This window comes from Hyla sarda, chromosome 2, assembly GCF_029499605.1.
Source record: "Hyla sarda isolate aHylSar1 chromosome 2, aHylSar1.hap1, whole genome shotgun sequence".
NCBI classification, from domain to species: domain Eukaryota; kingdom Metazoa; phylum Chordata; class Amphibia; order Anura; family Hylidae; genus Hyla; species Hyla sarda.
Window position 1 is genome coordinate 498653370 of NC_079190.1, and position 62260 is coordinate 498715629.

At 41.1% G+C, this 62260-nt stretch overlaps 1 protein-coding gene across 1 annotated transcript; it reads right to left on the reverse strand.

The window, feature by feature from the left end:
- Window positions 1–20334: 20334 nt before the first annotated feature.
- LOC130358106 (nectin-3-like) lies at window positions 20335–60130 on the reverse strand. Its single transcript, XM_056560923.1, has 6 exons — window positions 60061–60130; window positions 49199–49256; window positions 37158–37481; window positions 25463–25783; window positions 24404–24655; window positions 20335–21863 (listed from the first exon to the last, which is right to left on the reverse strand). The coding sequence occupies exons 1-6, from the start codon at window positions 60082–60084 to the stop codon at window positions 21799–21801; spliced, it is 1044 nt and encodes a 347-aa protein (XP_056416898.1). The 5' UTR covers window positions 60085–60130; the 3' UTR covers window positions 20335–21798.
- Window positions 60131–62260: the final 2130 nt, after the last annotated feature.

Here is a 62260-nt window from a genome sequence, read left to right on the forward strand (position 1 = left end):
GCTGTCAAAATGTTACTCAATACCTCATCCTGGTTATGCACGTGCAAGTTTTATGTCTCTATCACCGATATTTCACTAACAAATTGCATATTACAGCTGCTCAATGTCTTTTCCATTTTGTCAAAGAGAGGGGGTGTGTCCCTCTCTTGCCTGCACTGTCATGACTCCTCCCCCTCCTTCACTCTGCTGACTCACTGTCCTCGTGAGCCTGGCAGCCATGCTCTTTAGCGCTTTCCTCTCTGGATTTATGTTATATACACACACAGACACACAATAATTATTGCAGATTGCCTCTACTCTACCATTAACCCCTTAAGGACTCAGGGTTTTTCTGTTTTTGCACTTTCATTTTTTCCTCCTCGCCTTTGAAAAATCATAACCCTTTTAATTTTGCACCTACAGACTATTCTACTTTGCAATAGAGATGAGCGAACTTACAGTAAATTCGATTCGTCACAAACTTCTCGGCTCGGCAGTTGATTACCTATCTTGCATAAATTAGTTCAGCTTTCCGGTGCTCCTGTGGGCCGGAAAAGTTGGACACAGTCCTAGGAGACTCTTTCCTAGGTCTGTATCCACCTTTTCCAGCCCACCGGAGCACCTGAAAGCTGAACTAATTTATGCAGGAAAAGTCATCAACTGCCGAGCCGAGAAGTTCGTGACGAATCGAATTTACTGTAAGTTCGCTCATCTCTACTTTGCAATGACATCAGTCATTTTACCCCAAAATCTACGGCGAAACAAGAAAAAATTAAATTAAAATTATTATGCAACAAAATTGAAAAAAAAACAACACAATTTTGTAATTTTGGGGGCTTCCGTTTCTACGTAGTACATTTTTCAGTAAAAATAACACCTTAACTTTAGTCTGTAGGTCCATACGGTTAAAATGATCCCCTACTTATATAGGTTTGATTTTGTGTTTCTTCTGGAAAAAATCATAACTACATGCACAAATATTAATACGTTTAAAAATGTCCTCTTCTGACCCCTATAACTTTTTAATTTTTCTGCATACGGAGATGTTTGGGGGCTAATTTTTTGCGCCGTGATCTGAAGTTTTTATCGGTACCATTTTTGTGTTGATCGGCTTTTTAATAATTTTTTTATAGTATAAAAAGTAACAAAAAAAACCACGCTATTTTGGTCTTTGGAATTTTTACGTGTACGCCATTGAACGTGCGGTTTAATTAACAATATATTTTTATAGTTCGGACATTTACGCATTTATATTTATTTTTACTTTACTGTTTTTTTTTTAAATGGGAAAAGGAGGGTGATTCAAACTTTTATTAGGAAAGGGGTTAAATGATCTTTATTAACTTTTTTTTTTCACTTTGTTTTTGCAATGTTTTAGGGGACTATAACATGCAATAGACTGATTGCCAGCACTGATCAATGGTAAGCCATAGCATAGCATTGATTAGTGTTTTCGGCGCTCGACTCCTCCTGCCTGGATCTAAGACACGGAGCAGTCATTCGTCGATCGGACAACGAGAGGTTTCACCATGGTGGTCCTGATCGGCCTGACTGAGCTGCCGGGAACGCTTTTACTTTCACTTTAGACGAGGCGATCAACTTTGATTGCCGCGTCTAAAGGGTTAATACCGGACATCACCGCGATTGGTGATGTTCGGTGTTAGCCACAGGTCCCGGCTACCATTAGCTGCCGGGACCGACCCGATATGACGCAGGGTCACCGCGTGACCCTACGTTATATTGTGGGAGCCAACGCAGGACGTAAATATGTACTGCGTCGTTAAGGGGTTAAACTGCGTCGTTAAGGGGTTAAACAATATGATATGTGTATAACTTACATCTTCCTATGTCATTAAAGGGGTACTCTGGCCCTAAGACATCTTATCCCCTATCCAAAGGATAGGGGATAAGATGTCTGATCATGGGGGTCCCGCCGCCGGGGACCCCCGCAATCTAGCATGCAGCACCCACCTGTAAGTACTGCCGGAAGCGCTGGAGGTTCGCAGTCTTTTGCCTCCTGACCATGGGGCCGGAGTATCATGTTACATGTTACTTTACGCCCCGCCCCCTCAATGCAAGTCTATGGGAGGGGGCGTGACGGCAGTCACGCCCCATCCCATAGACTTACATTGAGGGGTCGGGGCGTGATGTCAGACTCGGGCGGAGTCGTGACGTCATGATACTCCCTCCCCGTGATTGGGAGGCAAAAGACTGCGAACCTCCAGCGCTTCCGGCAGTACTTACAGGTGGGTGCTGCATGCTAGATTGCGGGGGTCCCCAGCGGCGGGACCCCTGCGATCAGACATCTTATCCCCTATCCTTTGGATAAGGGATAAGATGTCTTAGGGCCAGAGTACCCCTTTAATTTGTGTCATCCTTAGGCAGTCCTGTACTGCTGGGACTTGTAGTTTTGGAATAATTGGAGGTACACTGTTTGGATAACTCTTTTTGGCATCAGTGTTGTCTTCAGCTGTGAGCCTACAAAACATCAACTCCCAGCATGCCCAGACATCCTTTGACTGTCCAGGCCTGCTTGGAGTTGTAGTTTTGCAACAGCTGGAGGCACATGTTTGGTAAAACTCTGTGTTACACTAGTGTTGCTGCAGGCTGTGTTCCTCTTGCAGCCTTGTCAATCAGCCATCTCGTGTCCATGACCCTTGGACACACTCATGCTGCTGTCGGACTCATCAGTGTCCCAGAAGGTATGGGGACCCCTAGTGGTGGGATTTTCAAAGGCAGTTTTCGTTAATAAAATTTGAATTTTTTTTTTTAAAGAAGTATATTAGAAAAGGTGTTGTTTTGCCCAGATGTACCACATATAAAAGTTTTCATATCAGACAGTGACCATTTAAATTAAATAGAAGTTGATTAAAAAAAATAATCAATTGATAGACAATAGATATTAACTTTAATTTTTAAGGACAAACACATCTCTGTTCTACAAGCCTTAGGAGTGTAAAACATGTTCTTCAGTGTGAAATAATATGGGATAATTATGACTGTTTATATTGAAGCCGCCAGAGGAAATGGGGTTAGCCAAGGGTTAAATCCCAATGAGCAGGATGAGAGATGTAAGGGCCGTGAAGACTGATTTATAGGCGTTCGGTAGCCATCGTTGTGTTGTTTCTATGGGGAGGATTAATGGTTAATAACATTGTTAGAAAAAGGAAATAGAGAGAGGCCTGGGCAATGGTTCTACGCCTACAAGGGAAGTCTGGATCCTGCCGAGGAAATCCTGTGTGGGGGCCACAGGGATATCAGCTGGTGGACTGCAGACCGATATTGGAGCAGATTCACTATTCTTGAGTAGCTTCCTTATTAAAGGGGTACTCCAGAGGGAAATTTTTTTTGTAAACCAACTGGTCGAAGAAAATAGCAAATTTGTCCTGGCCCCGTATAACAGGCCTGGAGTTGTAATTTGCCCAACCAGGCAGATTCTTGGTGGTGCGCCCTCTACTGGCAGATTTAGACATTGCTTATTTTTTCCTTGATTGATTTATTACCTATTGGAATTATCACATAAATAATGATCAAGGGACGTGACCAAAGAAGCCGCATTATGCACCACGATTATTCCGCAATATAATAGAATATATTGTTTGTTGGTTTGGGGAGTTTGTGTGACAGGGCTGGTTTTTATTTCCAGTTCGGTCATGAAAATGTACTGTATATGTCCCTGTATTTATTTAGGAGGTTTGGTCTGGGCTCTGTATTTATTCAGAGGGTCTGGTCTGGGGGATTATTGATTAAGCTTATTTAGTCTGGGGTCTGTATTTAGTCATGGCATCTGGTCTGGGATCTGTATTTATCCAGGGGTCTAGCCTGGGATCAGTATATATTTAAAGTGTACCTGTCAGATCCAACAAAAAAATATCACTCAGTACCTAATCCTGACCATGTACATCTAATTTTTATGTGTCTAACACCTTTATTTATTTTTTATTACACTTTTAATTGAGCTCACTAGTCTGAATTCCTCTCAAAGGGAGGGGGCGTGGCCTCACTGTTCAGGTCTCCGCCCCTCCCTCAGTATGCTGTCTGCTCACATCTCCCCTAGCATTAGCAAAACTACAACTCCCAGCTTGTCCTCACTGACAGTAGCAGGACACAAGCTGACAGTGACCCCTGCACTCACAGCTGTCAATCAAGGAAGTGTGTCCATGACATAGGTGATGACTCATGGACACAGCAGGACTAGTATGTGTCCAAGCAGGCAGGGGGGGGGGGCAGTTGTTTGACTGGCTTTTTAAGTATGAAATACTGAAAATTTTCTAATGAAAGCAATTACAAAACCTATTGGTTATACATGCTTTACAACATATCAAAAGTTTTTGTATCTGACAGTGCCCATTTAAGGATGCTGGAGTTTCTATTTTTTCAGTGGGTCTAGTCTGGGATTTGTATTTTTTCAGAGGATTTGTCCTGGGGGGTCTGTTTTTAATCAAATGATCTAATCTAGGGTCTGTGTTTATTCAGGGGGTCTAGGCTAGGGTCTGTATTAATTTAGGGATGTTGGGGTTTCTATTTATTTAGTGGGTCTAGTATGAGGTCTGTATTTATTCGGGGCATCAGGTCTGTGGTCTATACTAATTCAGAGGATCTGGTCTGGGTGTCTATATGTAATCAAAGGATCTGGTCTGGGTCTTTATTTATTCAGGGCCTCTGGTCTGGGGTCTGTATTTATTCAGGGACTCTGGTCTGGGGTCTGTATTTATTCAGGGCCTCTAGTCTGGGGTCTGTATTTATTCAGGGACTCTGGTCTGGGGTCTGTATTTATTCAGGGCCTCTAGTCTGGGGTCTGTATTTATTCAGGGTGTCTGGTCTGGGATCAGGTTTTTTTGAGGGTTAAAGGGGTATTCCAGGAAAAAACTTTTTATTTTTTATTTTTATTTTTAATATCAACTGGCTCCAGAAAGTTAAACAGAATTGTAAATTACTTCTATTAAAACATCTTAATCCTTTCAATAATTATCAGCTGCTGAAGTTGAGTTGTTGTTTTCTATCTGGCAACAGTGCTCTCTGCTGACATCTCTGCTTGTCTCAGGAACTGCACAGAGTAGGAGAGGTTTGCTATGGGGATTTGCTTCTACTCTGGGCAGTTCCCGAGACACGTGTCATCAGAGAGCACTTAGACAGAAAAGAACAACTCAACTTCAGCAGCACATAAGTACTGAAAGGATTAAGATTTTTTAATAGAAGTAATTTACAAATCTGTTTAACTTTCAGGAGCCAGTTGATATATATATAAAAAAGTTTTTTTTCCTGGATAACCCCTTTAATATTTCTTTTTGGGCAGTGTTCCCCTACTTGTGGCTCTAAAGTTGTTGAAAGGCTACAGAGAGTATCAGAGAATGATTGTAGTTGTAGTTTTACAATAGCTGAAAAATCACAGGTTGGGGAATGCTGATTTAGGGGGGTCTGGGGCAGGATCTGTATTTATTTGGGGGTCTGCTCTCAGTGGGGTAATATGCCGCTTCTTGGGATTTCTTAAAAGTCACTTCTTAAATGTTGGCAAGCATGTAACGTACCCAAAAGCATGTGTACAAGCTGAAGGGAAACGTCCATGAAGATGTTTATTTATTACGGTAGAATATTTAGGAACATATTAGAAATGTAAACATTTCCTAGACCTCCGCCTCTCTCTATACATCCTGTATGGCTGCTCTATTCAATGTCATTTATGTGGAAAGTCCCAAAGCAGATCTAGTGATAGAACAATTTCCTGTGTAACAGGAAGAAATCCTGGAGGCCCAAAGTACAGATACAAGTGTCTAGAGTTGAGTGAACTTTTCTTTTCAATAGGATTTTATTGAGTATTTTCAGGAAATAGAATACATGTAAGCGAAACAGTTACATCATTATAAGTTACATCACTATATGTGGTACATATGAATGAGTACAATAAAACTGATAGTCAGCATATGGAATCGTAGACTAAGTTAGTGTTTGACTCTAAGGAGAATAATGATGTAGTACTATATAAAGCAATACTGAACCAAACAGAACTAAAAAAGGAGCATTTCTTTTAAGAGGCATATATATCGCCAATGACACCTAGTATGAAACATCAGCATGAAGACAACCACAACTCTAGAAGTGTGCGCATTATGGCATTAATAAACAAGTAAGAAGGTATCTTACCCAATTTAGTCTAGAACTGCGGACCTCCTCGGACCCCACCTTGCTCCGTTTATGAATGAATAGATGTGGTCAAATATTAAGGAGAAAATAGACCATCATAAACCTGCGTTTATGGATAAGAGAAGCAACCCAACAATAAGAAAATGTTTATGGACTGTTAAATTGGTTGATCCACAAATCCCAATGTTTCCGAAAAGCATCTGTTTTATGTTCTTGTCTAGCGATCACCTCTTCAAAAAGTAAATTATAGTTCACCATGTGAATAATTTCTGCAATAGTTGGAATTTCAGATGACCTCCATTTTCTGGCGATCGATAACCTGAAATTGTGCAGAATGTGGCAAATCGGGAACTGGATACTATTGGGAAAACCATCAATGCCCAACATGAGAAGGGCCAGTTCGTTAGGGATAATTTGTATCGTCGGGGAAAGGGTTTGTAAAAGAGATAATAAATCGCTTTTTATCTTAGTCAGTTTTGGGCATTTCCAGAAGATATGGGACAAGGACCCGATCATCCCACATCTCCTCCAACAGACAGGGTCTTGCTCCAAATATATAGTAGCCAATCTTTTTGGGGTGAAATACCATCGATAATATAGTTTCTCCAGTTGTTCACCGTGGTTGGAACACCTGGAAAAATGTCTGCCTACATGGAGGGCTTTCAACCACATTGAGATAGGGAATATTCTGCCCAATTCTTCCTCCCATTTCAGCATATATTTGGTTTTCGATGGGGATGTATCATTATTAAAAAATGGATATAATAAGCCCAGTCCCGGTTTATTTCTTAAGGACGATGAACCTATTAAGTCTGATAGGCATTGTGGGGTTTTACATATGGAATTGTTATATTTTTTCAAATATAGGGCAATTCTATCATAAGTGTGATTTTCAGATTCTGGTATACCAAAGATGTCCTGTAATTGGCGGAAAGTTTTAATGGAAGGACCCTCAAGCACATCCCCTATGTATTTCACACCTAGATTAGTCCATAGGTCTATAGAGATATCTTTTATATAATAGGATAAAGACTTAAAGGGAATTTTTTGTTGCACAAGTAACAGATTCGTGCCTTTTGTATTTAGCGCACTATACCAAATTTGTAAGGAGAATTTTGTAGTTGGTAGGAGGGGTTTTATCAAGGAGTTAACTTTGTCGGGGTTGAGCCAAAGGTCGCCCCAGTCATTGATAGCTGAATAGGAAGACTCAATATCTACCCATATGGGTCTAGTTGAGGTTTCTTCAATCCATTTCAGAGATTGTTTGACAGCGATAGCTGATCTATATGCCGCTAGGTTGGGGACTCCCGAACCTCCATTAGCTACCGATTTTTGGAGAACGCCAGCAGCCACTCTTGGGCGGTTCCCTCCCCATATGAACTTAGAGAGTAATGATTGTAGTTTGATGATTGATTTATTCGGGATGTTCAATGGGATGGTTCTGAATAAGTATAGAATTTTGGGTAAGTAAAGCATTTTAAACAACACTCTGCGTCCCAACCAGCTCCAATATTTTTGAGACATTGTGTTCAATTCTAAATGTAATGAATGGGTAAACGAAGGGACATTAGCCTCGATTAAGGTGGAGTGGGAGTTAGTGATATTTATACCCAAATAAAGGATGTGAGACTTAGCCCATTTATATGGGAACAAAGAGGAGATGTGGGTAACAGTTTGAGTGGGAAGGTTTATGTTTAAGATATTAGATTTCGATTAATTGATTTTGTAATATGTAAGGCTGCCGAAAACCTTAATAAGGGATCTAACTGCAGTTAAAGATTTCAAGGGGTTCGATAATAAAAGTAAAACATCATCTGCATATAGACTGATTTTATGTTGAATATCCCCCACGGTGATACCCTCTATGCATGGGTCTGCCCTGATTTTAGATGCCAAAGTCTCCATGACCATGATGAAAATCAGCGGAGATAGAGGGCATCCCTGTCTAGTTCCATTGGTGATCTTAAATGGAGACGACAGTATGCCATTGACATACACAGAAGCCGAAGGGTCTCCATACAGGGCCCAAACAGCATGTATGAACGTATCAGGAAGGTTAAATCTACGGAGGGTCTCCCTGGCAAAGAGCCAATGTACTCGATCGAACGCCTTCTCCGCGTCCAAAGAGAGGAGCAGAGAAGGCGTCCGATATTTATCTGCAACTGCTATCAAATCTATCACTCTCCTAATGCCATCCTCAGCCAAGCGTCCCCTTACAAATCCCACTTGATCTTTACTAATCACATCTGGGAGATTATGAGAGAGCCTATTGGCCAAGATTTTTGCATATAGTTTGATGTCCACATTCAACAATGATATGGGCCTCAGGTTAGTAGGCCAATCTGGGACTTTCCCTGCTTTAGGTAGGGTAACGATTGTGGCCCTCACCATTTCAGGAGGAAAGCATTTACCTTGTAAAACACTATTGAACGCGGAGACCAAATGAGGAAGTAAGACTGGGCACATCAATTTGTAATATTCGGCGTTGAAGCCGTCTGGGCCGGGAGATTTTCTTTTTTTAAGTGAGTCTATGGCTTTATGAATTTCGTCTATAGTGAACGGTTGGGAGATGACATTGGCGACTTCAGGTGAGAAAGTTTTTATGTTGCAGGATTTTAGGTAGTCGCGGATTTGTGTTATGTCCGGCTGGGGTATGTTATGATCGTTACCTAAATTATAGAGGTTACTATAATATTCGCTTATTTTATCAGCTATTTTTTGTGGATGAAATATTTTAGGGGAACCATCCGGGGGATTCAGGAAAGGGAGTCTATTTTTCGATTGTCTGTGTTTAGCTAGTTTAGCCATTAAACTAGTCGGTTTATTAAGGTTTTGATAGAGATTCGTTCTTGAGTGTCTAGTGTATTTGTCAAATTTTTCTTGCAGCAGTTTAGCTAGTTTTAAACGTTGTGACCTAAGGGATAGTAGGGTATCAAGTTTAGAATTGTCTAATTTATGTTCGGCTTCCAATAATTTAATGTTATCTAACGTTAATGAGATATCTTTGTTGTATAGTTTCCTTGCCTTGGCCGTGTGTTTAAGAATGATACCTCTAGCATACGCCTTATGAGAGCACCATAAAGTAGTCGGATCAGGGACAGAATTTGCATTGATCTCAAAAAATTCAGTCAATTCACCTCTTAGTATCTCAATAGTATTAGGATTGTTTAAGACAAATTAATTAACTTTCCACTGATATACATTGGAAGGGAAGTTGGGTATGTCAATGAGCAAGTATAGAGGCGCATGGTCCGACCACGATATTGATCCAATATCACATTTAATGACATCTCTGATGGACCAAATGTTGGTAATAAAATAATCTATCCTCGTATATACATTGTGTGGAGTTGAATAGTAGGTATAATCTCTCTCATTGTCATGCATGCACCTCCATACGTCTAGTAACTCATTGTCATTAAGCCAACCATTTAGTTGAACTGACGGAGAGGTAGAAACTGAGGTGGAATCTAGAGAGGCAGTATTGATTGCATTTAGATCTCCGCATAAAATTATTTTGCCTTGCGAATTCTTACGAGTTTTTTTCAGTAAGGAGTTGAGGAAATGTATCTGTCTAGAATTCGGAGCATAGGCGTTAATTATAGTGAAGAGTACGTTATTAATAGTACATATTAATATTATATATCTACCACCTTTATCAGTAATTAAGGTGTGTTCTATAAAGGTTACAGAATCCCTAATTGCTATCAACACCCCGGCTTTCTTAGACGGTGCATTAGACAGATAAATATGTGGGAAATTTTTTTGTGAAATGTTTGGATGGTTGTCTTTTTTTAGATGAGTCTCTTGAATACACGCGATATCAATAGAGGCTTTTTTTAAATCTGACCACATGAAGGACCTTTTGTGGGGGCTATTCAGGCCCCGCACATTGTGCGAGCAAAATTTTATACTCATATTGTGTCAACCTCAAGTGTGAGTAACGTAGCACTTGCCATAAATGAGTAATAAGGTGATAAGGAGCAGGCAGGGTCCGAGGTCCACCTATCACGCAAACAATTTTCACAACAAAGTGTCGTTATAATGTGCTCCCAAACTAGAAAAACAAAACAACAGATACAACAAAATGATAAAATAACCAGATAATAAAAAAGAAAAGTGCAGAGGTATAAATTCTGCGCAGACTGGGGGAAGTCTGACATGTCATAAAAGTGAAAAATAAGAAAAATATAAAAGAAAGTCATTAGACTACTACATAGAGTGTCACGGGGGTAATCTTCTGTGTTTGACACTGGAATATGAGAATGTTATCCTGGGAAGGAGGATATTATATGCTTCAAGTTAGGTCTGCATTTATCGATGTCGAGGAGGAGCATTCAGACAGTCCCCATTTTTTCAGTAGATCTTCTCCGTCTGCGACTGAGTTTATCAGGAACGTCTTGTTGTCATAGTTAATGATGAGTTTGGTCGGAAAACCCCATCTGTAATTGACGGAGTTTTTTCTGAGGGTCGATGTAATGTCTTGTAGTTGCTTTCTTGCTAGAAGGGTATATTGCGATAAATCTGCAAAGACTTGGATATCTTTGTAAAGTATCGGGATGTCAGATTTCTTTTTTCTCATATTTTTCAGTAGTTTTTCCTTTGTGTGGAAGAAGTGGATTCTGGCGATAACATCTCTAGGGATCGCATCAGGGAGGCCTCTCGGCTTTGGAAGCCTGTGGACTCTGTCAATTATTAAGTCATGTGCAGTACTTTCAGGAACCATAGCTTTAATGAAGTCTTTAACGTATTTTTGCAGCATGTCGGGAGTATATTCTTCGCTTATTCCTCTAAATTTGACATTGTTGCATCTGTTTCTGTCTTCAATGTCTGCTACCTTCATGCGCAATTTTTCTATCTCGTTTTTTGTGGAGTTGTGATCATCTACAAGATTGTTGTGGGCTTCTGCAATTTCACCAACTTTTGTTTCTATGTGTTGAATCTTATCCTCCACCACTTCAATTCTTTTATTTGTTTCGCTGGTAGCAGTAGCAAATTCTCTTTTGAAGGCTTTATGGAGCATTAACATAGTTTCTTTGATGAAGGATTCAGAAGCGGCTACTTCGGTTGTATTTAGTGTACCCATAGCTTCTTCAAAATCTATCTCCTGCGAATGTTGTGAGGATTTTTTGGTAGAGTCATCCTCCCATTTAGCTTTTTGTTTTGCAGGGCTATTGGAAGGGGAAGAGGTAGCATAATTGGGATTAGTAGCGGTTAAACTTGTTTCATCAAAATCCTGTATGTCCTCCAATGCAGCAAATTTATTTCTAGTGGTAATTGTAGATTGGTTTCGGTCTTTTTTCTTTTTGTCAGAAGACATATTTTTGTTTGAATTGCCTTTAATGGAAGAACTACAGTCTCTTTTTGGAGTGTAATTATATTCTCTCTGGGTATCTGAGGGTAATTTTAGGTTCGGAAGGCTAGGTCTTTGCCTTGTCATATCACTGGCACTTGGGTGGAAATTCTAACCCTGTGTTAGGTATTAGATGTGTGTAGGGGGTGCCTATATTTAAGGAAAGGCACAGATAACTGTTGGATCAGAAATTATGTAGCAAGCAGCAAGTTAACTAATTCAGTTGTCAGCAGGTTTAATATTCATGGGCTGTAATAGTTTCTTCTTTGTTAGATCTCAGCAAGAAGAATTCTCATAGAAAATATGTAAAGAAAAAGGTACTAGGACCTCCAGTGGTTGACAATAAGTGCCTGAAACACGTAATGAAATATCTTAGTGCAATAGGGGATGTAAGGAGACTGATGCTGTATGGCAAGAGGGTCCCAGATATACTTGATCTGAAGGATCAGTTGTTCAAAGAAATCCACATGTGATTAGCAGGGGAGGGAGGCCTGTATTACCAATCTGCTGGTGTAAAACCCCACAGCCCCTTAGTATGTGTCCAATATTAAAAGGGACAAGCGCAGCAGCGCTCCCTTTGTTTGGCAGAGTCCTGTAGTATTCCCCGAATCAAAGTACTTAGCTTTGGTTGCAGTTTAGTGGTGTGAGTACCGGAGGCTGGGTCTCGTTGTACAAGCGCTGTGGCAGCAGCGCGAGTGTAGTTAAGATGGCCGTCAGTGCTTCTCTTCCGGGCTTGTGCTGATGGTTCGCGCTCCTGTGACCTCGCGCACCAGGGGCTGTGGATGCAGAGCTGCTACGCCGGCACCAAGGACCAAGAAGCCGCACACCTCACGCAGGAACAGAAGGGGGAGAGATCCCCTCAATATCTCCGTCGCGGTGAAGAGCGGTGAAGTTAATGTGCTCACCCGGAGAGCGAGGCAGGAAGCAGGGGGATGGTATCGTGCGGCTGGTCACCTGCAGGTCCGTACTCAATGCGGCTTCTCCAGAGCTCTCCACAGCAGTTCCACAGCAAATCTATTTATCAGGTAAAAGGTCACCTTGTCTCCCCTCTATACAGAGTGTCGGTGGTCTCTCTTCCAGAGCATAAAGTAGTGTTTTGCCGCTTTAATACCCCTAGATGAGCCGGAGCTCTCACTCCATGCTGCTTTCTGCTCGGCGACCAAGCTCCGCCCCCTTGAGTGAACTTTTCAAAAGTTCTGCTCGGCTGGCTCGACGATAGAAAAAATAAAATTAAAAAAGTTTGGTTTGCCAAGAAAAAAAGAACCAGTTTGCCATGAAATTAACATATAAGAAAGCGGAAGGGGGCACTCGCGAGGTGTGTCTCAAGCCTTCTCACGTGCTGCGGTGAAACAGAATCACTTGTACTTCACTAATGGCAGTCCAGGTATCTTAATTATCCGACCACCTGTGGGGTGCACATCACAAAGCTGCAGTATCAAATAAAATACAAAGAAAAAAAAGGTAATATGTACTCACCGCTAGGTTATGGTCGTTCATCCTAGCTTCTAGGAGCGCTCGGAGGCTCTACCGGTAGTTTCGCGGGATCAACCCACTTCATCCGGCCTCTGAGGCCGGATGAAGTGGGTTGATCTCGCGAAACTACCGGTGTAGCCTCCGAGCGCTCCTAGAAGACGCCGATTTCCCCAGTGTCCCCGGACTCCTAGGATGAACGACCGTAACCCAGTGGTGAGTGCATATTTCCTTTTTTCTTTGTATTTTATTTGCCATGAAAATTAAATAACCAAAGAGCTCGAAAGCCCTGTATAACTCTGCTAGGTATGTATTTATTATAAAAGTGGTTTTAAGGCCAAGTTAAAAGGGATCTCCGCCCCTAGACATCCTATCCAAAGGATAGGGGATAAGATGTCTGATCTACATGCAGCACCCGGTGTTCTAAACGTTAGGTTTCACGCCACATCCCTTTATGACGTCATGCCATGCCCCCTCCATTCATGTCTATGGAAGGGGGGCGTGACGGCTTTCACGCCCCCTCCCATAGACATGAAAGGAGGAGGCATGGTGCGAAATCACAAGGGGACGTTGCGTGACGTCACGAACCCCCCCCAACTGCCAGAATCCAGCATTCTAAACATACTTTTAAGAATGCCGGGTGCTGCATGGAGATCGCAGGGGTCCCAGTGGGGCAACATAGGGAAACCATGGTAACTAGCAGCTTGGTTGGAAACGCACTGCGCTCGCGGATTTTTTTTAAGGCTTATTACCACTAAAATAGAGCTATCAAGTATCCATCCATGGTTGTTGGCATATGCAAGCCAGTGTTAAAACGCACACAGAGGTATCCCTTTTTGGTAGTTGCCACATGATTGGTTTCCCAAAATAGGAAAGACAAAAATCCATTTTGTAAACATTTAAAGGTTGAAAAAATTATCCTTTTTTTTTTAAGAGATAATGGCGGATTGTGTATGAGTAGGCCGGACTTATTCTGTTCTCCTTATGTATGAGGGTACATAACTTGACAGACAGCTAAACCTTCCCTGGCAATTCACTGACAAAGGTCCAACTGCAAATTTTATTGCAGAGATACAGTATATGTGGTACAAAACAAAACAGTACAGTATATGTGGTACCAAGGAACAAAAAAAAATAAAAAAAAAAATAACAATAATAATTACACTTCCTAATGCACACTGACATATGACAGTGCATATAAGACATTACTGTACAGGGCAATGCAAATACAAACATATGCACGACATGTAAGTTACATAAAACACAGATATATGAGATGATGGTAAACATCCATAAGAGTATCCATGAGGATTTTTCCAAGAACATGCAATGTTATCTAAATGACAAGCATGGTCCCTAGCTGCTAACTATAAACTGTTATAAAAGAGCAGGAAAACATGAAAACACAACCATATGCATACAGAGGCAAACCACATTGCTATATAGTTGTGTGAACATAACAGTGATACTACCATAAGCTTGGATGAAGAAGATGGCTCAGGATCCTACTAAGCTATGTGGTTACCACTGGAATGCTGGCTATAAAATAAGGAAATGGCTGCTATAGGCAGAGCTGATGATGTCATCAGAGTTCATAGGCTACAGGTTATGGAAGCTGAAATGGGTCACACTTCTAATGTGAAGAGCTACAGTGTATGCAAATGGCCACTAGATGGTGGTGTTACATGATGGACAGAGAAATATACACTATAAATACAAAGCATAGTAATCCATACATCAACCCTTTGGGGACAGAGGGTTTTCCAGTTTTTGCACTTTTGTTTTTTCCTCCTTACCTTTTAAAAATCATAACCCTTTCAATTTTGCAGCTAAAAATCCATATGAGGGCTTATTTTTTGCGCCACCAATTCTACTTTGTAATGACATCCATCATTTTACCCAAAAAATCATTGTGTGACAAAATTGAAGAAAAAATGCCATTTTGTAACTTTTGGGGGCTTCCATTTTTATGCAGTACATTTTTCGGTAAAAATGACATCTTATAATTATTCTGTAGGTCCATATGATTAAAATGATACCCTACTTATACGTTTGATTTTGTCGTACTTCTGGAAAAAATCATAACTACATGCAGGAAAATTTATAGGTTTAAAATTGTCATCTTCTGACCCCTATAACTTCTTTATTTTTCCACATATGGGGCGGTATGAGGGCTAATTTTTGGAAATTCTTATTGGTACCATTTATGTATTGATTGGACTTTTTGATCACTTTTTATAAATTTTTTCATGATATGAAAAGTGACCAAAAATATGCTATTTTGGACTTTCTTTTTATTTTTTTGCACGTATGCCATTAACCGTGCTGTTTAATTAATGATATATTTTTATAATTCGGACATTTCCGCACAAGGCGATACCACGTATGTTGCGGCGTCAAATTTGAATGCCGCGTCTAAAGGGTTAATAGCGCGTGGCACCGCGATCAGTGCCGCGCACTATTAGCCACGGGTCCCGGCCTTTGTTAGAGACCGGGCCCGACCCGCTATGTTATAGAAAAGGAGTGGGCTGAGGGCGTATAGGTACGCCCTCCGTCCCCAAGGAGTTAATAACAAGTAACAAAACTGCTAAAGAGCAGGATTTCCCTTTGGTGGTGATTCATGTCTGGTTGGAATTCCGGATATCAAAACTTTGTCATCATGTACTCCAATGTGCTGTACTACAGCTGTCAGGAGGCCACTATCTGAGGTCAGCCCACCGCTCAATGCTTTGCTCAGCTTGCTTTCTACTTTCTATGTGTTTTCCCTCAGTTTCCTCTCCAAGATGGCGGAAGCAATGCAGCACATAGGGTTTTACCAGCCTCTTAAACCCACCCCTATGCTGTCTCCTGATTGGTCTGGAAGCTGTTTGTCACATAATGCAAGCAATGATTGGCTAACCTGGGGTCATGTGATCTTGCTGCTAGCTTCAAGGTACATTGGGCTATGAGGACTGGATATGAGGTCAGGATATTAGGACGGGATATGAGAATGAGATATGAGGACAGGATAGAAGGACAGGATATGAGGATGAGATATGAGAATGGGATATGAGGTCAGGATATGAAGACGGGATATGAAGACGGGATATGAGGCCAGGATATGAGGAGAGGATAGAAGGACAGGATATGAGGACGGGATATGAGGCCAGGATATGAGGACAGGATAGAAGGACAGGATATGAAGACGGGATATGAGGTCAGGATATGAAGACAGGATATGAGGACAGGATATGAAGACTGGATAGGAGGACGGGATATTAGGATAGGAAATGAGGTCAGAATATGAAGACGGGATATAAGAATGGGATATGAGGTCAGAATATGAGAACAGGATATGAGGATGAGATATGAGGGCGGGATATGAGGACGGGAATATGAGGTTAGGACATGAGGATGAGACATGAGGATGAGAGCGTCATTATTGCTTTTCCTCTCCCACATGGCTTAGCTAGGATGACCGGGCATTGCATATTGTACACTGTCATTGTAATATTAATCGACACAAAAGGATTTTTACTCACACACAACTTATATTGTTTATGCGCTAGTGATGAGCGGCAGGGGCCATATTCGAATTCGAATATTCGTCCTATGTTTGCGAAATTCGCATATTCGCTATGTTTGTTCACTTTTTTTTTCCATGCAAAAAATGGTAATGAAATTCGTATAGTGCGCATGCGCGATTATATAGTGAAGGCGTGGCCACTTTCCTATTGGTTGCTAGGGATGTTGCAAACCTCTGACAACTGTATTTGCATCCTTCTCATTGGCCCACAAGCTAAAAGAAGGGAGGGATCAGTGTCCTCTGGAAGTGCTGATATTCATGAATATTCGCATATAAGAAATATTAGCGCTCCACACCGACTCACACAGTAAATAATATTGGAGCCTTCAGCCTTTGGACCCCAAGCTGGAAGCCGGGAGGGATGATCACTTTTTATTTATACAGGACACATCATTGTTGTGATGTGAACTGTGAAGAAAAATAAACTAATATTCGTCATTACGAATGTATAGCGCTATATTCTAGATATTCGCAAAATCACAGTGACGATATTCGCGGAAAAATTAGCATTTAGAATATTCGCACTCAACACTAGTTTTTATTACCACTGGACATTTTTTTTTAATTTAATTATTTGCATTGTTACCATAGCAACAAATGAAAATCACACAACTTCATAAACATAATACATTTTATTAAAAAATATAATATATAAATACAATATACAATCATTATCATAATAATAATAATCATAATACAATAATATAAACATATTGGCTTATATGGAAGAGGGAGGAACAGGCAAGTTACTCCTGCCCGAAATGTAAAGGGCTTCATACTTTAAATGAATAAAGTTCCTAAGCAATAAATAGGTGTCATATAAATATATATGTATATATATATATATATATATATATATATATATATATGTGTGTGTGTGTATACAGGGAACACTGCGATAACACATCCTAGATCTGAATGAACTAATCGTATGAAATACTTTCCTCTTTACATAGTTGATTGTGCTGACTACAAAATCACACAAAAATTACCAATGGAAATCAAATGTATCAACCCCTGGAGGTCTGGATATGGAGTCACACTCAAAATCACAGTGGAAAACCCCACTACAGGCTCATCCAACTTTATGTAATGCCCTTAATACAAGTCCCAATGAGGCTCAGTAGTGTGTGTGGCCTCCACGTGCCCGTATGACCTCCCTACAACGCCTGGGCATGATCCTGATTAGGTGGAGGATGGTCTCCTGAGGGATGTCCTCCCAGACCTGGACTAAAGCATCCGCCAACTCCTGGACAGTCTGTGGTGGATGGAGCGAGATGTCCCAGATGTGCTCAATCGGATTCAGGTCTGGGGAAAGGGCGGCCAGTCCATAGCATCAATGCCTTCCTCTTGCAGGAACTGCTGACACACTCCAGCCACATGAGGTCTAGCATTGTCTTGTATTAGGAGGAACCCAGGGCCAACCGCACCAGCATATGGTCTCACAAGGGGTCTGAGGATCTCATCTCGGTACCTAATGGCAGTCAGGCTACCTCTGGCAAGCACATGGAGGGCTGTGCGACCCCCCAAAGAAATGCCACCCCACACCATTACTGACCCACCGCCAAACCGGTCATGCTGGAGGATGTTGCAGGCAGCAGAACGTTCTCAATGGTGTCTCCAGTCTCTGTCACGTCTGTCACATGTGCTCAGTGTGAACCTGCTTTCATCTGTGAAGAGCACAGGGCACCAGTAGTGCATTTGCCAATCTTGGTGTTCTCTGGCAAATGCCAAACGTCCTGCACGGTGTTGGGCTGTAAACACAACCCCCACCTGTGGACATTGGGCCCTCATATAACTGTATACATAAAAGTTCTCTCATCATATACAAGATCTTTGCTTGTTGTTAGTGTTCCTTCAGCTTATGCAAAACTACAACTCCCAGCATGCCAGGACAGCCGTTGGCTGTCCAGGCATGCTGGGAGTTGTAGTTTTGCAACACTGGTCTAGATAGTGTGTAATACAATCCCCATATCAAAAACCCAAACTGCTGATCACCTTACCCATACTGTAGCTAGCCCCTTCATATACATAAGTCTCAGGGGATGGATATATTGTATCACTGTTCTTAATTTCACTCTTATAGAGGGGTTCAAGGGGTGATAATATTTTTATTATATTAATATACAGGTGCTAATCCCTTGAGCATTATTTAGCTTTTTTTGATCCTAAGGCCATGTTCACACGATTTTTTTTTGCGGAATTCCATGGAAAAATTCTGCTGATATTTAAAGGGGTACTCCCACCCTAGACATCTTATCCCCTATCCAAAGGATAGGGGATAAGATGTCTGATCGCGGGGGTCCCGCCGCTGGGGACCCCTGCATTATAACGGAAGTCCGTGACGTCAGGACTCCGCCCTCGCGTGACGTCACGCCCGTCCCGTCAATGCAAGTCAATGAGAGGGGGTGTGACGGACGTCCACGGGGACGGAGTATTGTGATGTCACGACTCCGCCCCCGTGTGATGTCCCGTCCCGGACTTCCGTTCCCGTAGTCGCGACTCAGACCCTCCAGCGGTTCTGGTGAAAAAACAGGTGGGTGCCGCATGCAATAATGCGGGGGTCCCCAGCGGCGGGACCCCCGCGATCAGACATCTTATCCCCTATCCTTTGGATAGGCGATAAGATTTCTAGGGTGGGAGTACCCCTTTAAAGCTTTTTATGTTTAACAGGATCCCGCTGTCCCATGACCCACTGAACTCAACAGGCTTGAATTTCAGCAGAACTCTGTGTTTAGAGAACACAGAATTCCGCCGAAATTCCGGCACAATTCTGGCGAAATTTTCAGATTTCGTTCACCAAGCTTTGCTAAACTTAATTTGTGCAAAAGTGGAGAAATTTGACCATGTGAACATGACCTTAATAGGTCCAAAAGTCTTTGCAGGTGGTTTGAAGCTCTGGATCCGAAAACTAAAGTTCTGACCAATGTAACAATGTAGCGTTATTTAGTAAATAGTACTGTTTAGTAAACACAAGATTTTAGATGTAAACACAATGGTATTAATAGGTGGGTGGCACTGAACTCAAAGTGGCAGGACACACAATTCAAATCTGGAGCTATAAGAGATCGCAGAAGTAGGAGTCCCGGGACATCTGGGACTTGGTGGCTGAGCAGTCCACTTAAAGGGGTACTCCAAACAGAAAAAAATGTTTTCTAATCAACTGGTGCTAGAAAGCTAAACAGATTTGTAAATTTCTTCTATATAAAAATCTTAATCCTTCCAGTACTTATCAACTTCAGAGGAAGTTGTGTTGTTCTTTCCAGTCTGACCACAGTGCTCTCTGCTGACACCTCTGTCCATGTCAGGAACTGTCCAGAGTAGGAGCAAATCCTCATAGCAAACCTCTCCTGCTCTGGACAGTTCCTGACATGAACAGAAGTGGCAGCAGAGAGCACTGTGGGTGACTGCAGGCAACCAGAATAATGTCATTTATCACATCAAAAAAGCAATTGTAGTATGACATGGATCAGCAGAGACTTTTGGACCGTAAAGGGGTATAACAGGAAAAAAATATATTTTTTATATCAACTGTCTCCAGAAAGCTAAACAGATTTTTAAATTACTTCTATAAAAAAAAATCTTAATCCTTCCAATAATTATCAGCTGCTGAAGTTGAGTTGTTCTTTTATGTCTGGCAACAGTGCTCTCTGCTGACATCTCTGCTTGTCTCGGGAACTGCACAGAGTAGAAGAGTTTTGCTATGGGGATTTGCTTCTACTCTGGACAGTTCCTGAAACAGGTGTCGTCAGAGAGCACTTAGACAGAAGAGAACAACTCAACTTTAGCAGCTCATAAGTACTGGAAAGATGAAGATTTTTTTTAATAGAAGTTTTTTTTTTTTTCCCCCGGTTAACCCCTTTAATGTAGAATAAACATTAGTAAAAGCAGAGTACATTTGTCACAGCTGTAAGAACTAGTTGAAGAAGTATTAAATAAATACGTATGAGGCATCTTATGGCCAGTCCAGTGTTTCTTGTCTTTTTATTTAATTATTTAGTAACTATTGATGTAGCAGCATTGTGTCGGAAACGTAGCTATGACCTTGTAGATCTCGGAGCAGGGGCCAAATAATATACAGAATAGGATTAGAAAGATGTGTAACAATATGTAAAATCGTCCATTTGTTAATCCTTCCATCAAGTCATTCATTCATTCATTTTTGTCCATTCATGGATACATGAATTCATTTATATACATTTGTTTGTACATTCATTTATTACTTGATTTAGTTTATTTTTATTCCTTCATTTACTCTCCTCCTCCATTTATTCTTCCATCCAGCCATTAGTTTTCTCATGTGTCCATTCATTCCTTCACAAACATTCAGTTGTTCCTCCATTCATCTATCTAATTATTTATTTGTTCATTATTCATTCATTTTTCATATCTGTTTATTTCATCATTTATTCTTCTGCCCTTACATCCATTCCTGTTTATCCACTGATTCATTCATTCATTCATTCATTTAATCATTCTTTCATTTAATCATTCATTTATTTAATCATTCATTCATTCATTCATTTAATCATTCATTCATTCATTCATACTAATTAATTATCTTGTTTATACATTTTTACATTCACTCGTTTACCAATTTAGCCATGAATTACTTTATGAATTCATTCATTTATTCATTCACTCCTACTTCCCTCTGTTGTGTCATTCATTCATCCATCCCTCTAAGGGTGCGATCACACGTAGTAATTCAAGAGTAATTCACGCCGAAAAAATTTACGGACGGAAAAAAGAATTTTATGTTCGTGCGAAGTTTGCGCGCAATTTGCACGGAATTGCGCGCGGAAATGGGGGAGAAAGAAGTGAAGGGTTTTTCAGGCATTTCCACGTGAATTCCGCGTTGACTTCCATTGATTTCTGCTAACGGATTCCGCTTGAAGAATGAACATGCTCATTCTTCAAGCGGAACGGAATTCAGCGTCGGAATTCCGCTAGCAGAATTTCCGCAGTGTGAACAGGACAGCGGAAAAAACATTAAAGTCAATGGGCAGAGGAGATGTGAATTAATTTGGAGCGGAGAAGTCAAGAGGAATTACTGGAGTACGCACCCTAGTAGTAGTGAACGCCCCCTAACACTCCTACAATCATTGATTCAATCACATTGATTTTCTCATTCACTCACTCCTTCATCCTCCCATCCACATATTAATTCATTCATTTATTCGTCTATTTGTCCATATGTCACATTATTTCATTCATCCATTTTTCTGTAGTGAAGTAATAGAATTTTATTACTATGTCCATGTCTTGGTGTTCTGTACGGTTGAAGCTTCTAAAGGAAGAACATTTTGGAGAGAAGTAGAACTATAATGACCGGATGGAGTCGGCATCGTCTACCTAGAGGAGAAAGAGAATAAACTCTGGATGAAACCGAGCGCAGTGATATAATAGTGAAGACTGATCATCAGGATGCGCTGCCTCTCCAGTCATCCATTATTAACCTCTTAGAATAATAAATAAATGGAAATCCACAAAGTCTACACAGATCAGGAGAAAACATTACACAATGGATCACTTTACTAACTACTTACTAAGGGGAAGAGATAGATAGATATGAGATAGATATGAGATAGATAGATAGATAGATAGATATGAGATAGATATGAGATAGATAGATAGATAGATATGAGATAGATAGATAGATATGAGATAGATAGATAGATAGATAGATAGATAGATAGATAGATAGATATGAGATAGATGGATAGATAGATAGATAGATATGAGATAGATAGATAGATAGATAGATATGAGATAGATATGAGATAGATATGAGATAGATAGATAGATTGATAGATAGATAGATATGAGATAGATAGATAGATAGATAGATAGATATGAGATAGATAGATAGATAGATAGATAGATAGATAGATAGATATGAGATAGATAGATATGAGATAGATATGAGATAGATAGATATGAGATAGATAGATAGATAGATAGATAGATAGATAGATAGATATGAGATAGATATGAGATAGATATGAGATAGATAGATAGATAGATATGAGATAGATAGATAGATAGATATGAGATAGATAGATAGATAGATATGAGATAGATAGATATGAGATAGATAGATATGAGATAGATAGATAGATAGATAGATAGATAAATATGAGATAGATAGATAGATAGATATGAGATAGATAGATATGAGATAGATAGATATGAGATAGATATGAGATAGATAGATAGATAGATAGATATGAGATAGATAGATAGATATGAGATAGATATGAGATAGATAGATATGAGATAGATAGATAGATAGATAGATAGATAGATATGAGATAGATATGAGATAGATATGAGATAGATAGATAGATAGATATGAGATAGATAGATAGATAGATATGAGATAGATAGATAGATAGATATGAGATAGATAGATATGAGATAGATAGATATGAGATAGATAGATAGATAGATAGATAGATAGATAGATATGAGATAGATAGATAGATAGATAGATAGATATGAGATAGATAGATATGAGATAGATAGATAGATAGATAGATAGAGAGATAGATATGAGATAGATATGAGATAGATAGATAGATAGATATGAGATAGATAGATAGATATGAGATAGATACGAGATAGATATGAGATAGATATGAGATAGATATTAGATAGATATGAGATAGATATGAGATAGATATTAGATAGATAGATATAGATAGATATGAGATAAATATGAGATAGATAGATGTGAGATAGATAGACAGATATGAGATAGATAGATAGATATGAGATAGATAGATGTGAGATAGATAGATAGATAGATAGATAGATATGAGATAGATATGAGATAGATAGATAGATAGATAGATATGAGATAGAGAGATAGATATGAGATAGATAGATAGATAGATAGATAGATATGAGATAGATAGATAGATAGATATGAGATAGATATACAGCAACAGAAGAATGCAGCAGCACATTGCCAGCACAAAGATATAGATGAAACATGAACATGTAGATAAAACATGGAGACTATACAGCTATGGTGTAATAGATGCAAATGTGAAACTATGAAATAGTGAGGCACTTAGCTCGCAAATTTGTCTCCGCCTGCGGTCAAATAGCTTGGACCGTCCCACCGCGATAAGGTGGCCTCATTGGGAGCTAAGTGCCTCACTATCTCATAGTTTCACATTTGCATCTATTACACCATAGCTGTATAGCTCTCCATGTTTTATCTGCATATTCATGTTTCATCTATATCCTTGTGCTAGCAGTGTGCTGCTGTATTCTTCTGTTGCTGTATATCTAGCCTAGTAGCGTGCACCTGTAGGCCAGGTCCATATAATAGTTTGGTATCAACTAAAGTGCTGGCTGACTTATTCTTTGTCTAGATAGATAAATAGATAGATATGAGATAGATCGATATGAAAGATCGATAGATAGATATGAGAGATAGATATGAGATACATATGAGATAGATAGATATGAGATAGATAGATATGAGATAGATATGAGATAGATATATAAATATGAAAGATAGATAGATAGATAGATACAGTAGATAGATATGAGATAGATAGATATGAGATAGACAGATAGATAGATAGGATATGAGATAGATATGAGATAGATAGATATGAGATAGATAGATATGAGATAGATAGATATGAGATAGATAGATATGAGATAGATAGATATGAGATAGATAGATAGATATGAGATAGATAGATATGAGATAGATAGATAACCACGCCCCCTCCCATAGACTTGCATTGAGGGGGCATGGTGTGACATCACGAGGGGCGTTGCCATAATGTTACAACCCCCCACAGCCCGCACCCAGCACTTAGAACAAAATGTTCCAAACACTGGGGCAGTGGAGTACCCCTTTAAGGACTTACCTGCAGACACACTGAATAGGGATTCCTCTCCTTGGTGTAGAACTTTACATTTGGGCCTCTTCTTCTGCTGACTGTCCGGACATATCTGTATGGTGCTGGTAACGGTTATCAGTCCATCGTAGGCGGTATGATTGAGGGATCCTTCATCCACATCCACCCAAGAAACCACGGGAGGGGGCCAGCTCTTGGCCACACATGTGATCGTGTGGGACCCGGATGCTTTACTCGTGGACACTGTTACATTCAAAGGTTCTAGAAGATTAAATAGAGAATTCTGTATTGGAGTCATGTGACTGTAGATAGGCGGAGACCAACTCTGTTGTAGTTTACAATGTTGTCCTAACTAAGTCCAGATTAAATTGAAGATCCTTCGCCCCAGTGCAAAATGTGTCCAAGATGTCCTCAAGATGCAGGGGGAGATTTATCAAATCCCGTCCAGAGGGAAAGTTGCTGAGTTGCCCATAGCAACCAATCAGATCGCTTCTTTCATTTTGCAGAGGCCTTGTTAAAAAATAACTAAACAATCTGATTGGTTGCTATGGGCAACTCAGAAACTTTCCCTCTGGACAATCTCTGCTGACACCTCTGTCCACGTCAGGAACTGTCCAGAGCAGGAGAGGTTTGCTATGGGGATTTGCTTCTACTCTGGACAGTTCCTGACATGGACAGAGGTGTCAGCAGAGAGCACTGTGGTCAGACTGAAAATAAATTTGAAAAGAAAAGCACTTCCTGTGGAGTATACAGCATCTGATAAGTACTGCAAGGATTAGGATTTTTTTTTAAATAGAAGTCATTTACAAATCTGTATAACTTTCTGGCTCGAGTTGATTTAAAAATTTTTTTTTTTCCACCGGAGTACCCCTTTAACCACAAGTCATCTGGGCGGTCCCCAGTGGCTTCTGTCTACCCTATCAGCCCTGATTGATAGATCATTCCCTATACCCAAACAACAAGAAATCAGTCAAGGCTGGTGGGACTGAATTTATGTAAGATGGGAACTGATGTATAGGAGCAGTTCTATATTCCATGTAGGTAAAACGTTTGGGTGGATAAACATACCGTAAATATGTAAGGACGTCTCCCCTGTTTTCGATCCTCCAGGAAAGACATTGAATACACAGCTGTACTTTCCTCCGTCTGTTACGTTGGCCCTGAACAGGGTGAGCGCAGATACGTCCCCACCCTCCTTAGTCACATTGATAAGTCCCTGATATTCTGGAGCGATGTACGCTTCTTCTGAGTAAGTCGCAATGTTCTTCCCATTCTTCATCCATGATATCGTGAGCACGCTAGCGCCATCCTTTGTCACTTTCCTCATGCACTTTAGTGTCACAGGTTTAAAAAGTCCAACCTTGTGATTTTTTTCGATGAGCACCTCACCTGCCAAGATAAGGAATCTGTGTATATTTTTATGTTAAATAAGGTGAATACAGTGCAAAAACATAAAACAGAACAGAATGGCATGTATGTATTCAATGTATATATGTATGTATTCAATGTATATATGTATGTATGTACTGTATGTATGTATTCAATGTATATATGTATGTATGTACTGTATGTATGTATTCAATGTATATATGTATGTATTCAATGCATATATGTATGTATGTACTGTATGTATGTATTCAATGTATATATGTATGTATTCAATGTATATATGTATGTATTCAATGTATATATGTATGTATGTACTGTATGTATGTATTCAATGTATATATGTATGTATTCAATGTATATATGTATGTATGTACTGTATGTATGTATTCAATGTATATATGTATGTATTCAATGTATATATGTATGTATGTACTGTATGTATGTATTCAATGTATATATGTATGTATTCAATGTATATATGTATGTATGTACTGCATGTATGTATTCAATGTATATATGTATGTATTCAATGTATATATGTATGTATTCAATGTATATATGAATGTATGTACTGTATGTATGTATTCAATGTATATATGTATGTATTCAATGTATATATGTATGTATTCAATGTATATATGTATGTATGTACTGTATGTATGTATTCAATGTATATATGTATGTATTCAATGTATATATGTATGTATTCAATGTATATATGTATGTATGTACTGTATGTATGTATTCAATGTATATATGTATGTATTCAATGTATATATGTATGTATTCAATGTATATATGTATGTATGTACTGTATGTATGTATTCAATGTATATATGTATGTATTCAATGTATATATGTATGTATGTACTGTATGTATGTATTCAATGTATATATGTATGTATTCAATGTATATATGTATGTATGTACTGTATGTATGTATTCAATGTATATATGTATGTATTCAATGTATATATGTATGTATTCAATGTATATATGTATGTATGTACTGTATGTATGTATTCAATGTATATATGTATGTATGTACTGTATGTATGTATTCAATGTATATATGTATGTATTCAATGTATATATGTATGTATTCAATGTATATATGTATGTATGTACTGTATGTATGTATTCAATGTATATATGTATGTATTCAATGTATATATGTATGTATTCAATGTATATATGTATGTATGTACTGTATGTATGTATTCAATGTATATATGTGTGTATTCAATGTATATATGTATGTATGTACTGTATGTATGTATTCAATGTATATATGTATGTATTCAATGTATATATGTATGTATGTACTGCATGTATGTATTCAATGTATATATGTATGTATTCAATGTATATATGTATGTGTTCAATGTATATATGTATGTATGTACTGTATGTATGTTTTCAATGTATATATGTATGTATGTACAGTCATGGCCCTAAATGTTGTCACCCCTGAAATTGTCAACGCAGGATAGTCCGGATGGTGGATAAGCAGCCCCAAACAAGTTCCAAAGATATTCAATCTGTCCTGCAGGCTCCCTGAGCATCAGTGTCAGCGCAAACTATCCGTCAACATTTAAACTAAGTGAAACGCCATGGCAGGAGACCCAGGAGGACCCCACTGCTGACACAGAGACATAAAATAGCAAGTCTACATTTTGCCAAAATGAACTTGAGTAACCAAAATCCTTCTGGGAAAACGTCTTGTAAAGCACATCATTCTACTATTTACCAAAAAAGGGAATGAGACCTACAAAAAGAGAACACAGTACCTACAGTGAAATATGGTAGAGGTCAGTGATGTTTTGGGTTGTTTTGCTGCCTCTGGCACTGGGGGCCTTGAATGTGTACAAGACATCATGAAATCTGAGGATTACCAACAGATTTTGGGTCGTACTGTACAGCCCAGTGTCAGAAAGCTGGGTTTGTGTCTGAGATCTTGGGTCTTCCAGCAGGACAATGACCCCAAACATACGTCAAAAAGCCCCCAGAAATGGTAACAAAGTGCTGGAGAGTTCTGAAGTGTCAGCAATGAGTCCAGATCTAAATCCCATTGATCACCTGTGGAGAGATCTTAAAATTGCTGTTGGGAAAAGGCACCTTCCAATAAGAGACCTGGAGCAGTTTGTAAGGGAAGAGTGGTCCAACATTCCGGCTGAGAGGTGTAAGAAGCTTATTGATGGTTATAGGAAGCCACTGATTCCAGTTATTTTTTCCAAAGGGTGTGCAACCAAATATTAAGTTAAGGGTGCCAATAATTTTGTCCAGACCATTTTTGGAGTTTGGTGACATTATGTCCAATTTGCTTCTTTTCCTCCCTTTTTTGGTTTAGTTCCAATACACACAAAGGGAATAAACATGTGTATAGCAAAACATGTGTTACTGCAATCCTTTTCTGTGAGAAATACTTCATTTTCTTGAAAAATTTCAGGGGTGCCAACATTTACGGCCATGACTGTATGTATGCACTGTATATATGTATATATGTATGTATGTATACATACACAGTACAGACCAAAAGTTTGGAAACACCTTCTCATTCAGAGTTTTCTTTATTTTCATGACTATGTATATTGTAGATTCACACTGAAGGCATCAAAACCATCAATTATCACATGTGGAATTATAGACATAACAAAAAAGTGTGAAAATCTGTCATATTCTAGGTTCTTCCTTTTGCTTTGATTACTGCTTTGCACACTCATTCTCTTGATGAGCTGCAGTCACCTGAAATGGTCTTCCAACAGTCTTGAAGGAGTTCCCATGATGCTTAGCACTTGTTGGCCCTTTTTGCCTTCACTCTGCGGTCCAGCTCACCCCAAACCATCTGGATTGGGTTCAGGTCCGGTGACTGTGGAGGCCAGGTCATCTGGCACAGCACCCATCACTCTCCTTCTTGGTCACATAGTCCTTACACAGCCTGGAGGTGTTTGGGGTCATTGTCCTGTTGAAAAATAAATGATGGTCCAACAAAACGCAAACCGGATGGAATAGCAGCCGCTGCCAGATGCTGTGGTAGCCATGCTGGGTCAGTATGCCTTCAATTATGAATAAATCCCCAACAGTGTCACCAGCAAAGCCCCCCCCCCCCACACCATCACACCTCCTCCTCCACACCAGCACACCTCCTCCTCCACACCATCACACCTCCTCCTCCACACCAGCACACCTCCTCCTCCACACCATCACACCTCCTCCTCCACACCATCACACCTCCTCCCCCACACCATCACACCTCCTCCTCCACACCAGCACACCTGTGAAGTGAAAACCATTTCAGGTGACTACCTCTTGAATCTCAACAAGAGAATGCCAAGAGTGTGCAAAGCAGTAATCAAAGCAAAAGGTGTCTAGAACTTAGAATATGACATATTTTCACACTTTTTTGTTTTGTATATAATTCCACATGTGTTAACCCCTTCATGACCCAGCCCATTTTCACCTTCATGACCTGGGCATTTTTTGAAAATCTGACCACTGTCACTTTAAACATTAATAACTTTGGAATGCTTTTACTTATCATTCTGATTCCGAGATTGTTTTTTCGTGACATATTCTACTTTATTTTATCGGTAAAATTTCACTGATATTTGTATCCTTTCTTGGTAAAAAATCTAAAAATTTCATGAAAATTTTGAAAATTTAGCATTTTTCTAACTTTGAAAGTCTCTGCTTGAAAGGAAAATGGATATTCCAAATAAATTACATATTGATTCACATATACAATATGTCTACTTTGTGTTTGCATAAAAAAATTGACAAGTTTTTACTTTTGGAAGACATCAGAGGGCTTCAAAGTTCCGCAGCAATTTTCCAATTTTTCTCAAGATTTTCAAAATCTTAATTTTTCAGGGCCCAGTTCAGGTTGGAAGTGGATTTTAAGGATCTTCATATTAGAAATACCCCATAAATGACCCCATTATAAAAACTGCACCCCCCAAAGTATTCAAAATGACATTCAGTAAGTGTTTTAACCCTTTAGGTGTTTCATAGGAATAGCAGCAAAGTGAAGGAGAAAATTCTAAATCTTCATTTTTTACACTCGCATTTTCTTGTAGACCCAATTTTTTAATTTTTACAAGGGGTAAAAGGAGAGAAATCACCCTAAAATTTGTAACCCAATTTCTCTCGAGTAAGGAAATACCTCATATGCGTATGTAAAATGTTCGGTGGGCGCAGTAGAGGGCTCAGAAGGGAAGGAGCGACAATGGGATTTTGGAGAGTGAGTTTTTCTGAAAGGGTTTTTGGGGGGCATGTCCCATTTAGGAAGCCCCTATGGTGCCAGAACAGTGGACCCCCCCACATGTGACCCCATTTTGGAAACTATACCCCTCATGGAATGTAATAAGGGGTGCAGTGAGCATTTACACCCCACTGGCGTTTGACAGATATTTGAAACGGTGGACTGTGCAAATCAAAAATTTTATTTTTCATTTTCACAGACCACTGTTCCAAAAATCTGTCATACACCAGTGGGGTGTAAATGCTCACTGCACCCCTTATTACATTCCGTGAGGGGTGTAGTTTCCAAAATGGGGTCACATATGGATATTTATTGTTTTGTGTTTGTCAGAACTGCTGTAACAATCAGCCACCCCTGTGCAAATCGCCTCAAATGTACATGGCGCACTCTCCCTTCTGGACCTTATTGTGCGCCCCCAGAGCACTTTGCGCCCACATATGAGGTATCTCCGTAGTCGGGAGAAATTGCGTTACAAATTTTGGGGGTCTTTTTTCCCTTTTACCTCTTGTGAAAATGAAAAGTATAGGGCAACACCAGCATGTCAGTGTAAAAAATTAATTTTTTTACACTAACATGCTGGTGTAGACCCCAACTTCACCTTTTCATAAGGGGTTAAAGAAGAAAAAGCCCCCCAAAATTTGTAAGGCAATTTCTCCCGAGTACGGCGATACCCCATATGTGTCCCAAAACTGTTGCCCTGAAATACGACAGGGCTCCAAAGTGAGAGAGCGCCATGCGCATTTGAGGCCTGAATTAGGGATTTGCATAGGGGTGGACATAGGGGTATTCTACGCCAGTGATTCCCAAACAGGGTGCCTCCAGCTGTTGCAAAACTCCCAGCATGCCTGGACAGTCAATGGCTGTCCGGCAATACTGGGAGTTATTATTTTGCAACAGCTGGAGGCTCCGTTTTGGAAACAGTAGCGTACCAGACGTTTTTCATTTTTTTGGGGGAGGGGGGCTGTGTAGGGGTATGTGTATATGTAGTGTTTTTTACTTTTTATTTTAGGTTAGTGTCAGTGTAGTGTAGTGTTTTTAGGGTACAGTCACATGGGCAGAGGTTCACAGCAAGTTTGCCGCTGGAAGTTTGAGCTGCAGCGCAAAATTTGCGCCATCTCAAACTTGCAGCACTCACTGTAAACCTCCGCCCATGTGAGTGTACCCTGTACATTCACATTGGGGGGGGGGGGGGGGCAAACATCCAGCTGTTGCAAACTCCGAGCATGCCCTTTGGCTGTCCGTGCATGCTGGGAGTTGTAGTTTTGCAACAGCTGGAGGAACACTGGTTTGGAAACACTAAGTTAAGTAATAAACTTTCAAGTGTTTTGCAACCAAACTTAGTGTTTCCAAACCAGTGTGCCTCCAGCTGTTGCAAAACTACAACTCCCAGCATGCATGGTCTGTCAGTGCATGCTGGGAGTTATAGTTTTGCAACAATTGCAACAGCTGGAGGCACTGAGGTAGGAAACGGACAATGTTTCCCAACTAGTGTGCCTCCAGATGTTGCAAAACTACAACTCCCAGCATGCCCAGACTGCCAAGGCATGCTGGAAGTTGTAGTTCGGCAATATCTGAAGGATCAGATGTTGCTGAACTACAACTTCCAGCATGCCTGGGCAGTCTGGGCATGCTGGGAGTTGTAGTTTTGCAACATCTGGAGGTCCACAGTTTGGAGACCACTGTATAATGGTCTCCAATCTGTGCTCTTCCAGATGTTAGAGAATTACAACTCCCAGCATGCCTGGACAGACTGAGCATGCTGAGATTTGTAGTTTTGCAACATCTGGAAGAACACAGATTGGAGACCATTATACAGTGGTCTCCAAACTGTGGACCTCCAGATGTTGCAAAACTACAACTCCCAGCATGCCCAGAAAGCCAAAGGCTGTCTGGGCATGCTGGGAGTTGCAGTTTTGAAACTCTCAGAGGCAGCAGTGAGATCGCTTTACGGCGATCTCACTGCTGCCAAAGAAGATGCTGCACTGCTGCCGGAAACTCACCTCCGGGACGCAGCGCAGCCAGGACCGCATGGAGGATGCCGGGACCGCTCGGGACACCGCTCGGGACACCGCTTGGACGGGTAAGTGACGCCGAGGGACGGATCAGGGACACTTAGTAGAGCGGTGTGTGTCCCGATCCCCGTGATCGGGACTCACACACCGCGCTGCTAAGTATTTTCATAGCGAAACGCTGCTATCAGCTAGTCAGATTTGACCAGCTGATAGCAGCGATCGCTGGGGGGGGGGTGGGGGACGAAACCCCCCGTGGTCGCACGGTAAGATGGCTGGCTATCAGTGATAGCCACCATCTTTCCGGGCGCTGCGGGATGCCGCGAGTAGCGGCAGTAATATCCATGACGTACCTGTATGTCATAGGTCGGGAAGGGGTTAATACATAGTTTTGATGCCTTCAGTGGGAATCTACAATTTTCATAGTCATGAAATTAAAGAAAACTCTGAAAGAGAAGGTGTCCAAACTTTTGGTCTGTACTGTATGCATGCACTGTACATGTGTATATATGTATGTATGCACTGTATATATATATATATATATATATATATATATATATGTATATATGTATGTATGCACTGTATATATATATATATATATATATATATATATATATATGTATGTATGCACTGTATATATATATATATATAAATATATATATATATATGTGTGTGTGTATATGTATGTATGCACTGTATATATGTATGTAAGTATATCTGTATGTATGCACTGTATATATGTATGTATGTATGTATGTATGTATGTGTATATACATATGTATGCACTGTATATATGTATGTATGTATGTATGTGTATATATGTATGTATGCACTGTATATGTATGTATGTATATCTGTATGTATGCACTGTATATATGTATGTATGTATGTATGTATGTATGCACTGTATATATGTATGTATGTATGTATGTATAAATGTGGATATATGTATGTATGCACTGTATATATGTATGTAAGTATATTTGCATGTATGCACTGTATATATGTATGTATGTATATCTGTATGTATGCACTGTATATATGTATGTATGTATGTATGTTTGTATATATGTATGTATGCACTGTATATATGTATATATGTATGTATATATGTATGTATGTATGCACTGTATACATGTATATATGTATGTATGTATGTTCCAGCATAACTTCCATATGACTGGAGATATTTCAACATATGTTACTTATCTCTCAAATAAAAGTGTAGTTAGAGTTAAATCAACCCTAACCTATACCTATTTGCGAGGGAAGGGTTTTTTCCTCTGGTACATCTCCTGATCGTAGACTTTTCAACATCCCGCCGACTGTCTGGCAGAAAGTTTCAGAGAATAGTTAGTGTAGGGGATGGGATATGAGCACGGGATATGAGGATGGGATATGAGAATGGGATAAGGATTCTGCTTATGAGGTTGGATATAAGGTCAGGATATGAGGATTAGATATGAGGACAGTATATGAGGACAGTATATAAGGACGGATAAGAGGATGGGATATAAGGACGGATATGAGGTTGGGATATGAGGACAGGATATGAGGATGGGATATGAGGATGGGATATGAGGGCGAGATATGAGGACGGATATGAGGTTGGGATATGGGATCGGGATATGAGGACGGATATGAGGTTGGGATATGAGGACAAGATATGAGGAAAGGACATGAGGATGGGATATGAGGCCGGGATATGAGTATGGGATATGAGGGCGAGACATGAGGATGGGATATGAGGTCGGGATATGAGGATGGGATATGAGGGCGAGATATGAGGTCGAGATATGAGGTCGGGATATGAGGATGGGATATGAGGGCGAGATATCAGGACAGGATATGAGGACAGGATATGAGGACGGGATATGAGGACAGGATATGAGGTCGAGATATGAGGACAGGATATAAGGACGGGATATGTGGTTGGGATATGAGGTTGGGATATGAGGTCAGGATATGAGGACAGGATATGAGGATGTGATATGAGGACGGACGGGATATGAGGATGCGATATGAGGTCGGGATACGAGGACGGGATAGGACGACGGGATATTAGGACGGGATATGAGGTGAGAATATGAGGACAGCATAGGAGGACAGCATATGAGGTTGGGATATGAGGACAGGATATGAGGTTGGGATATGAGGACGGGATAGGAGGATGGGATATGAGAACAGGATATGAGAATGGGATAAGGATTCTGCATATGAGGTCAGATGTAAGGTTGGGATATGAGGATTAGATATGAGGACAGGATATAAGGACGGATATGAGGATGGGATATGAGGTCGGGATATGAGGATGGGATATGAGCGCGAGATATGAGGTCAGGATATGAGGAAGGTATATGAGGGCAAGATATGAGGACAGGATATGAGGAAGGGATGTGAGGGCAAGATATGAGGACAGGAAATGAGGACGGGATATGAGGTTGGGATATTAGGACAGGATATAAGGACGGGATATGAGGACAGAATATGAGGTCGGGATATGAGGACGGGATAGGAGGACGGGATAGGAGGACGGCATGTGAGAATGGGATAAGGATTCTGCATATGAGGTCGGATATAAGGTCGGGATATGAGGATTAGATATGAGGACAAGATATAAGGACGGATATGAGGATGGGATATGAGTTTGGGATATAAGGACGGATATGAGGTTGGGATATGAGGATGGGATATGAGGACAGGATATGAGGTTGGGATATGAGGACAGGATATGAGGACAGGACATGAGGAAGGGATATGAGGATGGGATATGAGGATGGCATATGAGGGTGAGATGTGAGGTCGGGATATGAGGATGGGATATGAGGGCGAGATATGAGGAAGGGATATGAGGTCGAGATATGAGGATGGGATATGAGGTCGAGATATGAGGTCGGGATATGAGGATGGGATATGAGGGCGAGATATGAGGTCAGGATATGAGGAAGGGATATGAGGGCGAGATATGAGGACAGGATATGAGGTCGGGCTATGAGGATGGGATATGAGGTCGAGATATGAGGACAGGATATAAGGACGGGATATGAGGATGGGATATAATGATGGGATATGAGGACGGGATATGAGGACAGGATATAAGGATGGTATATGAGGTTGGGATATAAGGTTGGGATATGAGGTCGGGATATGAGGACAGGATATGAGGACGGGATATGAGGATGCATTATGAGGTCGGGATATGAGGACTGGATAGGACGACGGGATATGAGGATGGGATAGGAGGACAGGATATGATGACAGGATATGAGGACAGTATATGAGGTGAGGATATGGGGACAGGATAGGAGGACGGGATATGAGGACGGGATATGAGGATGGGAGGATGGGATATGAGGACAGGATATTAGGATGGTATATGAGGACAGGATATGAGGTTGGGACATGAGGACAGGATAGGAGGATGAGATAGTAGGAAGGGATATGAGGATGGGATATGAGGTGGGGATATGAGGACAGGATATGAGGATGGAATATGAGGATGGGATATGAGGACGGGATATGAGGACGGGATATGAAGACAGGATAGGAGGAAGGGATATGAGGATGGCATATGAAGTCGGGATATGAGGACAGGATATGAGGACGGGATGCGAGGTTGGGATATGAGGACAAGATGTGAGGATAGGATAAGGATTCCACATATGAGGTCAGGATAGAAGGTCAGAATATGAGGTTGGGATATGAGGATAAGAATTAGATATGAGGATTGGATATGAGGTCGAGATATGAGGTTGGGATTTGAGGTCACGATATGAGGACGATACATAAGGATGAGCTATGAGGATTTAAACGGGATTGATACAGAAACGCTGACACTTTTCAAACCAGTTGCTTTTAGTTGTGGCCATGACTAGAACCAGTTGGTTCAAAAATGTGTCGGTGTTACTGTATCGTTTGTAGGTACTTCCTCCCTTTATGATTTTCATTTTTGACTTGACCTATTAAACTTTGGACTTTTACTCTTACTTTTTGGCAGCTGGATACCTTGTCCTTCTATTCCACCTGTATGCAACCATGGAGACGGTTTGGCGTTTGATCCTTTGCTTACTTACTTCAACATATGGGCCTGGGCGGTGAGCTGGTACCTTTTTGCTTACATCTACAAACAGTGTCCCTCAGACTCTTGGCACTCATGAATTGGACTAAGCTACAACATTACCTTTTACCTTTTTGGTTAAGAGTATGTGTGGGTGTGGTCTCCTGGTTGTTCACCTCCCTCCAATCCAGCCTATCCATATTGGACGGCCAACCAGCATTTTATGCTCTATGTTGGACAATGGGGGGGACAGTCCATGTCCAAGCCAGGAGCAATTCAGGCTCTCCATAAGCTTTTATGAAGGGAGGTCATAGATCCCCATCCTTTGCAAGAACCTTCTATCCCTTAAGAGGACTATTTGTGGGGGCCTATTACAACCCTTTGCAAAATAGTGTTTTTTGTTGTAGTTTTTTCTTATTTTTTTAAAGGGTACCTTTCATCAAAAATTTTTTGATATTTTATAGATTAATGTATGCAGAATAACTTTCCAATTGCATGTTATTAAAAAATATGCTTCTTTCTATTTAATTTTCCACTTTGAAAAAATGACCACTAGAGGTCTCCCTACCAGTCCTGGCCGCAAGCCCTTTTTATAGATTTCAGACTCATGCTGGAGTCCTAAATCTCAGACTGCAGCCAGGACACAGACAAGCTCAGCGCTGCTTATAGCACAGCAGGGAATACTCCTGACTCTGCCTTACTACATGCCCTCATTCATTTTACTATCTGAGCTCCGGTCTTTCTTCTCTCTGCACATTCAGTTGTAAACAGAGAGGAGAAAATTCAGAGCTGCCAGCTGAGCTTGTCTGTGTCCCGGCTGCAGTCGGAGATTTAGGACTACAGCATGAGTCTGAAATCTATAAAAAGGGCTGGAAAATTAAATAGAAAGAAGCATATTTTTTAATAACATGCAATTGGAAAGTTATTCTGAATACAATAATCTATAATATATCAAAACATTTTATGAAAGGTACCCTTTAATTTTCTTTTCACAACAAGCAATAATAGCGCAACAAAATGTAAATACATTGAAGTTGAAAATCTTACCAGGAATAGTAAGACACACTTCTCCCTCTTTGGTCCCTTTAGTAAGAGAATTAAATGTACATTTGTAGCAGCCTTCATCCATAATTCTAATTTTAGAAATTGTGATCTCTGTCTCATTTAGGTTTGTAGTGCTGATCCATAGACGATCCTTGTAGCCTTCACTGATTTCAGCCCTGGAATCGGAAGAATAGTTGGCAACAAAAGTTTCCATGTCTCCTACAACCTTTGACCACGTCACTTGTGTGGCCGTATTGGGTGATTGTAAAATACACTTTAGTGTTACATTTTCACCATATTGTATCTGGCCAACTTCAGTTTTCACATCTGCAAAAATAAACAAAAACATCTCTTCTTATTCTTTTGGGAGATGGTCTTTGTATTGTAGTTTGGGGCGAAGGACTTAGTATTGTTTGTTGGGGTGAAGGTCTTTGTATTATCTTTTGAGTGAAGGTCTTTGTATTGTCTTTTGGATCAAGGTCTTTGTATTGTCTTTTGGGTGAAGGTCTTTGTATTGTCTTTTGGGTGAGGGTCTTTAAATTGTAGTTTGGGTGAAGGTCTTTGTATTGTCTTAACGGTGAGGGTCTTTGTATTGTAGTTTGGGTAAAGGTCTTTGTATTGTCTTTTGGGTGAAGGTCTTTGTATTGTAGTTTGGGTGAAGGTCTTTGTATTGTAGTTTGGGTGAAGGTCTTTGTATTGTAGTTTGGGTGAAGGTCTTTGTATTGTAGTTTGGGTGAAGGTCTTTGTATTGTCTTTTGGGTGAAGATCCTTGTATTGTAGTTTGGGTGAAGGTCTTTGCATTGTAGTTTGGGTGAAGGTCTTTGTATTGTAGTTTGGGTGAAGGTCTTTGTATTGTAGTTTGGGTGAAGGTCTTTGTATAGTCTTTTGAGTGAAGGTCTTTGTTTTGTCTTTTTGGTGAAGGTCTTTGTCTTGTCCTTTGGGTGAAGGTCTTTGTATTGTAGTTTAGGTGAAGGTCTTTGTATTGTAGTTTAGGTGAAGGTCTTTGTATTGCATTCTGAATGAAGGTCTTTGTATTGTAGTTTGGGTGAAGGTCTTTATATTGTTTTTTGGGTGAATGGCTTTGTATTGTAGTTTGAGTGAAGGTCTTTGTATTGTCTATGTATGACCATACATTGGGTGAATGTCTATGTATTGTAGTTTGAGTGAAGGTCTTTGTATTGTAGTTTGAGTGAAGGTCTTTGTATTGTAGTTTGGGTGAATGTCTTTGTATTTTAGTTTGGGTGAAGGTCTTTGTATTGTCTTTTGGGGTGAAGGTCTTTGTATTGTCTTTAGGGTGAGGGTCTTTGTATTGTAGTTTGGGTGAAGGTCTTTGTATTGTCTTTTGGGTGAAGGTCTTTGTATTGTAGTTTGGGTGAAGGTCTTTGTATGGTCTTTAGGGTGAGGGTCTTTGTATTGTCTTTTGGGTGAAGGTCTTTGTATTGTAGTTTGAGTGAAGGTCTTTGTATTGTCTTTTGGGTGAAGGTCTTTGTATTGTAGTTTGAGTGAATATCTTTGTATAGTCTTTAGGGTGAAGGTCTTTGTATAGTCTTTAGGGTGAGAGTCTTTGTATTGTCTTTAGGGTGAGGGTCTTTGTATTGTCTTTAGGGTGAGGGTCTTTGTATTGTCTTTTGGGTGAAGGTCTTTGTATTGTAGTTTGAGTGAATATCTTCGTATTGTCTTTTGGGTGAAGGTCTTTGTATTTTTACATGCATTAACAGGAATCTATCAGCAGAAAACAACTTATTAAACATATTTTTAATGACTTTAGTGATACATTTCGTAATTCACTTAAAGAAATTCGAAAATAATTTTTCAATTGTCTACAGAGCTCTCACAAAGGCTGACATTTTCAGCTTGCGCTGTGTACAGAGAGGGCAATGTCTGCAATAATCTCATTAATAATCCATGATGGATATTCGTCATTGTAAGCTGAGCCCACTCCATACCCCGTGCCTTTCAGCTGCATTTAGCAGTAAACAGCTGCTTCTGTTCTGGATATTAACTGTTGATATGCTACTTTCAGACTTAAGCAGTGTTCACTGTGCGTAATTGGTGGGTGCTCTGTGGATGCCATGACTGAGCTACTGGTGCAGTCTGTCATAGACAAGCTGAACCAATAGACCACTGAAAGGGTGGATCAAAGAGGGTTAAAAAAGTGTAAAAATTGCCTCTTAATAAAAAACTTCAAATTACCCCTCTTTTCCCATCTTTTTTCAAACAGAAAAGTTCCAAAGTTTGTCTTTAAAACTAGTAAATAATAAAAAAGAGCTGTGTGTGTGCAATGCATGTAGAGAGCTGTGTGTGCAGTGCTTGTAGAGAGCTGTGTGTGCAGTGCTTGTAGAGAGCTGTGTGTGCAGTGCTTGTAGAGAGCTGTGTGTGCAGTGCTTGTAGAGAGCTGTGTGTGCAGTGCTTGTAGAGATCTGTGTGTGCAGTGCTTGTAGAGAGCTGTGTGTGCAGTGCTTGTAGAGAGCTGTGTGTGCAGTGCTTGTAGAGAGTTGTGTGTGCAGTGCTTGTAGAGAGTTGTGTGTGCAGTGCTTGTAGAGCAGTGTGCAGTGCATGTAGTAGAGCTGTGTGTGTGCAGTGCATGTAAAGAACTGTGTGTGTGCAGTACATGTAGCAGAGCCGTGTGTGTGTGTGTGCGCGCGCGCGTGCTGTGCATGTAGCAGAGCTGTGCATATAAAGAGCTTTATGTGTGTGTGTGTGTGTGTGTAGGGCTTGAGTGGGGAGACATGAGGCACAGTAATGTGGGGGCTTGGGGAGACATGAGGCACAGTAATGTGAGGACTTGGGGAGACATGAGGCACAGTAATGTGAGAACTTGGGAAGACATGAGGCACAGTAATGTGAGGGCTTGGGGAGGCATGAGGCACAGTAATGTGGGGGCTTGGGGAGACATGAGGCACAGTAATGTGGGGGCTTGGGGAGACATGAGGCACAGTAATGTGGGGGCTTGGGGAAGCACGAGGCACAGTAATGTGGGGGATTGGGGAGGCATGAGGCACAGTAATGTGAGGGCTTGGGGAGGCAAGAGGCACAGTAATGTGGAGGCTTGGGGAGACATGAGGCACAGTAATGTGAGGGCTTGGGGAGGCATGAGGCACAGTAATGTGGGGGCTTGGGGAGACATGAGGCACAGTAATGTGGGGGCTTGGGGAGACACGAAGCACAGTAATGTGGGGGCTTGGGGAGACATGAGGCACAGTAATGTGGGGGCTTGGGGAGACATGAGATGAGGCACAGTAATGTGGGGGATTGGGGAGGCATGAGGCACAGTAATGTGAGGGCTTGGGGAGGCATGAGGCACAGTAATGTGGAGGCTTGGGAAGACATGAGGCACAGTAATGTGAGGGCTTGGGGAGGCATGAGGCACAGTAATGTGGGGGCTTGGGGAGACATGAGGCACAGTAATGTGGGGGCTTGGGGAGACACGAAGCACAGTAATGTGGGGGCTTGGGGAGACATGAGGCACAGTAATGTGGGGGCTTGGGGAGACATGAGATGAGGCACAGTAATGTGGGGGCTTGGAGAGACATGAGGCACAGTAATGTGAGGGCTTGGGGAGACATGAGGCACAGTAATGTGGGGGCTTGCGGAGGCATGAGGCACAGTAATGTGGGGGCTTGGGGAGACATGAGGCACAGTAATGTGAGGGCTTGGGGAGACATGAGGCACAGTAATGTGGGGGCTTGGGGAGGCATGAGGCACAGTAATGTGGGGGCTTGGGGAGACATAAGGCACAGTAATGTGGGGGCTTGGGGAGACATGAGGCACAGTAATGTGAGGACTTGGGAAGACATGAGGCACAGTAATGTGAGGGCTTGGGGAAGCACGATGCACAGTAATGTGGGGGCTTGGGGTTGTAGTTCCCCTGCATTAGGTGCAGCACAGTCCCCCCCCCCCCACACACACATTAGGTGCAGTACAGTTCCCCCACATTAGGTGCTGTACAGTTCCCCCACATTAGGTGCTGTACAGTTCCCCCACATTAGGTGCAACACAGTTCCCCCATACTAAGTGCAGTACAGTTCCCCCACATTAGGTGCAGTATAGTTCCCCCACATTAGTTGCAGTATAGTTCCCCCCACATTAGGTGCAGTAAAGTTCCCCCACATTAGGTGCAGTATAGTTCCCCCACATTAGGTGCAGTATAGTTCCTCCACATTAGGAGCAGTATAGTTCCCCCACATTAGTTGCAGTATAGTTCCTCCCACATTAGGTGCAGTAAAGTTCCCCCACATTAGGTGCAGTATAGTTCCTCCACATTAGGTGCAGTATAGTTCCTCCACATTAGGTGCAGTATAGTTCCCCCACATTACGTGCAGTATAGTTCCCCACATTACGTGCAGTTTAGTCCCCCACATTACGTGAAGTATAGTTCCCCAACATTAGGTGCAGTATAGTTCCCCCCCCCCCCATTAGGTGCAGTATAGTTCCCCCACATTAGGTGCTGTACAGTTCCCCCACATTAGGTGCAGCACAGTTCCCCCACATTAGGTGCAATACAGTTCCCCCACATTAGGTGCAGTATAGTTCCCCCACATTAGGTGCAGTATAGTTCCCCCACATTAGTTGCAGTATAGTTCCCCCCACATTAGGTGCAGTAAAGTTCCCCCACATTAGGTGCAGTATAGTTCCCCCACATTAGGTGCAGTATAGTTCCTCCACATTAGGAGCAGTATAGTTCCCCCACATTAGTTGCAGTATAGTTCCTCCCAGATTAGGTGCAGTAAAGTTCCCCCACATTAGGTGCAGTATAGTTCCTCCACATTAGGTGCAGTATAGTTCCTCCACATTAGGTGCAGTATAGTTCCCCCACATTACGTGCAGTATAGTTCCCCACATTACGTGCAGTTTAGTCCCCCACATTACGTGAAGTATAGTTCCCCAACATTAGGTGCAGTATAGTTCCCCCACATTAGGTGCAGTATTGTTCCCCCACATTAGATGCAGTACAGTTCCCCACATTAGGTGCAGTATAGTTCTCCCCCCCCCATTAGGTGCAGTATAGTTCCCCCACATTAGGTACTGTACAGTTCCCCCACATTAGGTGCAGTATAGTTCCTCCACATTAGGTGCAGTATAGTTCCCCCACATTACGTGCAGTATAGTTCCCCACATTACGTGCAGTTTAGTCCCCCACATTACGTGAAGTATAGTTCCCCAACATTAGGTGCACTATAGTTCCCCCACATTAGGTGCAGTATTGTTCCCCCACATTAGATGCAGTACAGTTCCCCACATTAGGTGCAGTATAGTTCTCCCCCCCCCCCCATTAGGTGCAGTACATACAGCCTTCAGCCATATACAGTGTATGGCTCGAGGCTGTATGCCTGTTTATTGCCCCTCTTCAGTGTTCCGACCACTGCTCCGGGGTCACAATCTACTGCTATGGCCTACGGGCCATAGCAGTAGATCGTGACTAGTGCGACACAAAAAAACGTCCGACACAAAAATAACCGACATGTGCGACATAATAGTAAATAAGCCTGAAAAAAAGACGAGTGATATTGAAAACACTCCAGAATAAACATTCCACTCTTAGTAAATGAGGGCCAATGTGTATTAGTATTATATTTAGAGTGCAGTGTGTGGCAGTATTATATTCAGAGGATACAGTGTGTGGCAGTATTATATTCAGAGTGCAGTGTGTGGTAGTATTATATTCAGAGAGTACAGTGTGTGGTAGCATTATATTCAGAGGATACAGTGTGGGGTAGTATTATATTCAGAGGGTACAGTGTGTGGCAGTATTATATTCAGAGAAGTGTGTGGTATTATTATATTCAGAGGGCACTGTGTGTGGTAGTATTATAGTCAGAGGATACAGTGTGTGGTAGTATTATATTCAGAGAGCACAGTGTGTGGTAGTATTATATTCAATTCAGAGGGTACAGTGTGTGGTAGTATTATATTCAGAAGATACAGGGTGTGGCAGTGGAATAGTAATTATTGTTTTCATATGGATGATAATAATCCACTGATGAAGTGAGGCGCCAATATCATCTGGGCGTCACATTCTTCAGAGTGAAAATTTAGCTTGAAAAGCTCCCGGTGGTATGTACTAGCTGAATTAGATAAGGAAAGACTATAGAGAAGACGTCACTGATATCATTGTGTATTTTCCTCACTATAGAGAAGACGTCGCCTGTAATCACTGATATCATTGTGTATTCTCCTCACTATAGAGAAGACGTCACCTGTAGTCACTGATATCATAGTGTATTCTCCTCACTATAGAGATGTCACCTGTAGTCACTGATATTATTGTGTATTCTCCTCACCATAGAGAAGACGACACCTGTAATCACTGACATCATTGTGTATTCTCCTCACTATGGAGAAGATGTCACTTGTAGTCACTGATCATTGTGTATTCTCCTCACTATAGAGAAGACATCACCTGTAATCACTGAAATTATTGTACATTCTCCTCACTATAGAGAAGACGTCACCTGTAGTCACTGATATCATTGTGTATTCCTCTCACTATAGAGAAGACATCACCTGTAATCACTGATATCAATGTGTATTCTCCTCACTATAGAGAAGACGTCACCTGTAGTCACTGATATCATTGTGTATTCTCCTCACTATAGAGAAGACGTCACCTGTAGTCACTAATATCATTGTATATTCTCCTCACTATAGAGAAGACGTCACTTGTAGTCACTGATATCATTGTGTATTCTCCTCACTATAGAGAAGACGTCACCTGTAATCACTGGTATCATTGTGTATTCTCCTCACTATAGAGAAGACGTCACCTGCAGTCACTGATATCATTATGTATTCTCACTATAGAGAAGACATCACCTGTAGTCACTGATATCATTGCGTATTGTTACGCTTTGCGCTCCGGCCGCAAGCACTGGTCGTGAGCGCAGAATCTCTGTGTCCCCGTCTGCCGGCGGGGCCAGGATTCGCATCGCGGGATGTGCCCGCATGGGAATCCCGGCCCGTCACTTAACATGTCCCGCTGCCGCCTCCTCTCTTGTGTCTCAGCCCCGGCGCATGCGTACCTGTCTCCTAGGGCGCGCGAGAGCGCCGGAGATCTGAAATTTAAAGGGCCAGTACGCCCATAATTACTGTTCGCACCTGACATTACTTTATGAAGTCCCTGCACCTCCCACACTTCCCTGCTGGATTTTCAGTGCCCCTAGCCTGAGATTACGCGACCCTTATAGCCTGTTAGCCTTACCCATGTATCCAGACCTTCCGCTACGTTATTAGCCTTTGCCGCCTGCCATGACCCTCTGCTACATCTGATTATGCTACTGCCTTGTCCTTCCTTACCTTGCCCAGCTACCTGTGTGGTCGAGCCCTGTCAAGGGTAGCGACCTGGGTGTTGCCTGCCGCAGCAAGCCCATCCTGCCTTGGGGTGGGCTCTGGCGAAGACCAGCGGCACCTTAGACTCCACTCCCCGATACAGTCCGAGTCATCAGCCACACAGGTTGTATTCTCCTCACTATAGAGAAGAAGTCACCTGTAATCACTGATATTATTGTGTATTCTCCTCACTATAGAGAAGACGTCACCTGTAGTCACTGATATCATTGTGTATTCTCCTCACTATAGAGAAGACGTCACCTGTAGTCACTGATATCATTGTGTATTCTCCTCACTATAGAGAAGACGTCACTTGTAGTCACTGATATTGTGTATTCTCCTCTCTATAGAGAAGACGTCCCTGATATCATTGTGTATTCTCCTCACTATAGAGTAGACGTCACCTGGAGTCACTGACATTGTATATTCTCCTCACTATAGAAAAGACGTCACCTGTAGTCACTGATATCATTGTGTATTCTCCTCACTATAAAGAATACATCACCTGTAGTCACTGATATCATTGTGTATTCTCCTCACTATAGAGAAGACGTCACCTGCAGTCACTGATATCATTGTGTATTCTCCACACTATAGAGAAGACGTCACCTGTAATCACTGATATCATTGTGTATTCTCCTCACTATAGAGAAGACGTTACCTGTAATCACTGATATTATTGTGTATTCTCCTCACTATAGAGAAGACGTCACCGATATTATTGTGTAATCTCCTCAACAGCGAGAAGACGTCACTGATATCATTGTGCATTCTCCTCACTATAGAGAAGACTTCACCTGTAGTCACTGATATCATTGTGTATTCTCCTCACTATGGAGAAGACGTCACCTGTAGTCACTGATATCATTGTGTATTCTCCTCACTATAGAGAAGAGGTCACCTGTAGTCACTGATATCATTGCGTATTCTCCTCACTATAGAGAAGACGTCACCTATAGTCACTGATATCATTGTGTAATCTCCTCACTATAGAGAAGACGTCACTGATGTCATTGTGTATTCTCCTCACTATGTCCCATCACAGCTGGAGTCCCTTTTAAGTTCTGCAGTAATGATGGATAAAACAACAACTCCCAGCATAACCTTACCACTGCTTAGGTCATACTGGGAGGTGTAGTTTTAAATGGCTAAAACTTCTTTAGTGCTTTCTTCTTACTTTTCAATTGGTATATTTAATTATTATAGTGGAAACGGTACTCTACAATGCACTAACACCACTGGCGTTCATCAAAACAGTCTACAAAAAATACTTTGGTTGGGGGGATATGGGGTGACACAATTTTCTACCGCACTTTGTGACACCAATCCTAGCAACGCCACTGATGGAGGGGGCGTGGCAGCTGTAGTCACCAGTCATCTGGGACGGAGCAGAGTTTGCTCCGTGCACGGATGACTGGGGTGCAGCAGTGGAGATTCTTTGGATAGGGGATAAGATGTTTTCCAGCAGAGCACCCCTTTAAGGGGTGTTTCAGTATTTATTATTTTTTTTTATGTCATACAGTCTGGGAATGGAGTAACAAAATGATAGAAAAATTACTCACCCCTCAGTTTGTTGGGTTCCATGCAGGAAGTTGCTGCGGGGTCTTCCTGAGCAGGAGATCCCCTTAACAATGACCATATGTTGTAATAGGGACATATAGAGAAAGTGTTCTCTTAATGGATAAACGACTTTTCATAATGGAAAACCCCTTTAGTGGGTCATATTTTATGTCACTGGGGCATCTGTAAAAGGTGATCTCCAGAACTGTGTCTGCAGCAGCGTAGATTAATAATCATGTAGAAAAAGATTCCCCCCATGAAAAACGGGACAAATTCTAAGAAAAAGTTAGCAATATCAGGTGAGGGTCCAGCACTAATAAATATAATTTTGTAGCATGGCACCGGGAGGTGTGCAGGTGTTATGCCAAGGGCCTACTGAGATTTGAAGATAAAGGGTACTGGCTTTGCTGGTGTCATAGTAGCCGCATGGAAAACCGACCCAGAGGGGAACTTTTCCAGCACAAACGGCATTGGTAGTAGGGAGCTGCACCTATGTTTGGGTGGTGGCAGTCCATTGTTTCCTCTGGGGCACACATGTGACAGGCGGATGATATTTGGGTTTACCTTGATGTTACACAGGTGCAGATAAAGCTAAAGCACTGGGAGTAAGAAGTACGAGTCCACAGGGGGTGCAGAGGGGTAATCTTAGTTTTTTTTAGCATCAAACAGTTCACATATATGGAGGTGCAGTTCTTTACGTGCAGTGATAACAGATGGTTCATGTAGTAAAGAGTTAAAGGGGTACCCAGCTGCTCAGTGTTTGGCACAAACTGTTCCGAGCGCTGGAGCTGGCGTTGGGAGCTTGTGACATCATAGCCCCGCCCCCTCATGGTGTCACGCCCCGCCCTTTCAATGCAAGTCTATGGGAGGGGGCATGACAGCCTTCATGCCCCCTCCCAAAGACTTGCATTGAGGGGAACGGGTGTGACATCATGAGGGGGCGGGGCTATGATGTCACAAGCTCCCGATGCCGTCTCCAGCGCTCGGAACAGTTTGTTCCAAACACTGAGCAGCTGAGTACCCCTTTAACTCTTTAGTACATGAACCATCTGTTATCGCTGCACGTAAAGAACTGTTGCACAGTTTGCACTTTAAAGGGGAATTCCAGAGTCTTTTTTATTTGACTATGCTACAGGGGCTGTAAAGTTAGTGTAGTTCATAATATAGTGTCTGTACCTGTGTGTGACGGTTTTCTCACAATTCTTCTGTAATTTTCGCCCCATTATTTATTTCTTAAAGCATAAAAAATTACTCAGGTCTCGGGATTTCCCAGGTTACAGTGGATCGAGACCTGACATCACTAGTCAGGTGATCACAGGGAGACTATCCTGCTTCAATGGGTGGAGCGACTGCTAGGTGGGAGAGTGTCATTTTACAACAGCTGCAGGCACCCTGGTTAGGAAACACTGGTGTATTGCATTGAAGGGATCACAGGTGTGTTTCCATGGGTACCCCACTGATGTGTGGGAGGGAGGAAAGTGACCTCATACTTACAATCTATGGAACCATGGGATGTGTAGTGTAGAGAATGAAATTCAACAGGAAATACCCAGTTCTGGCAGGTACGCACTACTAAAATCACCTTATGGTGGATAACCCCTTTAATTCGTGTTGTGTTAGTGAACAGCTTGAGCTATTTTAATGAGAGGTAAATGTCCCTGAGATGATGTTTGTACAAATGTTGCTACTGTGTAGCAAACATAGAGCATGAAAAATACATACTGTATTCACAAGAATATCCCTTAAAGGAAATCTGCAGCGAAAAAAACTTATCCCCTATCCACAGGATAGGGTATAAGTGTCTGATCGCTGGGGGTCCGAACGCTGGGACCCCCTGCGATCTCCTGCAGGGGGGCCCAGGCATTGTCAGGGCTCTCCCTTGCAGGAGGCGTGTCAGTCGCAGCATGTCGTTGCGGCTGACACGCCCCCCCCCCCCCCATGTATCTCTATGGGAGAGGCGGGGATGCAGTGCCTCCCCACCTCGTCCATAGAGCTGTATGGAGGGGGGCATGTCCATCAAGCTCAGTGAGCTCGACGCTACGGGCATTAGCCGGCACAAAGTGCAGCAATGCCAGGGCCCCATTTGGGAGATCCTCTGGATAGGGGATAGGTTTTTTTCACTGCAGATGTCCTTTAATCTGTAAAATAGCCATAGATAAGTAAATTAGAAGAAATTTGGATTTTTGAACAGCTGTATTAGCTGTCAGCAGAGAGTCAGCTGTTACTTCTTATAAGAGACTCTTCTTCTAAACCCATAGAAGATGAGGGAATGCTAGGGAATGACACATGACTATACGTTTATACTATTCACAAGGTTTTACAGTATATAATCATGAAGCTCTGTATTGAAGCTGTAGACTCAAATAACCAAGACTGCTGGCAAATAAGATTATTAAAAAAAAATAAAAAATAAAGTTTTGTTTGTGTTTTATGGTTTCTGTTATCAATAAAGTCCATCAGAGAAGCAATTGTCTGACTGGTCACTTCTCAACCTTTCTCTTCTCTCCTGAATACATTTCTAAGCTGATTTATGACCGCATGAAAGTGGAGAAAATGTTTTAGTCCACATTAAGTACAGAGCTAGAATAACAAAATGTTTTTCAAAGGTGTCCATAACCTATGCACTTAGCTCATACTGTATAAAAGGCCAATAAATTGCTTGAAAAAGTATACATATGATCAAACCTATTGAAACAGATATTTAAAGGGGTACTCTGCCTATAAACATCTTATCCCCTATCCAAAGGATAGGGCATAAGATGTCTGATCGTGGGGGTCCGGCTGCTGGGGCCCCCCGCAATCTCGGCTGCAGCACCCCAGACATCCGGTGCACGGAGTGAACTTTGGGGGGAGGCTCATGATGTCACAGCCATGCCCCCTCAATGCAAATCTATGGGAGGGGGCGTGACAGCCATCACGCCCCCTCCCATAGACTTGCATTGAGGGGGCGTGGTCGTGACGTCACTAGAGGGGCGCGGCCACGACGTCATGATCCTCCAGTGCTCCAGCGCTGCACACGACGCTCTAAACGAAGCAGGGAGATCGTGGGGGTCCCGCTGCTGGTGTCCTTTGGATAGGGGATAAGATGTCTAAGGGAGGAGTACCCCTTTAAAGTTTAAAAACATGCAAATGAGGAGTCTTCTTTTGAGGAGACTTACCTAAACCACTGGTAATACAAACTATATGGAGAAGCCAGGCAATAAATATGCACGTTCCCTGAAAGAAAGAAAAAAATGATTAAATAGCCTGTAAAATATACATCTAGATACAGAATCATCATAGAAATTAATCCATGACCTGACAGGGCCCGACTGAACCACCTCAAGCCCACCAGGGGAAATAAGACTGTGTACCCATCATCCAGACATACAGAACAAGTGCTTGTCTCTTTTATTGAGTGTAAGCTCTGCTGGACCATCTGGGCACTGTTGTGGTTGGCTATATTACAGTCTGAACTCACTAAAGGAGTGACCTTTCATTTGGTGGACCAGTTTACTAATCTAGTAAATACCATACCATCACCATTAGATGCCCGGTGCCAGCGCCCCGACTCGATGTCCATGTGTATAATATATATATATATATATATATATATATATATATATATATATATATAGCCCAGTAAACATTTATAAGGTTCAGATTGTAAAGGAAATATCTTTGTTTGGTTTATTCTCGAGTTTGAACCTAAAAGATAATGTCTATGCTGCCAAGGGAAACGGGGCAGGAAATGTATTCCACAAATAGTACAATCCGTATAGAGTACAACATTATCATTGCCAAATAGTAACACAACAAGGGCGATAAAGCTGCTTTACACTGCTTCCAGATTAACTGACTGTGATTTATTACATAATATAACTTTACTGTACTTTTTTATTTCACAAATGGGTCTCTATCAATCTATCTAATATCTATTTATCTAAAAAAAAAATTTTAATAAAAAATTTGTAAAAAAAATAAAAATAATTGTACAGCTTAAAGGGTTTATCCACCATAAGATGATTTTAGTAGGTACCTGGCAGACAGTAATGGACATGCTTAGGAAGGATCTGCACTTGTATTGTGGCTAAATGGCTATGTTGTGAGATTACCATAACACGGTGGCTAGCTTTTTGTGAACTGGTATTTCCTGTTTGACTACAAATCTTTTTTTGACTACAAATCCCACAATTCCATTTTCCTCCCTCCCACACATCAGCCACCCCACCCATTGAAACATAAATGAGCTGCATCCATTCAAAAGACCTGTGGTTTTCAACCAGGGTGCCTACAGCTGTTGCATTAGTTGCAGATTGATCTCTCTCCCACCAAGCGATTGCTCCACCCATTGAAGCAGACAGGCTCCCTGTCATCAGCTGACTAGTGAGGTCAGGTCTCGGCCGCATTGCAACCTGGGAAAAATCTCAGACAACAGTCATTTTGTATGCTGTTAAAAAGAAATATTGGGGTGAAAAATCACAGAAGAATTGTGAGAAAACCGTCACATACAGGTACAGACACTATATTATGAACTACACTAACTTTTCAGGCCCTGTAGCAAAGTCAAGTAAAAAAATATTCCTGGAATACCCCTTTAAGGATGTTCTTATACAGACAATCTCTGCAGCCCGAGAGAAAAACAAAAGTCCCATGCAAGTCTAGGGACTTCCGGTAGATCTCCTGATTGTGTTAGTCTCAGGCTGCAAAGATTACTCTGGTGTGTTAAACATCCTGTTGCCAGAACAACGGCATGGTAAAGTATGATTTAACTGTCCATCAGGCAAGCACACAGAATAGAACAGGCTGCAGCCAAAGAATGATCCATCACTTATTATTACTATTGTTATTATTATAAACATTTGCCTACATATTTATAGCAGGAATAGTGGTTTATTACTTACTTTTTAAGAAATATTTATATTCAATAATATTAATAATGATACTACAGCAAAATTTCCCAATAGCGGACACTCACAGGGAAAAAAGTGTCCGCTATTGAGAGAGGTCCCCTATTGGGGAAAAAAAGGGCTAAAAAATCTTACTAAATGACCGAATACTGTCCTGTACTCACTTCAGAGTGTAATTATCTATAAAACACAATAAATAGTGATATTTACAGTAGAATCTCTGTTTAATCGTCCCTTATCACCTCCCTGTACTATTTCATCCCCCCATGCCATTTTATTCCCCCTCTTAAAGGGGTAGTCCAGTGGTGAAAAACGTATCCCCTATCCTAAGGATAGGGGATAAGTTTGAGATCGCGGGGGGTCCGACCGCTGGGGCCCCCTGCGATCTCTCTGTACGGGGGCCAGGCTCTCCGGCCAGATAGCGGGTGTCGACCCCCACACGAAACGGCGGCTGACACGCCCCCTCAATACATCTCAATGGCAGAGCCGGAAATTGCCGAAGGCAGCGCTTCGGCTCTGACATAGAGTTGTATTGAGGGGGCGTGTCAGCCGCCGCTTCGTGCAGAGGTCGACACGCCCCCTTCCCGCAGGCTGTCGGGGCTGCGTACAGGAGATCGCAGGGGGCCCCAGCAGTCGGACCCCCCGCGATCTGCAACTTATCCCCTATCCTTAGGATAGGGGATAAGTTGTTCACCACTGGGTAACCACTGGACTACTCTTTTAATCCCTCCAATGCCACTTCATTCCTGCCCCCTTGAACCCCCTGTGCAACATTTTTTCCCCTTGATCCCCACCTGTGCCATTTCATTCCCCCTTTATTTGCCTGTGCCACTTTATTCCCCCTGTGCAAAATCATCCCCCCTGTGCCAAATCATCCCCCCCTTACCCCCTGTTCCACATCATTTCCCCTTGATCCCCCCGTGCCATTTCATTCCCCCTTTTATTACTCTCTGTGTAAATCCCCCCTCTTTACCACCCCCCTGTGCCATTTCATCCCCCCTGTGCCATTTTATTCCCCCTTTATCCCCTGTGCCACTTTATTCCCCCTGTGCCAAATTGTCCCTCCTTTAACCCTTGTGCCACATCATTTTTCCCCTTCCTTCCTCACCCTATTGTTCTTTTTATTTGGCCAGCAGGCTCAGGTGCAGGGGCTCTCAGCGGGTTCTTATAACATCCTCTGTGCTGTACTCAATGAGAGCAGCGGCAGCAGCCTGCAGTGATAAGTGACGCTCCTGATGTCAGTGCCCACAGCCGCTGCTCTCAGTAAGTGCAGCACAGAGGACGTCAGGAGAACTTCAAATCCGCTAAGAGCTGAGAGCTGCTGATCAGGCAAGAAGAGAAGGGAAGGGGAAAAGTGATAAGGCACTAGGGGTAAGGGGGATGATTTGGCACAGGGGGATTAAGGGGGGAAAGAAATGGTCCAAGGGGGATAAAATGGCACGGGGGTTGGTACAGAGGGAGTTAAGAATTTGCACAGAGGGTGATAAAATGACATTGTGAGATCAGAGGGGGGTGAATCATGTGGCCGGCAAATGTACAGAAGCAGGAGACAGCTGTTTAAACAGGGGGGTGTTTTGTTCCCTCTTTGGGTGTGTCCGCTATTGGGTGTGTCCCCTATTCGGAGGGTGAAAATACATTAAAGGGGTATTCCAGGGAAAAACTTTTTTTTTCTTTCTTATATCAACTGGCTCCAGAAAGTTAAACAGATTTGCAAATCACTTCTATTAAAAAATCGTAATCCTTTCAATAATTATCAGCTGCTGAAGTTGAGTTGTCCTTTTCTGTCTGGCAACAGTGCTCTCTGCTGACATCTCTGCTTGTCTCGGGAACTGCACAGAGTAGAAGAGGTTTGCTATGGGGATTTGCTTCTAAACTGGGCGGTTCCCGGAGACCCGTGTTATCAGAGAGGACCTAGACAGAAAAGAACAACTCAACTTCAGCAGCTCATAAGTACTGAAAAGATAAAAAAAAAAAATTATAGAAGTAATTTACAAATCTGTTTAACTTTCTGGAGCCAGAAAAAAGTGTCCGCTATTGAGAGAGGTCCCCTATTGGGGAAAAAAAGGGCTAAAAAATCTTACTAAATGACCGAATACTGTCCTGTACTCACTTCAGAGTGTAATTATCTATAAAACACAATAAATAGTGATATTTACAGTAGAATCTCTGTTTAATCGTCCCTTATCACCTCCCTGTACTATTTCATCCCCCCATGCCATTTTATTCCCCCTCTTAAAGGGGTAGTCCAGTGGTGAAAAACGTATCCCCTATCCTAAGGATTGGGGATAAGTTTGAGATCGCGGGGGGTCCGACCGCTGGGGCCCCCTGCGATCTCTCTGTACGGGGGCCAGGCTCTCCGGCCAGATAGCGGGTGTCGACCCCCACACGAAACGGCGGCTGACACGCCCCATCAATACATCTCAATGGCAGAGCCGGAAATTGCCGAAGGCAGCGCTTCGGCACTGACATAGAGTTGTATTGAGGGGGCGTGTCAGCCGCCGCTTCGTGCAGAGGTCGACACGCCCCCTTCCCGCAGGCTGTCGGGGCTGCGTACAGGAGATCGCAGGGGGCCCCAGCAGTCGGACCCCCCGCGATCTGCAACTTATCCCCTATCCTTAGGATAGGGGATAAGTTGTTCACCACTGGGTAACCACTGGACTACTCTTTTAATCCCTCCAATGCCACTTCATTCCTGCCCCCTTGAACCCCCTGTGCAACATTTTTTCCCCTTGATCCCCACCTGTGCCATTTCATTCCCCCTTTATTTGCCTGTGCCACTTTATTCCCCCTGTGCAAAATCATCCCCCCTGTGCCAAATCATCCCCCCCTTACCCCCTGTTCCACATCATTTCCCCTTGATCCCCCCGTGCCATTTCATTCCCCCTTTTATTACTCTCTGTGTAAATCCCCCCTCTTTACCACCCCCCTGTGCCATTTCATCCCCCCTGTGCCATTTTATTCCCCCTTTATCCCCTGTGCCACTTTATTCCCCCTGTGCCAAATTGTCCCTCCTTTAACCCTTGTGCCACATCATTTTTCCCCTTCCTTCCTCACCCTATTGTTCTTTTTATTTGGCCAGCAGGCTCAGGTGCAGGGGCTCTCAGCGGGTTCTTATAACATCCTCTGTGCTGTACTCAATGAGAGCAGCGGCAGCAGCCTGCAGTGATAAGTGACGCTCCTGATGTCACTGCCCACAGCCGCTGCTCTCAGTAAGTGCAGCACAGAGGACGTCAGGAGAACTTCAAATCCGCTAAGAGCTGAGAGCTGCTGATCAGGCAAGAAGAGAAGGGAAGGGGAAAAGTGATAAGGCACTAGGGGTAAGGGGGATGATTTGGCACAGGGGGATTAAGGGGGGAAAGAAATGGTCCAAGGGGGATAAAATGGCACGGGGGTTGGTACAGAGGGAGTTAAGAATTTGCACAGAGGGTGATAAAATGACATTGTGAGATCAGAGGGGGGTGAATCATGTGGCCGGCAAATGTACAGAAGCAGGAGACAGCTGTTTAAACAGGGGGGTGTTTTGTTCCCTCTTTGGGTGTGTCCGCTATTGGGTGTGTCCCCTATTCGGAGGGTGAAAATACATTAAAGGGGTATTCCAGGGAAAAACTTTTTTTTTCTTTCTTATATCAACTGGCTCCAGAAAGTTAAACAGATTTGCAAATCACTTCTATTAAAAAATCGTAATCCTTTCAATAATTATCAGCTGCTGAAGTTGAGTTGTCCTTTTCTGTCTGGCAACAGTGCTCTCTGCTGACATCTCTGCTTGTCTCGGGAACTGCACAGAGTAGAAGAGGTTTGCTATGGGGATTTGCTTCTAAACTGGGCGGTTCCCGGAGACCCGTGTTATCAGAGAGGACCTAGACAGAAAAGAACAACTCAACTTCAGCAGCTCATAAGTACTGAAAAGATAAAAAAAAAAAATTATAGAAGTAATTTACAAATCTGTTTAACTTTCTGGAGCCAGTTGATATATATATATATATATATAAAAAGTTTTTTCCTGGATAACCCCTTTAAGTCTTATGGGACTCTGCGGGGGAATAAAAAAAACTTCCACTATTGGGAAGTGTCCACTAAGGAAGATTTCTAATTATAATGCTATTTTTTGTTTTGTTATTGTTTATATAATTATGATGAATTGATGATGACGATAATAAATTATCATTGTTATTGTTTATATAAATAAATATGAACACATTCTGATCGATTTTTATTAATGTTCGATTAAATAAATATTGAATAATGTTCCAAACCCCAGGAACCAGATGGGTGGGGATAATAATAATAATAGTAAGGCTAGGTTCACACTGTGTCTTTGTTTCCATTTAAAGGGGTACTCCGCTGCTCAGCGTTTTCGAACAAACTGTTCCAAATGCTGGAGCCAGCGCCGGGAGCTCGTGACGTCATAGCCTCGCCCCCCCCCCCCTTACGATGTCACGCCCGCCCCCTCAATGCAAGTCTATAGGAGGGGGCGTGGCAGCCGTCACGCCCCCTCCCATAGACTTGCATTGAGGGGGGCGGGGTGTGACGTCATGAGGGGTGGGGCTATTGTGTATTCTGAAAGAAAATGGCCACTATATACTGTATAATGTAAAGGGGCTAAGAATCCATCCCAGGGAATCTTCTCAGTTGAGGTGATATGGAGAAATTGCTATGAATATTAATATAGTATGACCATGGACCAAAATAATAAGAATAATAAAGAAAAACAAAAACTAAAAATTACAAACAACATTAGAAGTTATTTTGATAATCTTTGTATTGTGAATGCTGTACATTCAATTATAAATATTCTAACTGATTTAAATAATGCAAATGTATTATTTATTAGAAATCCTGTACACTACAGGGAGGGGGAGGGGGAGCTGTGAGCATCATCTACTGTCTGCTCTATCTGCTGTTGTTACCTTTCACTGTAATTCTGTACAGATCACTTTTCAACAGTCTTGTCCTTTTAAAGTATAAATAGTAAAATAGAAAATTTGGAAATTTCCTATTGAAGAATTGGAAAATTCCCCAAAAATTCTTGAAAAATAATTAATAGTTAAACATAAAAACCTGATTGATACAATAGGTAATTTTTTTATGACATCTTCATTTTAAATATGATTCAGGAGGGAAGTGATTTTAATAAGGAACTAAACACAAGAACTGAGGTTGGTAAATGCACAATAAGTGAATGTAAACCTGCATGGGAAATAAATCATAAATATATGTTAACGATAAAGGGGTGGACAAGGTAGACATGGGGGTCTTTTTTTTCTGCTGGCAATCTTCTGTGATTCTTTAAAGGGGTTATCCAGGGGAAAAAAACTTTGTTTTATATATCAACTGGCTCCAGAAAGTTAAACAGATTTGTTAATTCCTTCTATTAAAAAATCTTAATCCTTTCAGTACTTATGAGCTACTGAAGTTGAGTTGTTCTTTTCTGTATAAGTTCTCTCTGATAACACCGTCTCGGGAACCGCCCAGTTTAGAAGCAAATCCCCATAGCAAACCTCTTCTACTCTGTGCAGTTTCCCGAGACAAGCAGAGATGTCAGCAGAGAGCACTGTTGCCAGACAGAAAAGAACAACTCAACTTCAGCAGCTGATAATTATTGAAAGGATTAAGATTTTTTAATAGAAGTAATTTAAAAATCTGTTTAACTTTCTGGAGCCAGCTGATATAAAAAAAAAAAAAGAAAGTTTTTTCCTAGAACACCCCTTTAAACTTCAGTCTATAAGATATGAACATTATTCTTGTATTTTTATTTTATTTTTAATTATTATTGTTATTGTTCTTCTTCTTATTACCGTATTTTTTGCCGTATAAGACGCACTTTTTCTTCCCCAAAACTGGGGGGAAAAAGTCGGTGCGTCTTATACGGCGAATACACCCCTATCGCGGCGGTCCCTGCGGCCATCAACGGCCGGGACCCGCGGCTAATACAGGATATCACCGATCGCGGTGATGCCCTGTATTAACCCTTCAGACGCGGCGAACAAAGCTGACCGCCGCGTCTGAAGGGAAAGTGACACTAACCCGGCTGTTCAGTCGATTTCACCGCTGCGGTCCCGAACAGACCGACTGAATAGCTGGGTTAGTGCTTACAGGACACCGGGAGGGACCTTACCTGCCTCCTCGGTGTCTTCTCCGTTCAGGGATCCCCTGTATGGCCGGCGCTCTCCTTCCTCGCAATCACGTCGTCGCGTACGTGCATAGGCGTGCATAACGATGTGATGGCGGCGACGGAGAGCGAGGATACCCGGCCGGCAGCAGAGACGTTCCAGAGCGACGGGGACAGCGATGGAGCGACATCCAGGACAGCGGTGACGGGTCCGGAGCGGCGGGGACACGTGAGTATTACCTCCTATGCAGTGGTTTTCAATCTGCGCACCTCCAGATGTTGCAAAACTACAACTCCCAGCATGCCCGGACAGCCAACGGCTGTCCGGGCATGCTGGGAGTTGTAGTTTTGCAACATCTGGAGGTCCGCAGGTTGAAGACCACTATTGGGTTCAAAATCTTTATTTTTTTAGATTTTGCCCCTAAAAATTGGGTGCGTCTTATACGCCGGTGCGTCCTATAGGGCGAAAAATACGGTACTTAGTATTATATATTGTTTAATTGTTATTAGCATTATACATAGGAATTATTATTTATTCATTATTATTATTTATTACATATTATTAGTTTTTTTTATTATTATTATTATTATTATTATTATTATTATTATGTATTTATTTACATTATTTTATGTTTTCCCAAAAAGAAAATGTATACATAGGATGTGTTATAAATGTATGGGCCCCCTCAACCACTAGAACGGGAGATCCAAGTCCTGACACGTGCACGGTCGTGGTTAAAAGTGCTGATCCTCCATCATTGAATACCCCAATAGGGCCACATTACATACAATATCACAGAATAGAGGATTGCCAGGTGGTCTTTTTTCTGCTCATAATCTTCTATGATTCTTTATACTTTACTCCCATAAGATATGAAAAATTTTTTGGTATTTTATTCATAATAATACTAATATTTATTTATTACTATTTAGTATTTTTTATTTTATTAGTATTATTATTTACCTATAATGATTAACATTATAAATATTTAATATTTATAAGTATTATTTTGTATTTTTATTTTATTAGCATTAGTAGTTATTATTATTAATAATAATAATAATAATAATAATAACAATAATAATAATAATATTATTATCATTAATTACTTTCTTTTACTTTTTTATATTTTTTTAATTCACATTTGTATGGTCCCTCTCAGTCACTTGAAGTCCTGACACATTCACGTGGTTAGAAAGAGATTGAACGCAGCGGCGCCCGGGTAAACTGCACGTGCTGATCCTCCATCATTTAAATACCCCGATAGAAGCTCATTACACATAAAATCACAGAATAGAGGATTGCCAGGTGGTCTTTTGTTCTGCTGACAATCTGTTATAGAGATGAGCGAATTTACAGTAAATTCGATTCGTCACGAACTTCTCGGCTCAGCAGTTGACTTCTTTTCCTGCATAAATTAGTTCAGCTTTCCGGTGCTCCGGTGGGCTGGAAAAGGTGGATACAGTCCTAGGAGACTCTTTCCTAGGAATGTATCCACCTTTTCCAGCCCACCGGAGCACCTGAAGGCTGAACTAATTTACGCAGGAAAAGCCATCAACTGCCGAGCCGAGAAGTTCGTGACGAATCGAATTTACTGTAACTTCGCTCATCTCTAATCTTTTTAGGATTCAGGATTCTTTGTACTTTAGTCCCATAAGATATGAACAGTTTTCTTGTATTTTATTAATTATTATTATTGTTGTTATTATTATTAATAATAATAATATTTTTTATTACTATTTAGTATTTTTTATTTTATTAGTATTATTATTTAGTATGTATTTTTTTGTATAATTTAACTATATCAATTATTTTTGTTATATGTATATTTTTATATATTATATTTTTAATATATTATATTTTTATTACATATATTAATATTAATTTATTACTATTTAGTATTTTTTTTATTTTATTAGTATTATTATTTAGTATGTATTTTTTTGTATAATTTAACTATATCATTTATTTTTGTTATATGTATATTTTTATATATTATATTTTTTATATATTATATTTTTATTACATATATATTAATATTTATTTATTACTATTTAGTATTTTTTATTTTATTAGTATTATTATTTAGTATGTTTTTTTCAGTATATTTTAACTATATAAACCTATTTTTGTTATATGTATATTTTTATATATTATATTTTTTATATATTATATTTTTATTTTATATATATATATATATATATATGTAATAAAAATATAATATATAAAAAATATAATACATAAAAATATACATATACCAAAAATATATATATTATTTTTAATATTTTCTATTATTATTTATTTTTTATATCTATTTTTTTAAATATTTTAAATATGTTTTTATTTTCCTTATTCTTGGCATTTCCCCACAAAGGACATTTATAAATTGGACAGGTTATAAATGTATGTTCCCTCTCAATCACTAGGAGTCCTGACACGTGCACGAATGTGGTTAGAGGTAGAACGCGGGTATACAGCACGTGCTGATCCTCCATCATTTAAATACCCTGCTAGAATAGATCATTGCCAATAAACAGAAATTGGGAAAAAAAAAACTCTTAATCCTGTACTACATGATTTGATAAGAAAAATAAAACATTTCTCACAGTCTGAACAAGAAATTCATAAATAAATTAAAAAATACTGATAAAAAAAATGATAATATATATATATATATATATATATATATATATATATATATATATATATATACAATATTCAGATTCCAGGTTTTTCCCTTTTTGATTTGATACTACCAATATAGATATAATAAACAATAATAATAAAAAATATATTATTTTAGTTCAACGACAAATCCGCCCTATTGGTTTTTGCTTTGTCATGTGAATAAATTCTCACATCAGTTCCCATCCGGTTTGTACATATTTCCGTAGCTCACCTGGGCATCGATCTGTTTCCTTATATCACAAAATTACAAACGCAGAATTATAATGGCGAATAAAAAAAATAGCAATTATAAAGCGAAAAGAGGTTTCAAGCTGTAAGCAGCTCTCGTCTTACCGTCCTCTCCATCGTAAGCATCATAGAGGTCTGAGAGTCATATCCTTTACTGTAGAACCAGAGGAAATCTCATCTGTGCTAGAAACTAAGCTGCCATCTGGAGGCGTAACTGGCTACAACGCAACTGTCTATAACAGTGTATCCTCCCAGTCAGGGTGCATCCAGCTGTTGCAAAACTACAACTCCCAGCCTTCCGCTGTCCAGTCATGCTGGGAGTTGTAGTTTTGCAACAGCTGGAGGTACCCAGGTTAGGAAACTATAACATTATGGCAGTATAATGCACCAACTAGCGCTGCTACATTTTCCAATATTGACAAATGCTGAGACTTAAGGACCAGAGCGTTTTTTGCACATCTGACCACTGTCACTTTAAGCATTAATAACTCTGGGATGCTTTTACCTTTCATTCTGATTCCGAGATTGTTTTTTCGTGACATATTCTACTTTATGTTAGTGGTAAAATTGTGTTGATACTTGCATCATTTCTTGGTGAAATATTCCAAAATTTGATGAAAAAATTGAAAATGTTGTATTTTATTTAACTTTGAAGCTCTCTGCTTGTAAGGAAAATGGATATTCCAAATACATTATATATTGATTCACATATACAATATGTCTACTTTATGTTTACATCATGAAGTTGACGTGTTTTTACTTTTGGAAGACATCAGAGGGCTTCAAAGTTCAGCAGCAATTTTCCAATTTTTCACAAAATTTTCAAAATCGGAAATTTTTCAAGGACCAGTTCAGTTTTGAAGTGGATTTGAAGGACCTTCATATTAGAAATGCCCCACAAATGACCCCATTATAAAAACTGCGCTACCTCAAAGTATTCAAAATGACATTCAAAAGGTTTGTTAACCCTTTAGGTGTTACACAGGAATAGCAGCAAAGTGAACGAGAAAATTCAAAATCTTCATTTTTTACACTCTGTTCTTGTAAACCCAGTTTTTGAATTGGGTAAAAGGAGAGAAATCTGCCTAAAATTTGTAACCCAATTTCTCTCGAGTAAGGAAATACCTCATATGTATATGTCAAGTGTTCAGCGGGCGCAGTAGAGGGCTCAGAAGGGAAGGAGCGACAATGGGATTTTGGAGAGTGAGTTTTTCTGAATTTTTTTTTTGGGGGGGGGGGGGGGGCATGTCACATTTCGGAAGCCCCTATGGTGCCAGGACAGCAAAAAAACAAAAAAAAAACACATGGCGTACTATTTTGGAAACTACACCCCTCAAGGAACATAACAAGGGGTCAGCTGAGCCTTAACACCCCACAGGTGTTTGACGACTTTTCGTTAAAGTTGGATGGGTAAATGATTTTTTTTCACTAAAATGCTGGTTTCTCCCCAAATTTTACATTTTTACAAGGGGTAATAGGATAAAATGCCCCCCAAAATTTGTAACCCCATCTCTTCTGAGTATGGAAATACCCCATGTGTGGACATCAAGTGCAGTGCGGGCGAACTACAATGCTCAGAATTGAAGGAGTCACATTTGGCTTTCGGAAAGCAAATTTTGCTGAAATGGTTTTTGGGGGGCATGTCGCATTTAGGAAGCCCCTATGGTGCCAGGACAGCAAAAAAAAAAACACATGGCAGCTATTTTGGAAATTACACCCTTCAAGGAATGTAACAATGGGTACAGTGAACCTTAACATCCCATAAGTGTTTGACGACTTTTCGTTAAAGTTGGATGTGTAAATGATTTTTTTTTTTCACTGAAATGCTGGTTTTCCCCCCAAATTTTACATTTTTACAAGGGGTAATAGGAGAAAATGCCCCCCAAAATTTGAAACCCCTTCTCTTCTGAGTATGAAAATACCCCATGTGTGGACATCAAGTGCTCTGCGGGTGCACTACAATGCTCAGAAGAGAAGGAGTCACATTTGCAAATTTTCCTGAAATGGGGGGGGGGGGGGCATGTTGCATTTAGGAAGCCCCTATGGTGCCAGAGCAGCAAGAAAAAACCCACATGACATACTAATTTTTTTTAACTACACCCCTCAAGGAACCTAACAAGGGGTACAGTGAGCCTTAAAGGGGTACTCCGGTGAAACACTTTCTTTTTTTAATCAACTGGTGCCAGAAAGTTAAACAGATTTGTAAATTACTTCTATTAAAAAAATCTTAATCCTTCCAGTACTTATTAGCTGCTGAATACTACAATGGAAATTCTTTTCTGTTTGAAACACAGAGCTGTCTGCT

Bases quoted from the DNA above. Each gene is read 5' to 3' on its own strand.
- LOC130358106 (XM_056560923.1), bottom strand. From the start codon at position 60,084: ATGATGCTTACGATGGAGAGGACG. The intron at 25,784-37,157 runs GTAAGATTTTCA...TTATCTTGGCAG, and splicing joins AGTGTGTCTTACTATTCCTG to GTGAGGTGCTCATCGAAAAA. The intron at 24,656-25,462 runs GTATGTTTATCC...TTAATCTTCTAG, and splicing joins GACGTCCTTACATATTTACG to AACCTTTGAATGTAACAGTG.